This window comes from Juglans regia, chromosome 7 (assembly GCF_001411555.2).
Source record: "Juglans regia cultivar Chandler chromosome 7, Walnut 2.0, whole genome shotgun sequence".
NCBI lineage: Eukaryota > Viridiplantae > Streptophyta > Magnoliopsida > Fagales > Juglandaceae > Juglans > Juglans regia.
In genome coordinates, this window is record NC_049907.1 from 39591377 (window position 1) to 39663465 (window position 72089).

At 34.4% G+C, this 72089-nt stretch overlaps 5 protein-coding genes across 6 annotated transcripts; 4 read left to right on the plus strand and 1 right to left on the minus strand.

The window, feature by feature from the left end:
• Positions 1-10167: 10167 nt before the first annotated feature.
• On the plus strand, positions 10168-10839 carry LOC109006610 (early nodulin-75-like). Its single transcript, XM_018985952.2, has one exon. The coding sequence runs from the start codon at positions 10168-10170 to the stop codon at positions 10837-10839; it is 672 nt and encodes a 223-aa protein (XP_018841497.2).
• A 4007-nt stretch (positions 10840-14846) lies between these two features.
• On the plus strand, positions 14847-16007 carry LOC109007044 (early nodulin-75-like). Its single transcript, XM_035691538.1, has one exon. The coding sequence runs from the start codon at positions 14847-14849 to the stop codon at positions 16005-16007; it is 1161 nt and encodes a 386-aa protein (XP_035547431.1).
• A 2673-nt stretch (positions 16008-18680) lies between these two features.
• Positions 18681-19678, plus strand: LOC109007050 (proline-rich extensin-like protein EPR1). 2 transcript variants are annotated; one of them, XM_035691986.1, is made up of 2 exons: positions 18681-19034; positions 19155-19678. In XM_035691986.1, exons 1-2 carry the CDS (start codon positions 18704-18706, stop codon positions 19442-19444), a joined length of 621 nt encoding a protein of 206 aa, XP_035547879.1. In that variant the 5' UTR covers positions 18681-18703; the 3' UTR covers positions 19445-19678. The 2 variants fall into 2 exon arrangements, with proteins under 2 accessions (XP_035547879.1, XP_018842104.1); XM_018986559.2 differs by having other exon boundaries at positions 18683-19678.
• Positions 19679-24787: 5109 nt separating this feature from the next.
• Positions 24788-25072, plus strand: LOC118348945 (repetitive proline-rich cell wall protein 3-like). The gene has a single exon (XM_035691539.1). It carries the CDS (start codon positions 24788-24790, stop codon positions 25070-25072), a length of 285 nt encoding a protein of 94 aa, XP_035547432.1.
• A 24494-nt stretch (positions 25073-49566) lies between these two features.
• On the minus strand, positions 49567-50535 carry LOC109007057 (ethylene-responsive transcription factor 1B). Its single transcript, XM_018986571.2, has one exon. It carries the CDS (start codon positions 50490-50492, stop codon positions 49767-49769), a length of 726 nt encoding a protein of 241 aa, XP_018842116.1. The 5' UTR covers positions 50493-50535; the 3' UTR covers positions 49567-49766.
• Positions 50536-72089: the final 21554 nt, after the last annotated feature.

Here is a 72089-nt window from a genome sequence, read left to right on the forward strand (position 1 = left end):
GTACAATTTTTTAGTTAAGATTTTTATCTAGTGATTGCTTATTTTTTATACGTTTATGCTCTCTTCAATATGTAGGTTGTATAAATGCATGGTAGAAATCCTCACGAAGTCTCGAACGAACTGTATGCATTGGCGTGTCGCCCATTGAGATCCACAGTTCAATATTCTATGTGTATTTCTCGAAAAAGTAGGTATTACACAATGGATAGAGTGTTATAGAAAAATTTAAAATAATGATGTCCTAGTCGATGAAAGTCATGAGGGAGAGAACATTGATATTTATGAGGTTGTTGTGGATATAATTGGCTTGCAATATTTGGGAGAGCTTGTGGTATGTATGTTTAAGTGTGATTGGTGAGATTTAAGAAACTCTCAAAGGGGCATGCGTGATGATGAATATTTTGTGAGTATTAATATATCAAAAAAATGGTATGATGATGATCATTTTGTTTTGGCTTCTCAAGTATCTCAAATATTGTATTTAGATGATCTCGAGTTAGGAAATAAATGGTGAGTCGTACAAAAGTTTTCTCCAAAAAATATATATGATGTTATCCCCGAGGCAGAGGGATAAGACGAAGAAGAAGATGATCTCTTTACTCAAGAAATAATAAAGAGAGTCAGCTTGTCTTTAACTTGTTTGTGAATTTGAGCTAGTATGAGATGATTCATTTGCATAAGGAATATATTGAGACTGAAATTATTGATGCGACAATTGAGAAAAATGTGGACTCATCTTAAGTATCTACAGATGAGGAGGTGAATGGTCCACTGAAACTGATACAGATATTTTATGTGATGCATGTATAAGTGTTTTAGAATCATTCCACTTAAAAGGAGGGACGTTCGCATCCTATCTCTACCTATGCCTAGTTCTCTGACTGACTCACCACTGGATATTAACTCTCTAACCAAGGTAAAAATTTGATATAATATTATTTCAATTAAGATAAATCACACATAAGCATATTAAATTCAAATATCATTTCTTTCATGTGTACTATAAATATGCTTTTTTAAGAGCTAAATGTACAATATTATCAAGGTCGAGGCACTATCAGCGGCATGGCGTTGGAAAAATATCATAAAATTTGTAAGATTAAGACTAACATTTTTTACGATTATACCGGAGGTGAAGGAGAGCTAATGGTCTGGCTTGCTTTTTATGTGTGTGCTCTTATATGAATTTATGCACTTTTAGCTACGAGTTCATGACATTAACTTGTCCAATATGTCAAAGCGCTTATTAAGAAACGCTATTTGGTAATTGTTTATTCATTTATCAAATTATTTAATGTCTATGCAAAATATAGAATATGCATGCAATTAATTTGTTCATGAGTCTTATTTTTTCAAGGATGACTCAAACTAAATTTTGATTGGAGGGAGGAGCGCAAGACTGTTGATGAGCTTATGTGTAATGCATTCTAAAAATATAAGGCCAGATGTCATGAGCATTATAATAAGTTCGAGAACAATGACGACACACACCAACATACTTTCCAAGACGTCCGACTTTCAGATTGGAAGAAACTTTGTGATATATTTAAGGATCCTGAATTTAAGGTAAATAGATAACTTGTTTTACCTGTAATGGTTTATAATTTTTCTTGCTAATATTTATAACTTCTATGCAGGAGCAAAGTTCTATAATCAAAGCAAATAGATCGAACTTGAAGGTTCATCACCATGCAGGTTTAAGATCTTTCCATCTCCACTCTAAGAAGTTGGTAAATCTATTTTATATAATAGATTTCTCAAGTTGATTGTTTTTCGAATTCTAATGATTTTCTATTTATAAAATATTTGTTGTGTAACAAGACTCAGATAGCAATTACGATCTAACAAAATTATATGCTACATCACATACTGATCAAAATGGAGAGTAGACTCCTCATGTCGCCCATGAAAATTATGTAAGTATTATTATCTGTCTTAATTAAACGTATTTATATATTTGTGAAAATATTAATTATTTCTCTTATGTGTAGGAAAAAAATGGTTGCTCTGTGTGCTAAATTTGCAACCAATCAAAATTTCACAAGTGATGTTGAGACTTTTACAAGATTCTAGTTCCACATTCAAGCTATTTGATGGGTTTTGCTCATTGCGTCAAACCTTCTAGCTTGTCCTCATCGTCCCGTAATGCCTCCAACACTTCTAGAGTATTAGAGGAAGCGATATTAGAATCGATAAATTGAGGACAAAGCAGCATGAGTTAGATGCTCAAGTGGCCCAACGAGTTGACTTGGAGATGCGAATGAAACAACATAAAGAAGAGCAGTAAGCGGAGTTAAGGAGAGAAATGCAACTCCAAATGAAAATACTTATGCAACAATTCAGGCCTATAAGCAACTAATTTAATTTATAGATCAGATTTTCAATTGTCTTTTGTATTATGAAAACTACATTATTATTTAGGTCGTTTGCACTTGCAAGACTACTTTTATGTTTGTTGAACATGTATTAATATATTTTCAGATGTTATTTATGTATATTTTGTTTTCTATTAACGGGTTGAAAAAATATTATACTGTTCGAATGCAAAAAAATAGTTCAAACAACTAATAAGTGCCAACCATTTGAACAATTTAAAAAGACATTCGAACGTAATGTGTAAACGACATTCGAACAACCGTCGGGCAAATCAAACATTACATAAATGTTCAAATGATACAATAAACATTCGAACGAATTTGAATAGTAAAATGTTCTAACATGAAACAGTAATTTCAAACTATCAAGCACGTGTTCGAACGTGAATATATTTAGTTTGAAAATTCAACTATATACGTTCAAACATTGTAGAAAGTTCGAACATAAATGGTGACGTCCAAACGAACACTGTTGAAACCAAATTTATTCAATCAAACAAATAATCAAATCTATTCGAACAGTTTTAGATGCTCGAACAGGTAAATTTTGTCATTTGACTGCATTTCTAGAATGAAATAAAATCATCCCCAAAATAATTTCCGTTATAACGCTATCAAACGGTTTTTTCCAATTTCAACTTAAAAAATATATTTTAGGATGAAAATCAAATTTTTGTCCCAAAAAACCTTCTGGGACAGTGATTTTGAGACGAATTTGTGACACTTTCTTTTCATCCCAAAAACTACTTTGGTATGAAACAATAAATTTTTGGGAAGAAAATTTTCGTTCCAAAATAGTCATTTTGTTGTAGTGAGGGTCTATCGTGTTAGTTCTGGCATACATTTCAATATATTTCTTTTTTACAAAGGAGGTAGGATTTCGAACCCAAAATTTTCATTTGGAGAATTGGGTCATATGCATTATTTCAATATAATTGTATATATTTACGTCAATTACGCACTATTATTTATGTATCAAAGCATAGTACTCAGCAACCTAAGTAGATAGCGTGGATAATGCCATCAAAGCGAACAAGTATCAGATTATTAACAACTTTATTTTTTATTTTTTGAATCTCGATTATTAACTACTTGGTTCGTAGGTAGACACACATATATAGTCTAGCCAATTAATTTATAATGTAACAAATTAAAATTTCAGAAAGTAAGTTTGAAGGACAGATTCACGTGTAACTATCTTTCAAGGGTCACCATCCCCAATGGGAATTGAAGAAACACAATTCGCAAACGTTATGAATTGCAGCACCGACATATATAGAACAAGACGCATCGATGCATATATGTCACGTTAATCGGTAAAAAAAAAAAAAAAGAAATGAAAAAGAAGGATTGTAACATTATTTCAAATCAATCATTATTGTTACTTCTTTCGTCACTGTCTCCTAATGCAATCCAGTAGGGGTGAGTAGCGGGGCCCCATAACCTGCTGCATTGCCCCTGCCCATGCTTGGGTGGGGGGCCCTGCCCACACCAGAGGCCTCCAATGGAGACGGGGGACGAAAAGGGCTAAACCCTACTCCGTTTTTCCCTTGGCCCACATAATATATAATATATTTATATTATTATTATTATATATATATATATATATATATATATATATATATATAACACTCCATAAGTGAAACGATCGTTTTGTTCATGACAAAAAGACGCCGTTTCATTTTAGTATTTTAGCTGTTAAGTCCCCCTGGCCCGTCTTCTCAAAGACTCGAACTCTCTCTCAGACTCACTTTCTCATGCTCTCTCTGTCTCTCTCCCTTGATCTCTTCTCTCTCTCGCACGAGCACAACATCGGAAGACTGAGACTCGTCGCCGCTCCATCTGTCATTTGCTGCGCCAAGGTTAAGACTCCTTACTCTGGACCTCGATTGGAAACTAGATTTTTTTTTTTTTTTTTTTTTTTTTTCTGATTTTTGGATTGGATATTGGAGGAATGATGGGTTGCATTGGAGATGGAGGATGAGAGTGACTGTGAGTTTGTGTGCTGTGGATTCTCATTTGTGCATGTGTTTGAAATTGAACGAATTTGTGTGGTGTGTGCACTGTGTTTGAATTTTTTATTTTTTCTTTGTAGGTTTTCGGATTTGAAACCAATTGAAACCCTTAAATCAATTTATTTAGGGTTTCAGATTTGGAACCTAAACTAATTTAGGGTTCTAATCCGAAACTCTAAATTGATTTCCTGAAATCTCAATTTAAGGGTTTCGATTGAAACACGTAAATCAATTTATTTAGTAGTTTTGGGTTGAACCCCTAAATTGATTTAGGGGTTTCAATTATGAAATCAATTTAGGGTTTGATTTAGGGGTTTCAATTGAAACCCCTAAAAGGCTAAATCAATTTATTTAGGGGTTTAATCTGAAACTCTAAATTGATTTAGGGATTTCCCCTCGAAATTTCAATTTAAATTGAAACCCCTAAAATTTCAATTTAGGGTTTCAATGGAAACCCTTAAATACTGGTAGGGGTCTTTGACTCTTTTTTTTTTTAGAAAGAGAATGGTTTTAAATCTTTGATGACCCATTTTTTGTTTCTTTTAATACATTTAGCTAAAATTTTGTTCTTTCATTTAAAACTCTTAAAACTAGGAAACATTTTTTTTAATTGTTTGGTGAATTATTAAATGTTGTTTTTATGTCTTGTGTTGGCTTTACACTTTTCCTTATTTTTTAATGTATGGTGTATTATTATGATTTTCTTATATCGTGTGTTGCTTGATTTTATAATTTTTTATTGTGTTAGAAAATCAAGAATGTCTTCTTAAAGGGATTTCAATGATATCTTTCATACCCCTACCAGTACCCCTGCCCCTACCTGTACCCTTGCCCCAGAACCTAACCCTACTCCAACCCCTGGGAGAACACTTTACCCCACCCCCAAGCCCACACTGACATAGGGCAAGAAACTTGTTTTCATAGTTTTATCTCATTTTACCAAACTAGATGGTGGTGACCCCAATAACCCCCAAACTAAATGTAATCACTGTGGAAAAATATATGGATGTCACTATAGGAAACACGGTACATCCCAGTTAAATGTCCATTTAGAGGAACAATGCAATGAGAGTCCAATATTAAAATCTTTACTGGAGAAGAGTCAATCTAGACTAAATATTGGACTAAAAAAAATTGTGAATGAGAATAGTGGGGGTCCAACGTTGATGGGGTACATGAAGTATAATCCCGATGAGTGTAGAAGGAAGTTCGCTAGTATGGTTATCATAGACGAGTTACATTTTCAGTTTGTGGATGGTAGATGGTTCAAAGAACTTGTCCAAGAATTGGAACCTAGATTTACGCTTCCTTCTTGCTACACTGTGGCAAATGATATTAAAAAGATGTACAAAAAAGATAAAAATGTTTTGAGGGGCCAATTGGCAGGTTTGATAGTTTTCCTCACTACCAATACTTGGACTTCTGTCCAAAATATGAACTACATGTCTTTGATTGTGCATTTTGTTGATTTTGATTGAATTTTTCACAAAAAGATTATTAAATCTTGTCAAATAACTGATCACAAGGAGAAGACGATTGAAGAGGCCTAGGAGGCCGCAATAAAGGAGTGGGGATTGGCACGGGTTTTGAAATTTTTGGTAGATAATGTCTCGTCTAATGATGTCGCCATGAGATATCTGAATATTTATCTTAGAGGAAAATTAGACATTCTTGGGTGGTGAATATTTGCATGGTAGATATACTGCACATATCTTAAATATAATTGTGACTAAGGGGTTGAAAGTTGTTGATGACTCAGTTGGACGAGTTAGAATGACTGTGAAATTTGTGAGGTCTTCTCCTTCTAGATTGGAGAAATTCAAGGTTACTGCAAAGACTGCGGGCATAACATCGAATAATGGTCTTTGTACTAATGTTCATACCAAATGGAAATCAACCTTCTTGATGTTGGAGACGGCCCAAAAATATAAGGCAGCCTTTCAATTATTCGGTGATGAAAACATTCAATATGTCAAATACTTTGATGAGCTCGAGGGATTAGGAAAGCCTAATGATGATGATTGGGAGGTAGTTTCTACTTTTGTTGATTTTCTCAAATTTTTTTACGATGTCACATTGAAGTTATCTGGTTCTTTGTACCCTACACCCATGAGTTTTGTCAACAAATATGTAGGCTGAAATAAAAATTAGACGACATGTATAGGGGTTCCAATCTAAATATAAGGAGGATGACATTGACCATGAGGGTCAAATATGACAAGTATTTGGAGATTTGAGTAGACTAAATATTTTGTCAAATGTAGTTGTTATTCTTGATCCCCGTCTGAAAATTTCAGGCATGTTAGATGGTTTGGGACATGCACACGATCAGGCATGGGCTGATCTTATTGGTGATATGGCCCGAGATACCCTGACTAAAGTGTATGATGAGTTTAATACGATTAAGGGTAGTACTGCATCTATTACACCTACACCTACCCTAATGCCTCATCCAGACACTGGACCAACAAAGAAGCACAGATTGACATGAACTAAGATCCTCATACAAAATCCCACACTAGTTCGCCAATCTATGAATGTGGTTTTGAAGTTAGACAACTATTTATCATGGGATCTTATTCAAGATGATGGTGATTTCGATAAATTAGGATGGTGGAAGGTAGCAACAAAGAAATATCACATCATTTCTAAGATGGTTTGCTGTATTTTGGCCATCATATTAGAATCGTTGCCTCAGAGTCAGCCTTTAGCACCAGAGAGCGCATATTGGATATTTTTTATAGTTTATTGTCTCCTACAACTATGGAGGTATTGATATACACACAGAGTTGAACGATGGGAAATGATATTCATGTTCCGGATGTTTTAGATTTTAAGGAGACCGACGAGAAGGAGGGTGGTGATCAGTCTGGATTTGGACCACCTGGTAATTGTTATTTTTATTTTATTATTTTGATTTATTTATATTCATTTCGATTTCATTGGTATTAATTTTAACATTAATTGTTGTAGTAACGCATGAGAAGACTTAGACGACATCTACCTCCGCTGCAATATGAATATGTGCTCAAGCCTCAAATCTCAATGAGTTAATAAAATGACTACCTTCCCGGGCCGCCCCAAATGTCACAGTCAAAGACTCAAGCAGCTCCATCTTTAGAATATTGAAATTTAAATAATTTGTACATATTATATATTGAATGATTTGTAATATTGATACAATGTCCCTTGGATACTTTTATGTTTGTAATTTTGTAATTGTTTATCCTTTCAATTTTGTAATAGTTTTGTTATTATTATTAGTTTATTAGGTAGTAGACTAGTAGTCTGTAGTAATACTTCATTTGCTTTAAATTAGTAAATTTGTATCATGTATATATTATTTTTATTCAAGTAATTTTTTTTTTTTTAATTTGATTTTTTTAATTCTTTTTTTTTTCTAATTTTATGGGCTCAAAATGGCCTAGAGAACTATTTCTGGGCCTAAAAAAAAAAGCTTCTAGGCCATTTTAGGCCTAGTTGGGGGCAAGGGCGAACGGATTGACCCCCTTACTCGCACCCCGCCCCCCCACAACGGGGGTGGGGGACAGGTAGGAAATCCTCTCCCCTGCCCATGGGGGAGCGGGGTAGCCCCCACCCCACCCCGTAGGGGGCGGATAGCATCCCTACAATCCAGAACCCGTAACTGGAACCTGGTTATGGACCGAGCAAGAAAAAAAATCCGATTTAAATGAACAGTCCTACTAGTGTACGTCTAAGTTCAAGATATGACTGTTGGGTGTTTTGCATCTATATTCTATACAATTAGAAAAATTACACTGACCGACCGACCGACCGAAAATATACACAACAAATAACTATGAAACAATCAAGAAACTTGAAACCAATGAGTGCACACTCCGAAGGATTATTGACAGTTTTTCCTTGTATACTCAGACTTAAATAAAATAACTCTTACTTAATTATTAAATAAAATAATAATAATAATAATGTCGATGGAGACTCTCGAAACCCAGTCTCGGGACCCCAACCATTTACGTAATCTGAATATGAGCAGGAAGTCTCTCGGGAGTTAGTACCGCGAGTATTGATCGGAGACTGAGGGCTGTCCCTCGATGGCCCATTTCAGGGTACAAATCTGGAGCCCAACGCGTTTCACGCGTTGGTGAGTCCCACGATTAGTATAAAATTAAACTATTAATTAGAGGGCCCAAAAGATGATGCCAAACGGTAAGCCTAGCTTGGCCTTGTCTCGATAGTCATCAAAACCCGTTTGCATGTGACCTAGCTGTCTGTGCAAACTAATCTAGGAAGCCACATAAACTCTCTATCGCCCAACTAATATCATCGTTTTGGTTGATTTTTGCTTCTTCAACTCGCAGTGAAAAGAAAATTGAGGACATGCAGCTAGTGGAGTTGCAACTCAATGAAAAAGTTTGTACGTTGAGCTGATTTTAAGTACTTTCTCCTTTTCAAGTACCGTTCAACCAACTTTAACTCTTTGGTATTTTCGTTACTTTATCTACATAGGCCTATATACCGGTTATCCTAGATATATATGATTATCGCAATTATCAGCAATGCAACAAGGCATTTTTGCTAAACTCTCCAATACGGGGGGGCATATCATCTTGATTGCTTTCTTTTTGGGTGGCCATTCATGGACTCTAGCGAACAGATCAGACATATTTTTTTCATTTTCATTTTATTTTTCTTCCTAAATCACACAAAATTGACATTAGATCAATAGAGAGAAACCAACGGGATTAAAACAAAAAGTACATGTCAGTGCGTTAATTAGAGGAACTGCATGGCATTTTTTATTGGCCACGTACAACTTCATGTCTTGGCTGCGCGCATGCAGTACTGCTATATATTGAGTCCAAAGTGGTAATAGGAACAAGCCCACATTATCAGTATGCCTCTGATTTCAACAGTTCACACAGGACCATTTTCATATCTTACCGAGTATAATTAATTAATTAATCTTTTTTCTAAGCAGGCACCATATAATAATTACGAATTGACGCGGGACTCATGCCATGCCATAGTTGGAAACTATGACGAGTTGAGTGGTGCTACGTACACTCTGATATGATAGATTGAATAACGGAGAAACCCATTCCTCTACCGTCTAGTCTTTAGTCAGGAAAAATGTAACAGAAGAGATTTGCATCATGGTATATATGGTCCAGGTCGAACATCAATACTAACCCCACGTGCCGGAGGAAGACTGACGGATATTGAAAATGAAGTTGGGAGCTCGATATCTGATCCCATGATCAGATTTTATTAACATTTTTATGAGCCACTAGTAAAGGTTTTCACACAGGCTTAATTACTATTCAGTTAAAATAGCATTCAATTATATATATAGAGAGAATCTACGTACGCACATTACAGTCTCTTTTGTACATATTTCTTATGGTAACGCCAAAGTGTGTACTCGTTAATGACCCATACAAGAATTTCTTTAATTTATTTTTCTTCCCTTCCGTGGGAACTACATATTATATTATATACGGATGATCATGTTAAAAATACATATAAAGAATTCGAGGTGTAAATTCTCAGTTAATTGCCTTCACCAGGAGCAACCTTGGTACATTGTCAAACATCTCAGCTCCACGAGACCTAATGGGACCCTACATTTATAATGTGCCAAACAAGAAAACGTGTCGACTTTGGAGTGAGTAGAAGCTCAAGTGCAGAGTGACATGTGAGCTGACGTAAGAGGCTACAGCTCTGATCGATTATAAAAGACACAGAATTCTTGTTGTTTCGAAACCATAAGGGATCGTTCGACCAATTACGTCATGACTACCAAATACTGCCTAGTGTTGCTCTTTGGAGCGGTGCTTCTCAGCACTGTCTCAGTACTAGCTGATCATCACGAGCCTCCCAAACATGAGAACAAACCTCCTATTCACAAGCCACCTTTGGAAGGCAAACCTCTCAAGGGAGAGAAACCACCACCAAAACACAAGCCACCAACCACTCTTGATAATCATGATCAAGATAAGAAGCCATTCCCAGAGCAAAAGCCACCAACCCATGGTGAGGAACCTCCCAAGGGTAAGGGAAAGGGAGAGAAGCCACCTCCAGAGCACAAACCACCACATGATCAACATCCTGGACGACTTTTACTCGAGTCCCACTCCCTAGATGAACAAAATTCACCAAGTCTAGCTGGCAAGCCTCCGGCAAAGGGAGCAAAGCCACCTCCAAAACGCAAACCACCAACCCCACTCGACAAGAGAGAGAAGCCATTCCCAGAGCACAAACCACCAACCCATAGTGATGAACCTCCCAAGAGTAAGGGAAAGGGAGACAAGCCACCTCATGATCATCACCCTGGAGACCATTCAGTTGAGGATGCAGAAGACTCCCACAAGCCACCAAGAAAGTTGAAGCCTCCGACCGCTGGAAAGAAGCCGCCTACTCCCTCTCGCAAGCCACCCGGCCACAAACCTCCGTCCGCAAACTAATCGAACGCATGTTTACTTGCATAAAAATAAGAGCTGCAATTTACATATCTTTCTTGTCAGACACTGTTCATCCATGGAACAGTTTCCAGCTACTTGTAGTGATCTATGTTCATGTTGTGTTCTCGTTATATAATTTGTACCCGGCCTTGTGCCCTAATTACGAGCATTGACATGCAGTTATGCGCTAGCTTCTTATTGTAGTGTGTTGTTGCCAGATACTACGTACGTACGTAATGTCTATTTATATCTAATCGTTTTCTAACAATATTTAATGTTGCAGAAAAAAAAAAAAAAAACACTAAAAGCATTATATTTAAAGCATTGCTATTAATTAGCTCATACACCACACATCAAAATTTTTTTATTTTTTTAAAGTTTTTTTTAGTTTTATTATTCTTAATATAATTGAATTATTCTACTTATAATTCATATACAACATATTTAATAAGAGAATAAAATTAAAGAAATTATAAAAAAATTGATATGTGATGTATGAAGTTTAGGAATAGAATTTTTCTTATATTTATGCCGGTGACGAGAATTTTTAAAACATCACGTAATGATGATAACAGTACTTCTCACTATTGACATATATGTGACCATATGCTTCCCTCGTGAGATCTGAAACCTCGTTAAAAGCATTATGCTAAGAGGAAGAATAAAAAAAAAAATTACCGTGTAAGTGCATTCTATATATTGAATATTTGTAGCCCATATAAAAGATGTTGGTTAAATGCGGAAACGACGGCAAGAGAAATAATGGTCGGGGCCGGTGCTCTATTTTTTTTGTAGTTTGGAAAAAGCCTCCAACAATAAATTTATACATAGATATAAATCAATGATTGAGCAAGAAAATGCAAGTCCGCACATAGTCTGTAATATTATAGACTATTTAATTAATATATATATATATATAAATACAGTGTAATTACTATATACTTACTTTTTTTTTTTTTTGCAATATATTTACTAATTATTGGGATAAACTTGTAAGCCAGTCTAGATCAAGGTTAAATCCAAATTCAACACGTTAATTTTAGTTTGGATGCCGGAATTCTAGAGGTCCAATTGATCATAACATGCATTAATTTTGAGTTGGATTAATCGATCACGACTCCAATTTATTTTGAATTTGGGCATTCATCAACAATTGGAGCACGTGTAATTAGGTGGACATTTGATCTCCTCATAGTGATTTATTAGTTGGGAAATTTACCGAAAGCACATTTATATATCTATATATATATATATGCAGTATTTAGTCTGCAATGTGCGCATGGCTAGCTAGCGAACTATTTCAGATCACAATTACCTAAAATTATCACTCATAGGATGAGTAGTACTGCATATCCAAAAATTGGACGAATATATATATATATATATATATATATATATATATATATTTATAGATATAGATATAATTTGAGCGTAATTGAATTCGGTGATAAACGATATAATATATACAATTCACACATATATAGGTTTAAACGCATGCACTTGTTTTTCTGACACCAATTCTATTAATTAAAATATTGGTTCATATTCCAACTTTAACTGCATATATATATATATATATATATATATATACACACTAGTAGTAGGCAAACGCCTAATTTATTTAATTAAAAATATTATTATATTTAAATTATGTTAAAACTCTAATTATTTAAATAGTTTTATTTTTAAAAAAATATTTAATAAAACTTTATCATTTATTTAATGACGAAAGATTAATATTTTATAAATTAAATTAGATAATTTATTTATGATATAAATATATTGATTATCTATTTTAAATATTGATTATCTATTTTAAATTAATTTAAATCAGTATTTAAATTTTCACTATTGGATCAAATTTAGAGACTTATGATGAAGGGTTGGATTTAAATCCCAAACATTTTCATTTCTCTCTCTCTCTCTCTCTCTCACAGCCATGTCTTCCCTCTCTCTCACCCAATCTCCTTCCTCAAGCAGCCGTGCAGTTTCCATCGATCACGTCACCAGCTTCCCCTCACGTCGACGACCAAAACCCACTGTCGAAACTACTTGGCAACTTCTTCCTTAATCACATGCGAGCAACCGGAAATGAGTCTTAACGCATAGGTTCTCCACCCTTGCGCCACCGTGGCTCAGCCCCTGCTCCACCAAGCACCACCACTGAATTTCCCTCACGTTGTGGACCACTTCCATGGAACTCACCACCCGTAGCTCCTCCCTAGCCCCACCACGCAGCGCCTCTACAAGCACGGGTTTCTCCCTGTAACGCCACCGTTAGCCAAGCCCACGACAGCCCACAACGCCACCACCAGCCTTCCATGGCACCTCCCTTGCTCCTGCATGCCCAGCCCTCTACCTCTCTCATTTTCTGATTTTGTAAATTTGTACATTTTGTGATTTTGTAGAATTATGATGATTTACGGTGAGTTTGTGATCATCCTATGTTGATTTTGAGATGATTTCAATGAGTTTGGTTTGTACTTGTGATTTTGTGTGGTGATTTTGAGATCTATTGTGATATTTTGTAATATTTTTGTGGTGATTGTGTGATTTGTTGTAGTGATTTTGTGATATGTTATATTGATTTTGTGGTATTTTGTAAAGAATATTGGTTTGAGAATGTAGAGAGAGACGGAAAAAAAAAACGTAAAATAAGAGTACTGTTTATCATTACTCTTCATACTATTCATTAGGCAATAAATATTTTAAGTATAAAGATATATATACACACACATACATATATACGTATGCTAGTCTACGCTAAAAACAATTTCTGCTGGTGGAGATAATATTCTGCCTGCCTTTTGGAAAAGAAATTAACTGGCGGTGGGGTTTGAATCCAGTCGGTGAAAAAGTAATTTGTTGAGCAAATCCACTTTTTTCTTTGAAAAACAGTTCCACTAATTAGTAAATGATGTCGGTGCGGTTAGATTAATAATTAATGCACGCAGTGGCACTTTTCTTAATAGTCGACAACTTCTAATTGTTTCGGCAGTGGTACTACTATATAATAATTATATTATCGAGTCTACATGATCTGTATGCCCCAAACTTCAATATATAGTTCACACGACTCATTTAATTTTGAGTGAGACATGACTTGCTAAAATATTATTATTATGATCTCTTTCAGACATTTCACTGCATATATAATAATTTAATCATGTACCGCGTGACACATGGAAGTTCGATAATATATATATATATAGCTTCCTTTACAATTAGTAACATTTAATTTTATTGGGCCATAGTACAGAAGCTTTCCGCTATTCACATAGACTTTACTCACTGAGCCCCCAATTCATGGGGCCACTAGTATTCATTTATAATACAGTACTTTTGGTATTCTAGTGTCACATGTCTAGCGGAAGTCACCAACCTAAGTGGGAAATGGAACCAGTATAATTTGCTAGGTTTATTTATTAATGTATCTAGCTAATGCTACTGTACATTTCTCATGCCGGCAGATATATATGTATCGAATTATCTACCCACGATGTCGGACTAGCACTTCAATTCCATGTGCCATTAACAGTGACACAAGTTTATCTCCATTTGATCAATTTTATATATTTTATTATATGAATGTACTCTTTTTTCTTTTTTCACCGAATCACCTTCCTATTGGTGAGAATTAGAGACATGGATTCCAAGGATTTGAAGACTTTTATCTTCAAGGTAGTAAGTAGATCGAAGAACCAAGTTTTGAACATGATCCACTAAATGGGTTTCATGCAATTAGAAGAGCTCATACGGTTACTTAATTTCCACTTCCCTTCACCGAGACTACCTTGTAACATTGTCAAACTTTTCAACTCCGCAGGACCCAATTCATGGACCCTACTCTAATAGAATGTTAAAAGAAGAAAACGTATCGGCTTTGGATTGATGTGTACGTAGAAATTCAAATGCGGAGTGACATGTGAGCTGACGCACTAGGCTAGCCCTGATCCATTATAAAAGACTAGAGTTTTTGTTGTTTTGAACCATCGAGAGTCCAAATTAAGATGACTACCAAATACTGCCTAGTGTTGCTCTTTGGAGTGGTGCTTCTCAGCACTGCCTCAGTACTAGCTGATCACCATGAGCCTCCCAAACACGAGAACAAACCTCCAATTCACAAGCCACCTTTGCAAGGCAAACCTCCCAAGGGAGAGAAACCACCACCAAAACACAAGCCACCAACCCTTCTTGATAATGAGGATACAAAGCCATTCCCAGAGCACAAGCCACCAACCCATGGTGAGGAACCTCCCAAGGGTAAGGGAAAGGGAGAGAAGCCACCTTCAGAGCACAAGCCACCTCACCATGATCACCCTGGACGACTTCTACTCGAGTCCCACTCCCTAGATGAACAAAATTCGCCAAGTTTAGCTGGCAAGCCTCCGACAAAGGGAGCAAAGCCACCTCCAAAACACAAACCACCAACCCCACTCAACAAGGGAGAGAAGCCATTCCCAGAGCACAAGCCACCAACCCATGGTGAAGAACCTCCCAAGGGTAAGGGAAAGGGAGAGAAGCCACCTCCAGAGCACAAGCCACCTCACGATCATCACCCTGGACGACTTCTACTCGAGTCTCAATCCCTTGATGAACAAAATTTGCCAAGTTTGGCTGGCAAGCCCCCGGCCAAGGGAGTGAAGCCACCTCCAAAACATAAACCACCAACCCCACTCGACATTGGAGAGAAGCCATTCCCAGAGCACAAGCCACCAATCCATGGTGAAGAACCTCCCAAAGGTAAGGGAAAGGGAGAGAAGCCACCTCCAGAGCACAAGCCACCTCACGATCATCACCCTGGACGACTTCTACTCGAGTCTCAATCCCTTGATGAACAAAATTCGCCAAGTTTGGCTGGCAAGCCCCCGGCCAAGGGAGTGAAGCCACCTCCAAAACATAAACCACCAACCCCACTCGACATTGGAGAGAAGCCATTCCCAGAGCACAAGCCACCAACCCATGGTGAAGAACCTCCCAAGGGTAAGGGAAAGGGAGAGAAGCCACCTCCAGAGCACAAGCCACCTCATGATCATCACCCTGGAGACCATTTGGTGGAGGAGGCAAAAGATTCCCACAAGCCACCCAGAAAGTTGAAGCCTCCAACCGTCGAAAAGAAGCCGCCGACTCACGCTCACAAGCCACCCCACAAACCTCCATCTGCAAACTGATCCCACGCATGTGTACATGCGTATAAATAAGAGCTTCAACTTATGTTATCTTTCTCGTCGGGAACTTTTCTATCCATGAACGTTTAAAACAGTATTGCTACAACTAGTGTTCTACGTAACTATGTTCACGCTGTTTACTCGATCGTCTGGTTTTTGTACTTTGCCTTGTAGTTTAATTATGAGCACCGACATGCAGTTCTGTGCTCCCCTTTGTAATGAATTGTCGCTGCTCGCCCGCTAGTACAGCTACTACTACTATCAATCGTTTTCTATCAAATATTTAATATTGCAAAGAACACCAAAGGCCGTGCCAGTGACGAGGAATTATCATAAAGTAACGGTTCATAAATGTTGGCATATCGAAACGCAATCGTGAAATTTGATACCTCGTACGAACGAAATATACACTCAACAGAAACTTCTTTAAAAAATATAAAGAAGAAAATAAATTTAAAGTCACTATATGAATATAGAATTCAAGACGGACAGTGCTGCTAGCGGAAATCGATCTAGAAAGTTAACCGTCAATGTACTGTATACACTTGATAAAATTACTAAAAAATATATAAATATTCTCTTTAAATACTTGAATTTGTTTCTGAATGAGGTGAATCATGAATGGAGGTATTAATTAATTATGAAAATCATCAAAAAAGTCGACTTTTTTATAAAAAATTTATCTGAACTTTAGAACTATATATGTATTTGCTGATTTTATGGATATGTGATTTTGTGGAGAGCTAAATAAAGAGGATGGTTCTGATTGAACATGCAAAGGAGAAATACAAACGGAATCATAAATCCCCTCAGCGGTAATATTTTGTTACTCTGTTGATCTATAAAAGAGTAAGAATACAGTATGCATCAAAGCAAAATGCCAAAGTGATTTAAGCCCATAGTGAGATTAGATGAGATGAGATGATTTTAGATGAAAGTTAAAAATTGAATAAAATATTATTTTTTAATATTATTATCGTCTTAAGATTTGAAAAAGTTGAACTGTTTATTATATTTTGTGTGAAAACTTACAAAAATTATATTAATGAGATAAGATGAGATGAGATGAAATTATTTCTGTATCCAAACGGGCCTTAATTTTTCGACTTTATTAGGTACAAATGATCTGAAGCCCCTAACATGTTTTGGCATTAATACAAGAAGGAAAACATTCAAACAAAATTTAATAAAAATAATTTAAACTTGTGAAACAGAGCTTTGAATTATTTTTTTCAAAAAAATGGGAACGAACAATAAACTTATTCTCAGTTTGGAAAACATATTTAATGCAAGCATTTTAAAAAAAAAAAAAATCTATAGAATCTCTAGAAAAAGACAATTTATAAATAAATTGTTACAAATTGGGTTGAACAGGCTGTTGGGCCGGTCGAGAACCTCAATACGAATTCAACACCTTATACGATATCAGATTTGGGTTTGGATGCCAGTCAAGAGACCCAATCCAAAGCCTTCGGACTAGCGAATAATTCGATTTTCTGTGATATGGAGATTTTCACTGCACATATTTCCGAGTAAAATTATCTAAATAATTATAAACATAATCACTTTATAATATCCCAAGGAAAATGACAAGGTTTATTAGGCAGATTTAGATTTGTATAAAGAAAAAAATGGAACACTGATTTAAAATGTCTCGATCAGGGGCGGCTCATCAACTAATAGCAACGGGTTCATGTAGTTTGAAAACAAACCAGACCTTATTTGATTTTTTTTTTTTAACTTTTTTTTGTCTTATTTTATTTAACAATAATACACTCTTTTAGGATTATTTTATAATTCATTTAGAACTAATCAATGTAATTATGATATTTTATTTAAAAAAAAAAACTGAATATTGTATAAACTATCATCGATTCAAAATAAAACTATAAACTAATTGTAAAAATATATATTATAAGTATATTAATTATTTTCTATCTTATTTCATTTATTTGGGTTCTGCATGATCTAGCAATCAGTCCAGAAGTCGCGCGCGGCCACAATTAAGGTTCCACCATCCCTAGCTATAGCTAGCTCAAACATTTCAGCTAATTTGGTTAGGTGTAGATCACACTCGCTAGCTAACCATGACTATATAATATATGGGTATCAATCAGCACATATCAAAGTCACTATCAACATGAGAAATCAAGAAACGCCAGAGAATACAAAATCATGTAGTGGTCCATTATTGCACAAGATTACAAAATTAACCTGCATATATAGTAGGACAAAGTGTAGTGGTCCACATTCTAAACCTAACAAAAGCAACATAATCTTAAAATCACCACCGACTTTGTATTTATCCCTAACTATGTTCAATTTTGAAGTGACAGTACTGTGTTATATAGGGAATTAAAGTATAATCAAATTACAAATCCTACTACGTACCATTGAAAAAGTCCTACTACGTAGAAATTAAGCGCAGAGAGAAAAAAAAAAAAAAGGAACAGTCATATTATTAGGTCTCATCATAATTTTCTCTCTACTTTAACCACCTTGCTCTAATTTCCAACTTTTCATACGAAAAGGGGCCCCAAAATGGACCCGTTTTCAACTCAAAATAGCAAGATGTTTCTTATGTCACAATTAACGTGTGAAATCAAGGGCTGGGTTTGATACTGTATACTGCCGACGAGGTGCCAAATCCATTATAAAAAGGACATTCGTTCCTATAGTTTTGAGACATCAGAACCTAAATGCCAAAGACATCTATGACGACACACTTGCTAGTGTTGTTTCTTGCAGTGGTGGTTCTCACCACTTCTTCCAGTGCTAATTATCAATATGAGAAGCCTCCTCCTATTGAGAAGCCTCCTCTTCAACCCCCTCCAATAGAGAAGCCACCCCCAGAACACAAACCACCGACTCCAGTTTATCAAAAGCCTCCTCCCATCGTGAAACCACCCCCAGAACACAAGCCACCTACCCCAGTTTATCAAAAGCCTCCTCCCATCGTGAAGCCTCCCCCAGAACACAAGCCACCCACCCCAGTTTATGAAAAGCCTCCTCCCGTCGTGAAGCCACCCCCCGAGCACAAGCCACCAACCCCAGTTTATGAAAAGCCTCCTCCCGTCGTAAAGCCACCCCCAACCCCAGTTTATCAAAAGCCTCCTCCAGTCGTGAAGCCACCCCCAGAGCACAAGCCACCAACCCCAGTTTATCAAAAGCCTCCTCCAGTCGTGAAGCCACCCCCAGAGCACAAGCCACCAACCCCAGTTTATCAAAAGCCTCCTCCCGTCGTGAAGCCACCCCCAGAGCACAAGCCACCCACTCTTCCTCCCATTGTAGAGGCACCGCCAAAGCACCCGCCATTGCCACCTTATGGTCATGACTATCCAGGACACCCTCCAGTCGAGAAGGGTCAAGACCCCCACAAACCACCCCAGAAGGATTTACCTCCTCCAGCACCGTACAAGAAGCCACCTACCAATGCCTAATCTGGCCCTCCAGCCTTCATCACCTATTAAATAAGAGCGTAGCAGTACTCATGATTATATATGCGTCCAAGCTTGTGTCATGTTCTGTTCGTCTATAGCTAGCGGATGATTGCTCAATTCACATTGCTCATTAATTACAGTGTTGCTTCTACTTGTAACTGCTGAGCAAATCCGAATTTCAAGTTTAATGCAGTGAATTTCATCTTCAGTATTAATTTATAGCAATTCATAATATTTATTTTTCCTTTTGCCTTTATTCACGTATTTGTGCCTTCACATATATAATAATAGATGCTAAGCTCATCCATTCTGTTCACCAAAAGTCAACAGGATAAATCAAGGCCAAAAACATGAGCTAGATTTGCCAAACTAAAAAAATTGCACAGGTCATCACTTTTACAAGAAGACAGGTTATTACGTAAGTAAGATTGCATTGCTCCAAATATATTAAACCTCTCGTGTCGGTCGTAATTAGTAGTGATCACTGTGAACCAGGTTGCGTGAATACCTTGTAGATGTTCTCGGACAGTGATGATGATTATGACGAAAAAATAAGTGTATATTTGAAGCTGCAAACCCCCATTGTGGCTTGCAAAGGTTGGAATCCACCGTGGAGGGACATTTACTAGAACATCGCAGCAGTCTAAAAGAAGACGTTATAACATTTAGATGAATTAAAGTCTGCTAAGCAGCTAGCTAAGCTTATAATTAAGATTCAAATAACTTGATGTTCAGCTAACAAACGTACGATGGAGATTATCATTGTGATACTCTTTTGCTTTTGTTCCCCTATATGCCCTAGCTCCTCTCTTTTCATTGCCAAAACATACACTTTTCAATTTCAAATCTTCAATTTTTTTCATCTAATCAATTATCTAATCATTACAATTTTTTCAAACAAAACATAAAAATAATTGTACTTTTTCAAATCCCAAAATAAAAATTATATTAAACAATATTTTAATATATATAACAATATTTTAACTTTATAATATTTTTATTCAACTTTTTCTATTTTTTTCTCAAAATTCTATAAAACATAATAACTCAAATCATTTCACTATTATTATAGATTTATCATCTCATTTTATTCCCAAACATCCCCTTAAACTTAGTCATGAATAACGGAATTGGTTAAAAAAATTATAAACATAAGTATCATGCTCCTTCACACCACTTAAAAACATGTGATTTTATCATTTTGAAATATAAAAATAAAAAAATAAAATTATATATTTTTAAGTGGTGTATAAAATATGAGACTTTTGTGTAACATAATTCAATTAGTTACAATGCGAACCACAATGCAATGTGCAAAGAGCTGGGCAGAAGCCATGGTTTTAGTTCTTATATATAGTATGTTAAGCCGTCGTCGGATGGAATCCAACCTATCACGTCTATGATTTTCAAGCAAACTATTAAAGAAATAGAGATATGAAGGATTAATTTTCACAGTATATCATCACCAAATGGACTGGTCTCTCTAAATAAGAGAAATGACAGAGTTCAACTCCACTAAAATAAAAATGCTTATATTTATAGTTTGAGTTATTTGTAATAAAAATAATTATTTTCTATTGAAATGAGTGCATTTTCATTACAAATTATTATTTTCATAATCGCAAGTAATTCATCACAAATAATCGTTATTATTGTAAATCGCGTATAATTAGTTAGAATATTTTTCAATATCAAATCAATCACATATGAGCAGCTTTTTATGGTGACTTGTTATACTTAATTATTTAGAGTGGGAAAGTTTATCCCAATGCAATATGATGTTGCCAAATCGTAACCTAACCTCTTTGTCGTTGTTTACGCGTTCAAAGCTGAATCAAGATGGGTACTTGCAAAGCATTAATTGAAAAAAGGGAAGAAAAAGAAGCAAAAATATAAATGAAAACACAAAGAGATCATCAGAAGAAACTTGGGGAAGGGGTAAACGAGTGAGAAGAAGATAAAGAAGTTGCTACCGCGCGCACTAAAGCATGCAATTAAAAAAACGTAACGTGAGTGAACAATGTTATTAAAGCCAACAAGTTAACGACTAAAATCTAGACAAACAATCAAGTACGGGGAGGACATCTAGATCAGTACTCGTAGTCTTTGAATATTTCGCCTAATAATTTCTAATTCCCACTTCTAAAATTGAAATAATTTCAGTCAACAATAAAAACACATTTAAACCTTGTGGGCCCACGTACTCCCGAAGTGGTCGGAGATGGCCGATCGAGTTCAGGGTGATCACTAGGTGGCACTTGGCGTGCCGGGAGTATCCTCGTCTTCTTCTTTTATTTATTTATTTTATAAAAATCTATTCATCATTTTTTATTATTATCCTATTATCATCTTATGATATAAATATATAGGTTCAAAAATTAAATATAATAAATAATCTCCAATCATCTAATATTATATTATAAAATAATAAAAAAATAATGATCAGAATTAAAATAATGGATAGTATTACTCTTTTACTTTTTAAACAATAGGTTCAAATCTTTTATAAATTTAAAAGCCTTTTGTTAACTTTAAAGTTAGTTACGGATGAAATAAAATATTTTATTTAAATATTATTATAATATTATTTTTATTTTAAAATTTAAAAAAATTATATTATTTGTTATATTTTATATAAAAATTTAATAAAATTATAATAATTATATAAAATGTGATGAGATAAAATAGTTTGATTTTGCTAAACCAAACAAGCCCTAAAAAGTTTCTCACGTGCCTTTGAACTTCAATTACATTTACGGATGATTAGATGATCTGTCTACATCTAGCTCCAATAATGCAAGTACTAATGCCTTTACTGGCGGTTTTGGTTTTTAAGTTAAAAAACTCAACCACAAGAGCAGGTGTAGCACGAGCACCAGATCAGGAGTAGGGTTAAAAAGTTTTTTTTTTTTAATTTTTTTTTACCTTTAAAAATTATTTATAATATTATTAAAAAATATTTTCTTAATTACTTAAAGAAAAAACAAAAAACAATTATCTGACCAATGGGGACCCAACTGTCGGTGGTAACATTTTTTCTTTTTCTTTACCCTGTACGTTCTCCTACATTCGTACCGTCCAGGACTAATAATTCAGAGAGGGGGCTAATCCTAATTGGATGGCCTATATTTGAAGAGAAATATTTTAGATCCTGAATTTATGTTTCGGATGATAATTTTTTTTTAATAATTAAAAAATAATTTTTAATAATATTATAAATTTTTTATTTTTTTAAAAAAATATTTATGATAATTAAAAAAATACATAAAAAAAATTACTATTTGAGACTCAAATTCGAGACCCTTTTGGATAGTGTGGCGCTACTCATATTTGTGCAGCATCCTTGCTCATCGTCTGCCCTAATTATACTTAACATATTGCATAATATATTATAAAATAAAAATATTTTTATAAAATAATATTATTTTTATAAGATTTTTTATATAAATATTTTTTATTTAAAATATAATTATATAAAATATGATAAAAAATATTGTGTATAAATTATTTTCTAATTATATATATATTAGCTGGTCATATTATTGAACAATGAAATTTAATTCAGGAATCTCTGCTCTTGCTTTTTCGCTTTTCAATCATATTTAATGAGATTGGGCTCATTTAAAAAAAAAAAATCATATAAGTTTTATGTGGTAAAAGAATATTTTACCTAAAAAGAATTTTGGGAGTGACAATTAAAAATCGGTTTAAAATGCATATAAACGATGCATAATTATTTTGAAAAAGTGTGTAGTTTATTATTAAAAAGTTAATTTTTTTTTATGTAAATCACGTGTTTTATTTATTTTTTTTAAAATGATTACATGGTAATTACACAATTTACGATTACAAATATATTTTTTTCAAAACTATTATTAGAGAAAACCAATTGTCTAATATACATTAAAAACCCACTATAATAAAATAGGCTATAAGATTAATGTGAAAACCTATGTTTGAAACCTAAAATTTCCAACCGTACGTGGGAAAGATATGCAAAATTTTTACGCAAAACTCAAATTCGAAGAAAAACTGTCCAAGATTAATTAATGACGATGTATAATTTTGATAGCTTAATTTAAAGTCCACAAGTCGAGATTAGACCATATAAGTTAAGTAAATAAATTTCTTATCATAATCTTTCCCTTCCATAAATCAGAACCTACCTATTCTGAACGAGGACGGAATGCCGTCTACGTTCGTCGACCTTAAGGCATACAGTTTATTAAGCATTCGTTTGTTCCTGTAAATGAAATAAAATGAGATGAATTAAAATAAAAAATAAAAAATAAATAAAATATTATTAAAATATATAATATTTTTAATATTAATTTTATTAAAATTTAAAAAAATTAAATTATTTTATATAAAAAATTTTAAAAAAATTAATAATAAAATAAAATAAAGTTTTTTATAAAAATAAACAAAGCCCTGACATTTTCTGCAAACCAATAAAACCTCCATTTTCGAACCCCATGCATGATTGATGCCTTTAACCTAGCACTAATATTCAAACTTGACGACTCAGTGGGACCAAGGTGGTCCGACGAAGAGTACCTATCGCATTAATTAATGAATCAGACCCTACGAGTAAGTAAGAGAAATGATAGACATATTATTATAAAAAAATTTATTCATTATCTTCATATTATACATTATGCATCTTTTTAAATTTTTAATTTTTCTTCTCTTATCAAATATATAGTATATAAATAATAAATAAAAAATTCAATTAATTTAAAAAAAATAAAACAAACAAAAAAAAGTTTCGTGTATAATATATAAAGATAATGAATAAAAAAATTATTCTACTATATAATAAATTGTTTACAACTATATAATAAAAAGATTCTGCCACAACCGCATAGGATTTTACAGAGAATCCTCATCGAAAAACAAAAAATTTTTCCTTGCTTTTTCCAGATATATTTTTAAACTCTTTAAATATTTTTAAAAAATACAAAAAATCATAAGTTTATTTAAAAGTACTTTCTTAATAATAAATAAAATACAATTCGGTAAAAAATTTCGATAAAAACTCTGTAGGAATAGTATTTTTCATAATAAAATAATATTATTTTTAACTTTTATTTTGACTTTTACTTTTAATTTGATAGGTTTAAATTTAATAAAAAATATTATTATATTTAAAATTCTCTTTATGAATTGGTTGTAAGCGCTCTTCGAGTAAACCATATTCTGACATCTTGGACAATCTAGATAACGAAGGAATGAACCATCTTTTGACACCTGTAAGCTGGGCCATTACATGCATCCAAACAGCATAAAAAGGTGCCCTTCTCTTCGATACTCTGCACAATCAAAATCATGTCTCCCCTATACATGTTACTGGCGTTCCTTGCCATGGTGGTTCTCACCATTCCAGCTCTTGGAGACGACTACAAGTACAAGCCACCCAAGTATAAGCCAACTCCCAAGTATTATAAGCCACCTCCCAAGTACAAGCCACCTTCATATAAGAAGCCACCTCCCAAGTACAAACCAAAACCACCACCATACAAGCGCCCGCCAACTCTACCTCCGATAAAGGGGAAACCAAAACCGTATAAGCCATACCCACCTTACGGACACTACCCGGGACACCCTCCGGTGGAAGCTGTCCCGTAGAATCTAGCCGCCGTACAACCACCAGCAGGCCAACACAGTTTATAAGATTATATAATGCGAGAAATAAGTGCAGTGGCCAACTCGAATAATGTATCTAGAAAAACCGTGTACTTGTTATCTATTGTGAGAAAAGCTTACGGCTTTCTCATTCCGTTGTACTACCAGCGGTACTGATATATATTATATGATATTATAGATTTCCTTGTTTTGATGTGTACTTTCCTTTTCCTTTTCCTTTTTCTTATTCTTCTTCTCGGCGATATGTACGTACTTTCTCGCTTGTTTGAAACTGCGGACTCCGGAAATTTCACTTTGGTTTCTCCGCATGGAAAATTTGTTGGCAGAAAGAAAAAGGAGATCGCGTTAATTTATAACGAGAGAATACAGTGAGTGCACTTACATCCACCTATATATCTCATGACTACAAGGTATTTTTGGAGATAAAAGTAATTTACAGTTATGCGTGTGTGCGTGTGATAGCTGATATCTAGATAGCTAGTCTGTCTGGTTCTCCGGAAACATGATGATGGAAACCAAGTCAGTTTCAGGCGATAAGCAATTTCAGACTTAAATCTCTCTCGAGTATATGACCCCTCAACTTTTCTGTATGCAGTACTCCGCGTGGCCAGTTGAAATATTATCTAATTGTTGTTACATGATTATTTACAAGCTGGAAGCTTATTCATATGTATTTTGCAAGCTATATATTAAGGATATAAGTAGGCCAATGGCCGTAAATAAATAATATAGCACACGGCCGGCGGCCATGCATACGTACAGGTGTTAACGTAGCAGTAAATCAGCATGTAAATACCTTAATTGATAACATTTGCAGAATTCCACCATTTTACCATTCAGTTTATTGTAATTATTTGCTTTCCTAATTTTTTGTACATTCTGTATTTATTTTTCGGAATTCTTTTAGACACTACTATTGTACGGAATAGTTATTTTAATAGAATTCTCTCGAGTGGTCTTGGGCAATTTTTGAACCAAGTCGTTTATGAAAACTTTCTACAGGTACTCATGTAAGCTAGTGACATTTTCAATTTCGTTAGCGCAAGGGTATATATATATATATATATATATATATATGCGAGTGTTTTCTTTCTCCATATGCATCCGATCATCTGGTACCATATAATTGAAATGTGTTCCAGCTTAATTTACACTGAGAAAGAGGCCGGCATGAATTAGGTAATTATCATCGGCCTACTCAATGTATATATTCAGTCTGGAAGAGGAGAATAGTCAAACCAGCAAGGACGATGTCGCTAGCAGCACAGCAATTTCGTAGTACAACGGAAATTTCGAATATCTTATGTGTCGGCAGACTAGGAATTTTACGTTGGAAGGCCAACTGACATTCATCAAGTTCTCGTAGTCTCTCTTTATATAATAAGTAAGCGTGCATTATCAAAGACTTTAAAAAGGGGCTGATTCGTATTTAGAAATGAGATGAGAAGATTTGAGATAAAAGATGAAATTAATTGAAAAAAGTATTGTCAGAATGTTATTTTTTAATATTATTATTATTATTTTTTAATTTGAAAAAATTTAATTGTTTATTATATTTTATATAAAAATTTTAAAAAATTATAATAATAAGATAATATAAGATAAAATACTTCTTGAATTCAAACGAGACCCAAGTAAAAAATCAATATTTTACGTTCAAAATCCATCAAATAATAAAGTCAACATTGTTCGACAAATGCATCATAAAATTAGCATAAGCAAAGGATAGGAATTAATTAAGTGGGATGTCCATATTCTAGCATGTATTTTGAAATAAGTCAAATATATATTATACATCTGTCATATAGCCATTACCAAGTTACATATCTTATAACTAGGTACATATATAACTTTTAGGCCGTTTGATTCAAAATGGAAATCATTAGTCCCAATCACATGGAGACAACCTCACTAAACATCGAAGGGATCCCAAATATCTAGAGAAAATGGAGCAAACACATCAGTTCGACGGCCGCCAAAAATGCTAGGAATGAGCGACATGTCTTGAAACCTTGAGAGTATGCAAAGATATCTTGAGGAAGAACTAATTAATTTAAGAGAGAGCTTTGATCGATCGATGGATGATCAATTTCGCGATGAACACGAGAGGAGCGAGAGCACTGTATATATAGATGCTGAAAGAGGGTTCTGGATTTTCCATTGATAGAGATGGATGAAAAAAGGAAAAAGAATGAAGCTTCTGGTATTCACGTAATTCTCTTAACAGCTGGAATGCATCACGCGCGTCACCATCGATGGAGTAGAATTGCAAAACGAAATGAGGGGGTGCCATCCCTTTCAGATGCGGCTATTTTGAATGGATCGAAGATGAAATTTTGTGTAGATTTCAGATAGGAAAAATATTCTTGCAATCGATTTCGTGCTCTAAACCGCGTATTAATATTAAATATAAGGCATTCTTTTATTTATTTTTATAATAAAAGAAGTTGCATAAATATCGATACGTAATTTGGTGTGCCAAACTGTTTGTACCTAAAAAATCCCTTTCAAATAAGGATTTTATTGTAATTCTTCATTATTGACACATAAGCAGGACTGTAGAAGAGTCCCCGTTCGGGACTGTACATAGAATTACTCATTCGACAAATACATCATAAAAGCATAAGCTTGCAAAGGATAATAATTAATTAAGAAACAAATTAAAATTAAACATTTTTATTGCATTTAAGATTGAATGTAGTAAAGCTAGCTTCTAAAATTTAAAATTTAGATAACTTGTATAAAAAAACTCTACATTGGATTGGCCATCTTCAAAATAATTTACATTTTTACTACAGTCATTGGCCAAATATAGAGAACCATAATTGGTTCTCCAAATATTAAAATACTAATTTCTCACTCCAAGCAAACAAATTAAATTAATTAGAATATAATTAATATTTAACATTTAGAATATAATTATTATTAACATTTGATAATATTTTTTTAATATTAATTTAATTAGAATATAATTATTATTAACATTTAATAATACTTTTTTAATATTAATTTAATTAAAATATAATTATTATTAACATTTAATAAAACTTTTTTGATATTAATTTAATTAAAATATAATTATTATTAACATTTAATAATACTTTTTTTAATATTAATTTAACTAGAATATAATTATTATTAACAGAATATAATTATTATTAACATAATACTTTTTTTAATATTAATTTAATTAGAATATAATTATTATTAACATTTAATAAAACTTTTTTTAATATTAATTTAACTAGAATATAATTATTATTAACATTTAATTGGTAAAATTATAAAATGTGATAAAAATAAATTTAATTAATTAATTATTAAAATAATAATATTTTAGTATTATATAGAATGTGAATGGCTAATCTAATGTGGGGATTGAATTTAAATGGAATAGGAAAATGTAAAAAAGTGTGATATTGACTAAATTTTAAAGATACATTTGCCAAAACCAATGAGAATGCTCTAAGCAAAATGATAGAGTTACTACTCATTTTATATTTGATTTTTTTAAATTTTTTTATTTTACTTAATGGTTAAGAAAGTGGTTGTTAGTAAAATTATATATTTTTTTTAATTTTTTCTTAATAGTTAATGATGTTAAAAAATTACTTAAAAGAAAATGATAAAAAAAATAAAAAAAAAATAAAAAAAAAACTTAAAGTGAACTATGAGTTGTAAATGATCACTACCCCTTCTATAATATAGATAGTAATAGCTATGAGATTTGTTGCCTTCACTTAACTCAACGATAGCATAGATGATACTAGCTAACAATATCAAGCAAAATAAACTATCTAGTAGAAGACTTAAAACGAAAAGTGTAACTAAATAGGAAAAATGAAATTGTAAATTTACCAAATAACTTGTAAAAAGAGATCGAAATATTTTCTTAGATATTATGAGATGTGAAAAAATAAATAAATAAATCAATGTGAGACTGTGAGATTTATTGATGACAAACATATATATATATATATATATATATATTTAGGTGCAAGTATGAAAAAATTGCTGAGAAAATAAAAGAAACCTGGAAAACTAATTATTAGTATTAAGTGAGAATTTGTAGTAGTTGATCTGCCGGCCCCTAGCCTGTGTCGGTCTTGTGATTTATATTTCTATAATGGGGAAAACTGCTAACATGATCAATTATAAGTTGTTCTCTTTAAACAATTTGAGTTCTTATCTCTCCAGTAAGAACCCATGCCAGCTTAATTTTACTTAATTGGCTTAATATTGGTATAGACAGCAGTACTTGTTCGAATTACTGATTAATATATTTTCAATTACAAGATGGCATGCAGAGAGAGGATTGACAAGCCAAGCTAAATTCTTAAGAATCTCATGAGATTCTTATAAGTAAAATGATCGATCATATATATACAGCAGATGAAGATTATGATCCCGAGTTTATTGGCCTATTTGATTTAACAAATATTTAGTAAAATGATTTAACAAACAAGCTGTAATACTTTATTTCCTATAGCAACGTCGAATTAGCTAAAGATCAACAACTTCGTTATAAGTACTCATCATGTCCTGGAGAAATTTCAATAAATTGTCATGGGCAGGCAGCTAATTCTTCGGTTTAGAGATCACTCTTCATGAATATCGGGCATATTTCGAACCAATATTATTAAATGGAGCTCGTTACAATCAATTTAATTAGACATCAATAGTAATGCGCGCTATATTGTACTATAAAATTTAAAAATGAGTAATGCTACATATAATTGTAGAGTGTGTAAACGTCGTGCAGTCGTTTTGAAAAAGAGTAGGGTCTACTATTAAAAAATTAATTTTCTTTTCATGTGAGTCTCATATTTATTCACTTTTTTCAAAGTGATTACGCGGCACTTGCACACTCATAACTGCAACTATCATTTTCTTCAACTAAACCAGGGCATGACCGGCCGGTCCAAATGCTGCCTACATTCAGCCTACATTCATTGGTCGTCATAGGAAGGTATATATGCTAGCTCGCCCAAATCGTTATGCTCTAAAGTCGACACTACATACGAAGCAATAGGAATTTCAAAATGTAGATTACAAAGAAATTAAAGTACTTGCTAAGTTGAGGTTTCGGGTACTGATGCGGTAGAGTTCCAAAGAACTTTAAACAGAAATTAGGATTAATACCCGAAGACATCAACACAAACGCATTGATCCAAATACACGCCAAGTGGTACGTACCTTTTTTTTTTCTTTTGCCAGTGTTGCTTATGCATGGTAAGTCATGATCGTTGATATCATCATGTGACTCTTCACTGATCGTACGTTCCATTCAACAAGTAGCGTTCATTAGTTTTCTGGTTAAGTGGTCATGACTTGAATCCTTAACTAAGCACCTCTTTTAATTGTAAGTAGATATTAATTAATTAATAGCAATAGTTAATTAATGAAGGAAAATTCTATACATTATACTATTATCTCACTAAGTAAGATGTGTTATATTTATCATTATTAAATAGTCATTAATTTATTATATATTTCTTTATCATCTAATGGTGATGAATGTCTCACGTACTATTTAGTATGATCAAAATAGGATTAGAGCATGAGTATAGCATTACTCATTAATGAAATGTCTCTGCCTCACTAGCTCTTCTCTCCAAGTGTGCATGCGGTCAAATTAAACAACATATTATAATGGAGGTTTCGCAGGTAATTAATAAATATCCATTAACAAACAATTAGGTTTCCCGGCCAGTAATCACAGCATATATATCGAGAGTGGCTCTACAGCCAGCTGGTAGCTCTCGCAGCTAGTTGATTTTGTGTGTTTTTATTTTTGACTTTTTTTATATATATATTTTTAACACTTTTAAATATTTTTTAAAAATAAAAATTTAGAACATTATTAAAAAACATTTACTTAATTAAGTTAGAAAAAAAAAACCAAACAAACAAACAAGCAAAACCCAGCGGTTGCCCCAGCAGGATCCCAGCATTTTCCATATACCAATGAGCAACACAAGTCATGCAGATGAGTACTAGACGACAATATAGAGAGAGAGAGAGAGGACAATGCTACTCGACCGTCCAGCTATTATTATTGTTGGGCTGAACGCGCTAGTTATTCTTTTTTTTTTTAATATTTTCTAAATATTTTTTTTATATACATAAATTTACTACTGGTCACTTCTTTTAACATTTTAAAATAAAAATAAAAATAAAATACATTAACAGTGGGCAACTAGGATTTTTTATATATAAAAGCACTTACTTTGCCAAGCAGAGTATCTCCCATGTGTGATGGGATTTTTTTCCCGGCCCATAGATTTCCCCAAGTCCACCCAATGGAGATGTGAGGCGAGTTTTTCCAAGCACATGGATTTCCCTAGGTCCAGTCAACGGAGAGGAGACTCAATAGAAGACAAAAGAGAAGAGAAAGAGAGAAAACAAGAAGAGACTAAAGTATGAGAATGTTAGGACTAGGAGGCATGAGAAAGTAATATCAAGAAAGGAAAAAAGAGGATATGATATAAAGTAAGGTATAAGGCATCAAGAGAGAAAAATAGAGAAGTGACTTAATCTAAGTGGGGAGCAGGCGATAAAAGGAAAGAGAAACTTACGGATTCGGAACTCTTGGGATTTTGAAAATCCTTTTCACTCTCTTTTTTGAAATGATTTTGACTTTTTCAGACTTCTTCTTCAATCAGAGAGCTCCAGAGAGAATTTATTCATCAGTAAATAGTTCTACAGCTTTTATTGTACAGTAAGATAAGACAAGCTATAAGAGACTGTAAATAAGTTTATTATAGTGAAATCTCCTCTTTCTAAACTCTTGTGGACGTAAGCCTAGTATCGAACCACGTAAAATCTACTTAATTATCTCTTTATTTTCTATATTTAAATATTATTTATCATTAAGGATGTACAAAACCGATATCGTACAACCGCATCAGACCACTATTGGGGGCACACACGCACCATCGATTGAGTCCTAACTTTGGAGACTCAAGTTGTCGGAGCCTGGCCAAGGACGTGTGAAACACGCATGCACCATTCATTTCCCATTGCACACGAACTCACTTTGCAAGCACGACGCTCAGAGCAAAAACATCGCAGACTCGGTCATCTATCCTAAATAGTATCACATTTCATATTTCACACGAAATATTAATGAGCAACATATACTAACCATTTTTTTGGACCCAGGTAGTGGGGCTAGCTGTTTTGTTGGGCTGTGATCTATGGACTTATGCAAATAGGAATCAAACTGCCCTCTTTTCGATTTTTCAATGAAGGGAAGAAGAATATTACATCAAGTTCAAGCCCAAAATTATGAGATTGATACTAGGCTTCCGCAAATTTTGACATAACTCAAGCGCAAATTTGAGATTAACATAATACGTAATTCATGATCATAGGCTAAAACTTAAAGAGTTCGATCCGTTTAATCAAATATGTTAGATTAGGTTGATTAATACCAACCAAACCTAACATATAAAGAGTTAACAATTTTTCTCACGACTCACAAACTTGATATATATAGACTCGTAACGAGATTAACAACCTAGAGATGTTGAGTCTTATCCATTTAATTAAATAAAATGACTTAAAATTAATTCAAATGCAATCCAAATTTAATTTAATACGCTTCGAATCTGACCTAATAAGCTAATGATAGAGCTTAGCAAGTAAATGAAGAGAAATAATAAGAAAAAGAAGAACCATTTGGATGTAAGGGGACAAAGCATGAATCAAGCCTTGGACTCCGAAGAATGAATCCATAGCACTGCAGATGCATTAGCGAGAGACAATGGGCCCAATTCCCAATTGAATTCGCTATTCCGAATTAATTACCGTGTCCACACTTTGGGCTCTAATTAAATTGGTATATATTTTTTAAAGGATAATGATACCTTGCACTTTTTTTACTCTTATTTTATTCTTTTATTCTTTTTACTTTTTAGATCTAAATTAAAAATTTCAAATCATGAATTTTTTATATAATTTAAAAGAAAATAAATTCAATTAAAAAATGTAAGTCAATTTATATAAAATTAAATTTATTTTTAATTAAATTATATAATTACGATAGTTAACTGAATTTATTTTCTTTTAGATTATACAAGAATTTCATGCTCTAGAATTTTTAATCCAAATTTAAATAGTAAAATAATAATAAAAATTTAACAGTAAAATAGTAATAAACAAGGTATAAATTACCCTTTTTTTTATTTACGCCCGGTTGATTGGGCTAGGTTAGGTCCACATCCAAGATGTATGAAGAGCAGATTCAATTATCCCCAACCAGAAACAGAGTACAAAATCTTATAAAGGTCAAATTCAGATGATAAATTAATAAATTAATTAAAAAATTTAAAGAGTGAACTTTTATATAATTATTACACAATCCGCCTACGTGGCACTGCAATATAATAAAAAAATTAATAATCTTTTGGTCTTTATTGAAATTATTTTATTGTTATATGACGTGTCATATAAGCAAGTTTTCTCGGTATAATTGTGTAAAAATTCCCTCTTATCATTACTCGAAATCAATTGGGCTATCATTATAGTAGCATAATATTTGGGCCAGATATTGAATTTCTCTAACAGAAGTTGCAGGCTTTCTTCAAAAACACCACTTATAAAAGCCCAAGATCTAATGGTACAAAAGTGGGCCTACAAATGCCGTGCGCTGCTACTTCGGGGAGGAACATGACACAACGAGATGTCGGAGGCTTGTCCGGCTTCGGCTAGGAAATTTTACCCACATTAGTCCCATGTCTTTTCGTCCCGACACGTATTTATCCAATAAAAATTGACTTCCTTTATATGTTTCCACAAAGAAAAAGGAAATTCATGTGTGTACTGGGTCTGGGTGGGTAGTTGGTACTCGAAGAAGTGCATAGAAAATAAAGGCTTCGAAAAATCTAACTCTATTTTTCCAAATTACAGCCCAATTAGTGTCAAATCAGTCTTTCACGTCTATCATTAATGTTATTCTTAGCATAAAATCTCATTCTGGATCCGAATTTTCATCTCATTTAAATTAGACAGCGACATTGGGCCCATAAGCAGTCCCCATTCCGCAGCGAGAGGGAGAATATGCTTTGCCTATTCCATAGATACTTTAGTGCAGTCTGCAGATGAAGCCAAACGAGAAACAGTCGTATAGGAGGATTTAAGTAGCTTTTGCTATCCGACAAGAGGGGAAAAAATATTGACATCTACGAATAAAGAAATAGCAAGAGGCCAGGAAGGATGACAAGAGTTGAAGTTGAAGTTGAAGTTCAATTAATAAAGCAGTATTTGTTCTCCATCTAAAAGATTATGCCTAAATTCAACTTCTTACACGATCTTATTTTGCTTTTTAACTCCTATTTTCTCAAACGATTCTCTCTTTAATTTTTTTTCTTTTTTTATAAACAATCTTTACTGTGTTTTTCTTTTTTTCTTGTGTTGGTTGTTTGCTGTTTTTGGTAAAAAAGCCTCCTGCGAAAGTATAGTCGACATATTGACCCTCTTCTTTTTCTTAAAATGTAACTCCATATATAGATCAAGGACTCATGCAAGGTGTTGCATCTAGGCTTAATTTATATATATATATATATATATACATATATCATTGCTTCAATGAGTCTCACGTGTCGGTGAAAGTTGAATAATTAGGAACTGTGCTTAATTATGTGGTCACATTTCGGTATTATCTTGTTATGGCCTCTTGAGGGATTGGGCGAAAAGGATAAGAAGAAGGGCAGTGTCGTTCGGGATAGAGGAGTTGTCTGAAGAAGAACCGAAGAGAAGAAGAAATGTAGAGGAAGAAGGGAAACCGTGGCATGAAGAAGCAGAGCAAGACGCACCGTTTGGAGTTCTTAATTAAACGCACAGTTTTAATAAAAGGGCTGGACGCACCGTTTAGCAGCTGAGGGAAATTTACTGCTTTATTTGCTTTAAGTTTGTTGTTTCAATTAGTACGTGTCACTCTTGTATTGGGTGGGCAGTTATTCTGCAGTAGCATAAGGAATGGATGGAAGGAGAGTGAGGGTATTCGGAATCTCTGTGATTGAATTGTTCTTGTATGGAGGTTAGGAAGCCCTCGAAGCCTTCCTTGTAAACCGTATGACTCATTGAGTCTTTTTATCAAACACCTTTCCTGCATTCCCTATTCTTCCGCATGCATGTTCTTTTCTATTCTAAGTAATTTCTCCTGATTACAACAAATATCCATATCTGTTCAATCATCCAAACTACCGTAATATTTCTACATTCTATTGGAATCATAACAAGTGGTACTCAGAGAAACGATCCCATGACCAAACACCAGGAGCTGCTTCTCAGGCAGGATGCTCAGGACCGCCGAAGTGATGCCCAGGATGCACGTTTTCAAGCTCTTCATGAGGAAGTTATTCAACTCACAACACTAGTCAGAGGCTTAGCTACCAACCAGCAACGGGAGAACAATGGGGAGCTAGAAATCGATCCTCATGACCATCGAAGAAACCCCAATCGAGGAGTTAAGCTGGATTTTCCACACTTTTCTGGTGAGGATCCGGCTGGGTGGATTTTTAAAGCCAACCACTACTTCAACTTTCATCAGACACCACCAGCCCAAAGGCTTCTAATGTCTTCTTATCATTTGATGGGAGAGGCCTTACCATGGTACCAAGGGGCTTTTGACAGTGGCCAAATCAATTCATGGGAGACATTCACCCGAGCATTGCTGTCCCGCTTCGGTCCTACAGCATACGACGATCCAATGGAAGCCCTTACGCGATTAAAACAAACTACTACAATGGCGGCTTACACGGCTCAATTTGAAACATTGACCAATCGGTTGATTAACCTTACGGACTCACACAAACTGAGCTGCTTTTTAAGTGGCTTGAAGGATGAAATTCGGCTGCCCATTAAGATGCTGAATCCGTTGAATCTCGGGGCTGCCTTTAGCCTGACAAAGATCCAAGAAGAGTACCTGATTAGTATCAAAAAGTCCACAAAAGGTTGGGGAGAAAGGAGTTTTTCTCAAGCTGGAAATTCAGGCAGTCAAAACCATATGCATTCAACCACAGAAAAAAATTATATGGCCAACCCACACACGGATAATAGCTCAAAATTCCAGAAATATCCACCCCAAACTAAGAAAGTCTACTCTACTCAGATGGATGAGAAGAGAAAGCGGGGATTATGCTTCCATTGCGATGAGAAGTGGAATCCGAATCACACGTGCAAGAGTCCAAGGATTTACTTAATGATGGCTGGGGAGAATGACCAGGAGGATAAGGGGGATGACCTATTTTTTTATTCCAGCGAGGTGGCTCTCACACCGGTATCGGAAGGTAAACCTGAAATTTCTCTCAATGCTTTAACTGGTACACCTTGTCATAATACGATGCGGTTGTATGGTAAAATGGGAAATGGGATGGCTGTCATATTGGTGGATTCGGGAAGTACCCACAATTTCATTGACCCCTCTATTGTTAGAAAGAATCATATACCATTATGTGGGGGGGAACAGTTGAAAGTAAAAGTAGCAAATGGGGATATCATGCATAGCCAAGGGAGCTGTAGCAGTGTTATGACCAAAATCCAAGGGTTTAGGTTCAGCCCATCCTATTGTGTTTTACCTCTAGCGGGCTGCGATGCTGTCCTAGGGGTCCAATGGCTTGAGACCTTGGGTCCCATCACATGGGATTTCTCCAATTTACTAATGTCGTTTCGGGTGGACGGCTTACTTGTAAACTTACAGGGGTTGAAACAATCGGGCACTTCCTTTGTGAAGGAAAATCACATGGCCATGAACACTTTCACCAAGGGTAAGGCTATTCTACTGCAGTTAGTCTCACCAGATTCACACCTGGACAGCAATCCCACATGGCCAGAAATGGATTAGCTGTTACTCGAGTATGCTCCTATCTTCCAAGAACCCGTGGGGCTGCCGCCTAGGAGGGAGCAAGATCATAAAATTGTGCTGAAGGAAGGCACCAGCCCAATTTCTACTCGCCCCTACAGATATCCTTATTATCAGAAGGCAGAAATTGAAAAGGTGGTGACGGAATTGCTGGAAACAGGGGTGATAAGACCCAGTTCCAGCCCCTTTTCCAGCCCTGTCCTTTTGGTCAGAAAATCATATGGTAGTTGGCGCTTATGTGTGGATTATCGGGCTTTGAACCAAGAAACAATTAAGGATAAGTTTCCTATTCCGGTTATTGATGAGTTATTGGATGAATTGCATGGGTCGGAAGTGTTCTCTAAGCTGGATTTACGGTCGGGGTACCATCAAATCCGAGTGGCACCAGAAGATATCCCTAAAACAGCCTTTCGTACACACGAAGGTCACTATGAATTCTTGGTTATGCCATTTGGGCTTACCAACGCTCCCTCCACATTTCAAGGGTTGATGAATACAATTTTTAAACCTTTTTTAAGAAGGTTTGTCTTGGTATTTTTTGACGATATCCTAGTTTATAGCCGCAGCAGGGAAGAGCATATGGGGCACGTTAAACAAGTGCTGGACATTCTGTCACTGCATAAATTGTTCGCCAAGAGGTCTAAATGTCACTTTGGGGTGAGTAAGGTGGAGTATTTGGGCCATATTGTGACTGGACAGGGAGTTAAGGCAGACCCAAGGAAACTAGCAGCCATGGTGGATTGGCCAATTCCTAAGAATACTAAGTCCTTACGAGGATTTTTGGGCCTAACCGAATATTATCGCAAGTTTATACGCGGGTATGGGCTCATTGCAGCCCCATTAACAAGTCTCTTAAAGAAGAACTCATTTGTGTGGGATGAGCAAGCTACTAGGGCCTTTCAAGAGTTGAAAACTGCAGTAACAACACCCCCGGCACTCAAATTACCAGACTTTTCTCAGGCCTTTACTATTGAATGTGATGCTAGTGGGCTTGGAATAGGTGCTGTATTGATGCAGCGTGGGCAGCCAATAGCCTTCCTGAGTAAGGCTTTAAAGGGGAAGGCGCTGGCCCTCTCCACCTATGAAAAAGAGCTGCTGGCCCTAGTTACAGCAGTTCACAAGTGGCGGCCTTATTTGTTGGGTCAAGCATTCATTGTCAAGACGGACCAGCAGACCCTTAAATTTTTACTGGAACAGAAAATAGGAACTACAGCCCAGCAAAGATGGATTACCAAACTAATGGGATACGATTTTAGAATCGAGTATAAGGCGGGTAAAGAAAACAAGGTGGCTGACGCCCTCTCTAGGAGACATGAAGCCGAGGGCAGCTCAGATGGTTCAGATGCGATGTTGGCCCTCATTACGTTCCCAACCCCAAGTTGGATTGATGAGTTAAAAGAGAGCTACGATTCCTCTATTGAGTTACAACAGATTCTGTCCAAGCATCAAATGAAGGAGGAATTGCCTAAAGGAGTTTCTGTCCAGCAAGGTGTGGTACTAAAAAAAGGAAGAGTGATGATTGACCAACAGTCCCCATTTAAGGGGAAGGTGCTGAAGTTCCTTCATGAGGATCCCCAAGCCGGTCATTCGGGATACCTCAAGACTTACATGAGGGCAAAAAGGGATTTTTGGTGGAAGGGAATGAAAAAAGATATTAAGAGGGTTGTACGTGAGTGTGAAGTTTGCCAAGTCAACAAGGCTGAAACTGTGCACCCCCCTGGTCTACTTCAGCCTCTACCAATTCCCGAGAGGGCGTGGGAAGAAATTTCTCTAGATTTCATAGAGGGACTACCAATTTCACAAGGAACCAGTGTGATATTAGTGGTGGTGGACAGATTGACGAAGTATGGCCATTTTGTGGCCCTTGCTCATCCATACACAGCCTCAACAGTGGCTCAGATTTTCTTAAAAGAAATCTTCAAACTACATGGCCTGCCCAAAGCCATCATCTCAGATAGAGATCCAATTTTTCTAAGTTCTTTTTGGAAGAACTTGTTTGAATTGCAAGGGTCGACCCTTAAATATAGCTCAGCCTACCATCCCGAGACCGACGGTCAAACCGAGGCTCTGAACAAGATTTTGGAGGGCTATTTGAGATGCTACGCCGGGCTGAAACCCAGAAGTTGGGCCCAGTGGTTACCCATGGCTGAGTGGTGGTACAACACATCATACCACACCTCAGCCAAGATGTCCCCATTTGAGGCCGTTTATGGGTACCCCCCTCCAAAGTTAACAACTTACGTGCCAGGGACAGCCCCCACGGAGGCAGTGGACCAACAACTCAGAACCAGAGAACAGATCAATACGCTACTCAAAGCTAATCTAGAGTTTGCACAACAAAGGATGAAACTTTATGCAGATAAAAAGAGGACAGAACGGGAATTTGAAGAAGGGGACTGGGTTTACCTCCGTTTACAGTCTTATAGACAGAAATCCGTCGCAACCCGCCACAACTTGAAGCTGTCACCAAGGTTCTATGGTCCTTTTAAGGTAGTGCAGCGTTTGGGTAAGGTGGCTTACCGCCTGGATTTGCCAGCCGACGCACGAATTCACCCGGTGTTCCACGTTTCTTGCCTTAAAAGGAAACTCGGAACCCAGATCAGTGAACTACCTTCCCTGCCGCCAGTCAACGTTCAGGGCGAAATACAGCCGGAGCCTGAAGTTATCTTAGATCGACGTGTAAGGAAGATGGGTCACCGAGCCATCACCGAGGTGCTCATAAAATGGGTAGGAGCAGCGGCCGAAAATAATAGCTGGGATGGGTTGAAAAAAATGCAAGAGCTTTACCCACACCTTGTGGGCAAGGTTCTTTAAGGGGGAGAGATTGCTATGGCCTCTTGAGGGATTGGGCGAAAAGGATAAGAAGAAGGGCAGTGTCGTTCGGGATAGAGGAGTTGTCTGAAGAAGAACCGAATAGAAGAAGAAATGTAGAGGAAGAAGGGAAACCGTGGCATGAAGAAGCAGAGCAAGACGCACCGTTTGGAGTTCTTAATTAAACGCACAGTTTTAATAAAAGGGCTGGACGCACCGTTTAGCAGCTAAGGGAAATTTACTGCTTTATTTGCTTTAAGTTTGTTGTTTCAATTAGTACGTGTCACTCTTGTATTGGGTGGGCAGTTATTCTGCAGTAGCATAAGGAATGGATGGAAGGAGAGTGAGGGTATTCGGAATCTCTGTGATTGAATTGTTCTTGTATGGAGGTTAGGAAGCCCTCGAAGCCTTCCTTGTAAACCGTATGACTCATTGAGTCTTTTTATCAAACACCTTTCCTGCATTCCCTATTCTTCCGCATGCATGTTCTTTTCTATTCTAAGTAATTTCTCCTGATTACAACAAATATCCATATCTGTTCAATCATCCAAACTACCGTAATATTTCTACATTCTATTGGAATCATAACATATCTATAAAGATTGTTATCTGGCTAGCAAATTGCTATCCATAATAGGCAACGAGATAAACTTTGAAGCCATCTCTGTGGACCATGGTGTATGTTCATCTCCAATAAGGGCTATATGAAAGGCGGGACAAAATGAAAGCAGAGATATAAAAGGATTCAAAAATCATAGGAAGAAATTAATATTGGACGCGTCAAAAGTAGGAATGGTTACCTGATCCGAATTTGAGTCTTTTGACCCGTTCCAAAAGGGTATACTTTTGCTTGACACTTCTGTTTCAAACTTCTGAAACGTCCGAATATCAAAAGAAAGCAAATTTTGAACCAAATCGAGTATTCCAACCCAACTCGATTATTACGTTTTGACCCAAAACACATGTTTAGATAGGCAATCAAAAAGTTTTAAAGTATTTATATTTACATGAAACAGGGACCATGCACAAAGCTGTTACTTCTCCAAAAATAATGCAATCCAGCACAGCAAATCAAGGCTCTAAATCTCAAAAATATGATTCTGTAATTTCAAATTCTTGATATGTAATATGTACAGCTCATAGATGTATATCTATTAGGCAGTTATAGGATGACCTTATTTTCAGGCTTTAACTCAAGCCTTCAACTTGTATTTATATACCTGCTGTGTAAATGGAAAATGTGAGTCATTTCATTTAAAATTATTCTTCTTTGCTTCTCTATATAGTATCAGACTGCCCTCTCTCCAACGAGTAAAATTCTGATCCTTTTAATTTTCAACTTCCGCACATGGCAACCTCTACCATCTCTCCCGTAGCCATCAACTCCAATCAGCAGATTACGACTAGACTCACCCCCACAAATTATCCATCTTGGCATGCGCAATTTGAGTCCCTTCTTCTTGGCTATAATCTATATGGCTATGTTGATGGAACAATCCAATGCCCACCACACCCTTCATCCACAAACTCTGATGCAGCAATTACTGCTGCGTATAATCAGTGGTTTAGACAGGATAAACTAATCCTGAATGTTATTCTCACTTCGGTCACAGATGCTGTGATACCCTTCATAGCAGCCTCAAAAACATCCTCTCAAGCCTGGGGCAAACTGACCAAGCTATATGCTAGTCGATCCAGAACATGAGTCATGCAACTCAAAGAGGATCTCACTCTCATTCAGCATGGTTCACGCAATGTTACAGAATTCCTAAATTCTGTAAAAACTATTGCAGATGAATTGGCTCTTATTGATGCCCCTCTCTCTGCTGATGATATCACATTATATGTTCTCAATGGTCTCGGCCATGAGTACAAGGAAATTGTTGCACCAATCCGTGCACGAGAATCTTCATTATCCTTTGAAGAACTCCATGATCTTCTTATAGGACATGAGTCTTATCTTAAGAGGCTTGACAACAACAATCAATCCATGGTGATTACTGCCAACAACACTCAACGTAAGGATTTTAGGTTCTTAAGGAAACAACAGTCATTCTCCTTTTCAAATCAGAAAAATGATCCCAAGTCAAAGCCCCGTAACTCTAAGCAACAGAGATACACACCAAAGTGTCAATACTATGAGCAACTTGGCCATGTTGCAAAATATTGTCCACAACTGCAACCTCATAAAGTCTCGGCTAACTGCACAACTACAAATTTCAGTCAGATCAAAGGTGGCTAATCGACTCTGCAGCCTCTCATAACACCACCTCTCAAGTTTCCAATTTGCAGTTACACTCGGAGTATGATGGAATAAATGAGGTGCTCATCAGAGATGGTTCAGGTTTGAAAATCCCTCATTCAAGTTCTTTCACTTTGCCTTTTCCCAAACGAAACTTTCAAGTTCAAGACACACTTTGTGTTCCAAGTATTAACAAAAATCTAATCTCAGTTCATCACTTTACAAAACACAACAACGTGTTCATTGAGTTTCATCCTACTGTTTTTTTTTGTCAAGGACCAGAGGACGAAGGAGACTCTTCTTCAAGGCAAGTGTGAACATGGTGTCTACCCCGTACCACAAAGCAGTGTTTTCAAACCAATTGCTATGGTCCATGAACGCACCTCAATAAATGGTTGGCACCAACGTCTTGGCCATCCTTCCTCCAAATTAGTTGCAAGACTGATCAAGTCTTTTTTGCTTCCTGTTGACAAAAATTCTTCAACCTCTCATGCTTGTATTTCCTGTTCAATGAATAAATCTCATCGGTTACCTTTCCATAAACATGGACTCACAAGCTCATCTCCTTTTGATTTAATCTACACAGACGTTTGGGGGCCATCCCCACAAACAAGCATGCAAGGACACAAATACTATGTGATCCTCATTGATCACTTCACCAAATATGCTTGGTTTTTTCCCTTAAAAAATAAATCTGATGTCAAAATCATTTTTCCATAGTTTCACAAAATGATTGAAGCTCGATTTTATACCAAAATCAAGAGCTTATACTCTGATAATGGAGGAGAATTCATGGCCCTTCAACCCTTTCTTACCCTTCACGGTATCAGTCATTACACAACAGCACCACACACTCCACAACAAAATGGAGTTTCAGAACGTCGTCATAGACACATTGTTGAAACAAGAAAAACACTCCTTACTCAAGTAGGTCTTCCTTCAAAATTCTGGTCATATGCGTTTGCCACTGCAACGTATCTAATAAACAGGCTGCCATCTCCTATTCTTGACCACAAATCCCCTTTTCAAAGCCTATTTCAAACAGCACCAAATTATCTTAAACTTAGATCCTTTGGTTGCTTATGTTTCTCGTAGCTTCAGCTTACAACAACAAGAAGCTTCAACCAAAGTCTGTTCCTTGTGTGTTTTTAGGCTACTCAACAACCCAAAGTGCATACCTTTGCTATCACATACCTACTCAATGCCTATATGTGTCTTGGCATGTCGCATTTGATGAGACCATATATCCTGAAACTCATACACAGCCATCTCAAGAGCCCAAAGCACCCGAGACACCTCCCTGCTTCTCAGGAGCTCAACTACAAATTCCACCTGCAAACAACAATCCTCCACCTACGCCTAGTATCACACAAGCACAAGAAGAGAGTACTCTTCCTCCTCTGGATCGAGACAACACATCAGTCACCTCAACAACTCAGGTAACCTCCCCACCTCCAACTGTTTCTCAAAGGACTCATAGTATAACTACAAGGTCCATGAACAATATTTTTTGTCCAAAGCAATTTCATACTACCACAAAACACTCTCTACCTGAATCGGTTGAACCCACCTGTGTTAGTCAAGCACTAAAGGATCCAATGTGGCGCAAAGCAATGTTTGAGGAAATTACAGCCTTAATTAACCATGGAACTTGGGAACTTGTTCCACCTGCTTCGAGACAAAACCTTGTTGGCTGCAAGTTTGTTTTTAGAATTAAAAGAAATCCTGATGGAACCATCAATAGGCACAAAGCACGTCTAGTTTCTAAAGGATTTCACCAAAGACCAGGAATTGATTACTCCCAGACGTTCAGCCCGATTGTAAAACCAGCAACAATAAGGCTTATCATCTCCATTGCTGTCATGAATGGTTGGTCACTAAGGCAACTTGACATCAACAATGCTTTCCTTTATGGAACTTGATGCAACTGTGTTTATGCACCAACCTCCAAGCTTTGAAGACAAATCCAAGCCACATTTTGTTTGCAAATTGAGGAAAATCATTTATGGGTTGAAACAGGCTCCACGGCAATGGTACAAGGCACTCAGAGATGCACTACTCAGCCTTGGTTTTGTGCACTCAGCTACGGATACATCTCTCTTCATCTATTCATCTAATAATGTCTTATGCTATTGTCTTGTGTATGTCGATGACATAATTATAACAGGGAACACATCGAGTTTTGTTACAGGCATCATCCAACAAATCAGCAAAAAGTTCTTTGTAAAAGACATGGGTGATCTCCATTTTTTCCTAGGTATTGAAGTTGTCCCTACACCCACAGGTGTCTTCATTTCACAACACAAATACATCCGAGACATGTTTAAAAAAACTTCAATGGATGGAGCAAAAGAAATACAAACACCCATGTCGACAAGCAAGCAGCTTACCCTGAATGATGGAACCGAACCTACAGACAGCACTGAATATCGAAGAACAATTGGAGCTATGCAATATCTATGCCTCACAAGACTCGACATTGCCTTCACAGTTAATAGGCTTTCAAAATTCATGCACAAACCGACATCTTCTCATTGGACTGCAGTCAAAAGACTCTTGAGATATCTCAAGAATACAATGTTTCACGACATACTCATCCAGAAGAACAATCCACTTAAATTAGTCACATATGTCGATGCAGACTGGGCTGCTAATGCTGATACAAGAGTCTCAACAACGGGATTCATCACATTCCTTGGCTCCAACCCAATTTCTTGGTCTGCTTGCAAACAAAAAGCTGTCTCAAGGTCCTCCACAGAAGCTGAATTTCGTGCCTTAGCTGCTGCAACCTCAGAAATAGTTTGGCTTCATTCCCTCCTTCATGAACTTGGAATCAAACTCCTGCAAACCCCACAAATCTTCTGTGACAATATTGGAGCCACTCAGTTCAGCCTAAATCCAGTTCAACATACACAAATGAAGCACATTGAAATTGATCTCCTATTTGTTCGTGACCTAGTGAAGAAGGGACGTGTAACTGTCAATCATGTTCATACATTAGACCAACTGGCAGATCTGCTCACAAAGACTCTGTCACGACAAAGATTCCATAACATACGTTCCAAGATTGGAGTTAGTGATGGTACCTCCATCTTGTGGGGGCATATGAGGAAAGATGTTACTTCTCCGAAAATAATGCAATCCAGCACAGCAAATCAAGGCTCTAAATCCCTAAAATATGATTCTATAATTTCAAATTCTTGATGTGTAACATGTACAGCTCATAGATGTATATCTATTATGCAATTATAGGATGGCCTTATTTTCAGGCTTAACTCAAGCCTTCAACTTGTATTTATATACCTGCTTTGTAAATGGAAAATGTGAGTCATTTTATTCAAAATTATTCTTCTTTGCTTCTCTATAATACCAACTATAGAGACCACCATATATAGCATTGCCCTAATGTCTCCTATATAATTTGGTAAATTGGAGTTCAAGAGCTGATCAAGTCTTAATATATGGCTATGCTCGCGGAGCATGAAATTTATGTCCATTATTTAGACAAATTTGATGATTATTTAGTAAATTCGTCATTGAATATGTCATATTATTTAAGTAAATATGGACGATGTCGATTGTAACAAAGAAATAGATAGAATTTGATCGTTCACTTTCTAGTAAAACATATCCCTTGAAAAATTCATTTAATGTTAGTCCAACTCTATTCAAACCTAATGACTAGATCTTATTATTATTGATTAAAATTATAAAACATTTTAGTCTCCACCTACCCCCTCTCTCTCTCTTCTCTCTCTTTCTCACTCAAGTTGGTTCCACTAATCAGAGATTTGTTTAGATTTCAATACGTTCCTTCTTTACAAATTAGCTAGGGTGACCAAGTTCAATTAACTATTTGGTAAAGAAACCCAATTATCAAAGTTAAAATGATTGGTTAAGTACTAAATAATTATTAAGTTCCATCAATCTACACCAAACAATACCTTCCAACGGATTTGTTTCTGCTAGGACTTTGACCTTGAACTTTATTCAGCACAATAAAAGATTCACGTGACAATTTGGAGGATGAGATCATTTTTGTTTTGGTTAAGAAAAGTGTTTTATCATTCTATAAAACAAATCGCAAATTTTGTCTCTGTCCACAGTTTCGTTGCTCTCTAAAAGCAAGTGCATGCGACAAAATTATCATCTGTTACCATATATATAATTCAATGTTGCCTGTAAATTAAACTTAATAAAGAAATAGTAACAAGATCATTGACTTTTTTAGATTGAAACCACCGAAAGTTTAATTACATATTCGATCCTCTCACCCTCAAGCGGCCGGTTCTAAGCTGTTTTAGAATATGTTTGGAATTAAAGAATATTGTTTGAAAGCTTATAATTTTAAAGAATGTTTTATGAAGTTTTATAGATATTTTGAGAGACATTAAGTCTATACAGTACTTGAATATATTTATATATATATATTTATATATATTTTAAAGACGGAATTCTAATTGTATTGATTCTCCATCACTTATAGAGGAAGAATATGTTATACAAAAAAGAGTTAAGGGGTTATAGAAATCTCAAAATCAGGCTAGCTCCTAGAAAAAACTATAATCTATAATAAAATCTAGTTACAATTAAGAACAAGAAAAAATAAAATTAATGACGCAATGTGAGAGTTACTGAACGATCCAAATAAAAGATATCAATAATGTGTTTAGATAATTCATAAAGGGAGGAAAAAAAATATTGTATTGCCCATTGTACCGAAGGAATTAGCAAAGCTATCTGCTAAGCATTGACTTCTCTATATACATTAAAAATATCAAATTAGAAAACACTTTTAAAATGAAAAATGTCCTCCCAAATACAGTATTTGAATCTTTCATTCTCTGTTTTTTTAATAATTGGTTTTTAATTTATTTGAATCAATGTGGCTCTTTTCTCTCTTCCCTTCACATTCTCTAACCTTGACATGATACTACATATATATATATATATATATATATATATATGTATATATGTCTTAGTTTCACTTTTTTTTTTTTTTGGAGAAACTAAATATTTTGCCCATATGACTAATTAATACTATTTTGTAGTACTTTAGGGTGTAAACTAAAAATGACCAGTGTGCGTTGATTTGAAGACACAAAATAAAGCTTTTTCTTCTTCTTCGTTTTTTTTTTTTTTTTTTCTGGTTATTGTTTAGACTCCTTAATCTCACATCCCTGCAGGCCCGATTAGATTGTCTAGATCAGTTTTTGCACTATTGATCGGTATGGCACTATTGATCATTTTCTTACACGTGATATTCTATTGTCTAGATCAGTTTTACCACCACTTTTGTTCTTAACATGTCCACATGTATTACTTGAATTTCAATGAGGTGTCATGAATATCAAGTGCCGGGTGTTTGGCTCAGAATTTTCTTCAAGTTTATATTTTCAAAGTTGTTCTGTTAATTGTGTCAATCTCGAGGTGATCTTATATATGTTGATGAGCTGGGAAAGTGAGAGTTTTGAACATCGATATTTTTCATAATGGATAATTTGTCATCTTCAATAAAATTAATGAGATTCGCATAAAATATTGCATTACACCACTCAATATATGTATTACAAAATTGATGATAAGGGACAAATTAACGACTGGAGAGAAAGTGGGATTTTTTTTTTTTTTTTGGCATTTCTTAATTTGCGATATAGAAAGAGAGAGAGAGAGAGAGAGAGAGAGAGAGAGATCATGTAATTGTGTGTGTGTGTATAGATCCGAAACCTTAAATATAATAATGATCATTAATAAATGCAATTAATATATTTCGATATATACCATTGACAGTAGTGCCACTTCCAAAAGGACATGCGGACTGCGGAGAATTTAATTGAATCAAAACCATGATCTTCAGCCCCCAGACATGAATATATATCTTACCACCTTATAGATATATATATATATATATATATATATATATATATGAAGGTTTGGAGTCGAGCCCGTTTATACCTACCGACATTATTATGAAGGTAATTTGGAGTCTTCTATCAATTATTTAGACTAAATTAATGATTGTGCAGTTTCGAGGAAACTACCGATGGATTGAATATTGAAAGTGCAAAACTATTTGTATATCTTTGAAAAAGAGAAGGAAGAGGAGAATTTGAAAACATAAATAATATTGATATTACAATTAGTTTTGATAACACGAGACGCCACGTGAAGATAATCTATAGACCAATTAGTTTCAAATATCTAATTTAGTCATATATTAATCATGCAGTAGTACTTTTACTACTATTCCAACAAATCTCATAATACCAGGGACCTAGAATGTTCATTTGGTTTGAAATTGGACCCGATCGATTAATTATTAATATTCAAGCTGATTGATCATGTAATATTGTCAGCTATGCCAACTTTTAATAAATTTTAATATGTAGAATTAGACTATTAGTGAGGAGGAAAAGGACCCAAAAACACCCCCTAATTCAGCTACTATTATCGATTCGAGGAAATGAAAAATATAAATCAGAAAATAGTTTTAAATTGGAGTTTATGAAAGTAAATAATTAAATTGATTTTTTTTTTTTTTTTGGAAGCTGTAAAAGTTGTGTTATATTTTTTAAGATTGGATGAAAAATTGAAATATTTTTTCAAGAATTAGAGGTGTTTGATTTAATATAAAAAAGATTAAAAAATTTTGTATGCCTGATCAGTCGGAAGTATAGAACTAGACCTAAAAACCTTCTTGTAGGGCGCCGAGTGCACAATGAATGGAGTTGGATGTTGTTTATACGGATTTTCTCTTCAAACTCCCTGAAAACAAAAAAGTAAAAAAGAAATGATGAAAAAGACTAATAAAGAAGTAGAGAGAACAGGGTTGAGAGCACGGAGATCATAGAAATTAGATAAGAGTACTTGGGAGCATACGAGAGCGACGGAAGAACTCTCTCTGAATATAGTCAGTTTTTGTATTGGCCCCACTTCCGAGTTGCTTGTCTTCTTCCATATTTACGGCCAATCTTCCTTACAAATTTATTTATTTATTTATTATCTTTGTTTTCTAATACTTTCAACAGTAAAGTCCTATCACCGCATACATCCTAATCCACCGCTTTCAAAGCAAGTTAAAGAATGCAGGAAACCAATCCCCCCCCATCGATTGAAATTTTATTTTTCTTTTTCAAGCGGATGGATAGCTCTTATATATATATATATATATATATATATATATAATATGTATATGCGTGCATGAGAAACTACATGACTTTCATCTGATGAGATGCAAATAATGAACGCGCGCTTCTCATTTTCAACACATGGGACATGACAACTTTCTGCAAAATGAGGCGCTACCAAGTACCACATACATACATACTTGCCAAAAACGATTATGATGTGTTTAGCAGTGAAGTGGATTAATAGATAAGTACTTGTGACTTGTGAGCACTTCCTCATCATCGTCCGTATACCTCGTTCCTATGCGTTCTTTGCACGGGTGCGCTTGTCCCACTCCGCCATATTGGTTGACTTTTAGTCACCTCATGATTTAATAATAGACATATATAATTGAGCCCAACAAGCTTTATACTACAAAATTCCTTATCAATTCGACCTTTACAAAAGCAAAAAAAAGGATAAAGATTTCAATGACTTCAGAGCATGATCATGATCCCTACCATTACAATGAAATCTTGGAAGAAGAAAGAAAAAAAGAAATAAAAATTAAAAGAAGAACACAAGGCCAGCTGGAAGATTACAGGAGGAAAGGTTAATTCAGATGAGGCAGGGAAGTGGTTGATATTGACTCACCCTGGCCTCCTACCAATCTCAGACGAACTCAACAGTTCTTCCAAGTAATCTGCACCTAAATCCTCGAACACCACCACATTCTCTATCCTAACATCTCTCTGTTTACTTTTCTTGCTTATAATTTTCCGTCTCATGGAGTGCTTTCTCTTAAGAGCCACCACAGGGGAACACCCATCTTCGGAGGAGCCATAGTTCATCTCCCTAAGCGATTCCCGGACTCTCTCAATTGGAAAATTGAGTATAGCCGAGGAACCCCGCATGGAAAAGGCTGCTTGATCATATGCCAAAGCTGCTGCCTCTGCACTGTCAAATGTCCCCAACCATACCCTTATGCCATGCCTTGTAGAATCCCTTATCTCCGCAGCGAACTTCCCCCACGGCCGCCTCCGAACCCCTCTATAGGACTTCTCCTTCTTGGGGTTTTCTTCTTCTACAGAACTAACCTCTTCTTCTTTAATCTGGTTCGAGTATGTTTCTGATGTTTGTTGGTAATTAGCCTTAGAAAGCATACCCAAAAGAATCATTTCTTCCGAGTCATTCTCATTGAAAGGAAGACAACAATTGGGATGGTCGAAATTCAGGCCATCCCAAGAGAAAGAATCCGGTGACCCGAAGGAAGATTCCGGTGAGAGAGCAGAATTTGGGGAGTGGAAAATTGTTGAGTCCATTTGAATGAATGAGCTTTGGAACGAGCTTCCGTCTTTGAATGTGCTTGTGTACATGGGTCTCACTATTATTCAATTGCCCATGTTGTGGTTAGCTAAAAGTTCGAAACCTCACCCACTTATATATATAAGGACTGAGGCAGTAAATGGTAAAAAAGAAAAGAAAAAAGTAATAAGGTAAAAACTGTTAAAAAAATAGGAAAAGTAGGGGAAAAAGTTGTCAAGCAGGATGTGGTGGCTATATTTAATTGTTTATTTCTTTTCAGTATTTTTATAAGTTATTTGTTTGATATTTATCTAATTATAATTTGCTTGGTTTGCACACCAGATGGGCTAATTGGCACATGGGTCAATTGAATCATGGCGGCTGGGTCATAACTCGGGACTGCAATTTGCAGTGAGGTCAGCCTGTGATCTCACTTTTATCGTTCTTGGCTTGTGTGGGACCCTTGTGTACGTGTCACCCACGTGAGCGATGTTGAGTTCTCGTTCAGATCAGATCAGATCATGCGGACAATAAGCTCGATCGGTAGTTGAATGACCGTTGCGGCATTTGGATAAATAGTATTTTAGGCCTTAAAATGGAAATGGTTGGTCCATTTTGCGATGCCTTGATCTTGAAGCTCCTTTCCACACAAAACTATATGATATTTCATCTAATTTATGCCAAATCTATAATATTATTTGTAAACACGAACCTTAAATTGGTTGTAAATCACTCACTTCATGTCCTGTTAAAACATGTTTGTAAATTAATTTGCTGGTGACAATTAGGTTATTTATTCTTCTCGAATCTCGTTTTCCTCAATAACAGCGTTTCAACGTTATTTATTTTTTCTAGTGAAATAAATGGTTATTGGTGACATTTCAACCATTTTCTTGGTTACATAGTCCATATTATATACGTCTCTTGATCTCCTGATCCTTGGCATGCAGGAGATCAATGGGATTCATGTGAAATCACTAATTGGTAAAAATCACATATTGCTGCCAAATCAACGAAAACTTTCCTCCGTAGTAGCACGCAAATGACAGTGACTTATTTAATTAAATACCCAAACTTTTCTTCGAGACTTGTTTATATATTGATGGTGACATAAATGTAAAATCATTATCCTTTTATATATATATATAATATACAATTACCTTTCAATAAGAATTAGAAATTGATGCTTTGAAAGGTCCAGATACAGGCCCCCCTTCAAGAGAATACGATATGCATGTTTCAAAGTCATCAAAACTAGGAGATTTTTGTTCAAGTTTGAAAGTCCTCCAAAAACAATGGATGCTATCGTCTGAGAGTGACCATTCTTCTCTCCACGAGTCCATCTGCCAGGCATCTTTGAAATTCAAGAGTTTCATATGTAGCTTCTGGGAAAGATCCCCATGCATGCATTTTGGGATAATTCTTTTTACCATGCATTTGTATCTCTGTATATATGGACATTAACGGACAAAGAAACTTATATCGAACTTAGAATTTTCATACTAATTTACATTCTACTCCATATTCCATGCTTATATTACTAATTTCCTCTAACTTCAAGTGGAAAAATAGTAATTTCATTTGTTTGAAGACCGGACTTATTTTTGGATATTGGACGAACTCTCTAATCATTTATCTTGGAATGAGACTTAAAAGTACTCCTTTGCATTGGTGTGTAGACGAGGCGACACTCTTTTCATATTGCAAGATGCTATGTCATTACAAGAATTATTAATATAATCTACCGATCGACTTTTAATGTTGTAGCATATTTAGGATGATATTATTAAGTCATATTCAAATAATGACCTAACACTATAAAAAAATTATTTATTTGTGACTAGATATTTTTTGTAAAAATGATTACATCCTGTTAAAATGAACATATTTTTATTATAAATAGTCATTTTCATCGTAAATAATCTGTTACAAATGCTCGTTTATAAACCGTCAACCATTAATTATGGAATGATTGGAAGTACTACGAGGCCAAAGATATGATCACACCAATTGAATTATTAAGTTTGACGAATCACCGTGTCTGTAGTTGCATGTTATTTTCATGTCAAATTCAACATCCAGAAATATAGGCATTAGTCCTACGAATAGTGCCCCCGGGGTTGGGGGGATTGATATGTAATTTTTGGCTCATACCACTTTATTATGTACGTATAGATAATTAACAAATGATAATTTATAAGGGAGCAAGTTGGATGATCATGAATAGGCTTCTACGGGCCAAGATAGCTAGATTTCCTCCTCCTTCAGCTAGTTTTTCGTAGGCATTTGTATTGCCAAGAAGTACGAATAATGTAATTAGGGCACAACAAAAACATCAAAGTGTCCTTTACAAAAAAAAAAAACAAAAGAAAAAGAATCGATGATTACGAAGAAATTTAATATTAGTCCTTATTCCAGGCATCCCTTTTGGGGTCTCATCCTTGCCTCCTTGGTCTCCACGCTAGGGAATTTTCAAATTTGACAACCATCTAACCCAAAAGAAAACAAAAACAGAACAGAAAAGAGAAAGGAGTAACACCAATATTACAATTCCGACCTTCTCATGCTTTACATGATTCAAAGAATATAAATTTAGAGATGGACGAACAGTTCTTTTCTTTTTTTTTAATGGAAATAAAGGGCGACGGAGACAGAAAGATTAAAATATATACAATATAAGCACAAGAAGGAAAAGGAAAGTTCGAGGTAATTTCTGTTCCAATAGTAACTAAAATTAATTAGCTGCATTTAATTTTGTAACACGTGATCCATCAGATTAAGAGGGTGGTTGCTTTCTGATGATATAGCGTATGCAGGTGGTCCTTGGATATATATATATATATATATATATATATATATATATATGATCATCACGTACCCAGCTAAGTCCTCAATCCTCCTAACACCATGAAAACTAGGGATATATATATATATATATATATATATATATATATATTAAAAACGAAACTAAAAAATGTAAAGTCCAAAAAATCCAAAACAATCACAATTATTTTGACTAAGTCGTTAGGCAAGGCATGATGGTTACAGATTCATGGTACATGGTCCGTTTACGGATTTTTCACGTTTTCACTTGGTTACTGTTAGTATGCCCCACGGGCCACTCCCCCTTGCACCCGTGCCCTTTCTACCTACCTTAGTCTTATTTTTCATACTCATCCCACCTTGCTGCGCCTTCTCATTACCACAAGTACACTGTTCCATGCTTGCTGTCGGATTTATGTATATATCAATTTTCTTAATTGAATAATGCTATTTGGCCAGTCATCTAAAATTTACTGCTAAGGTGAAATTTAAAACACAAATACAAAAGTGGTATGAGAGGGTACTTAGAGTTTCAATTTTCATTTTTTTGTTTTTGTATTTTCAGAGGTCCTTATACTTTGAATATATTTTTTTGTGTTTTTATTTTTTATTTTTAATGAACCAAATGACACTTAAATTTCAGATGGGCCAATAGAGCATAGCTGATAGCAGTACTCTTCTTAATTGATTAGTGTTTTGCTTCAAATATCTATCGGGTTTTGCTATTCATCTTCTTCACACACCACACAATACACTTCTATTAATTTTTTAAATTTTTTTTAAAAAATTATTTGTTTTATTCTTTCTAAACTAATTGAATTTTTTTATTCATCATTCATATACCACACATTTGGTAAGAGATAAAAATTAAAAATTAAAAATTAAAAAATTATACATAATATGTAGAATGTAGAGATGATGATGAGAATTTTTCATATTCATTTGTCTCTTCTTCTTGTGTTTTGGGCTAATTTTGTTCTCTTTCTTATCAAATTTTGGGTTTGACAAAGTCGAGCTGGATAGGAGGAAAAATGAGTATATAAACAGAACCCTTGGACCCACAACTTCTAAGTAATTGTTAACTTGTCAATTAGCATATGCTAGCATAAACAACTACACCCATGTTCGCAAATATCAAATTTTTTTTTTTTTGAAGATGTTTTCAACTTCAATCAGAGTGAATGTCTGTTAATTAAGAAAATAATTTTTGTTCCTAAAACAATTGTATAAATTCTCAAAATCCTCTCATCTTGATTCCATTTAAATGAAACCAATTGGCGGCTTCAAATGATTTAAAATCCTATAGCAATGTGTTGGAGAAGAGCTTTCCGCTTTCTTCTGCAAACGTCTGGATACAAATGTATGTTAAAAGGGGTTTGGCACTAGACTTGATTTTCTTGAGTAACCTATTGTGACATGACAACAAGGAAGGATAGAGTAATTCGATCGTAGTTAAGACTAATTTGTAGATGATCAATTGCATGGACAAGGGATTTCGAGGATAAGTTTAACGAGAAAATATATTTGTAATTGTGAATTATGCAATCGTCATGTAATTTCTTTAAAAAAAATAAATAAAATATGAGACTTACATAAAAAAAAAAAAAAAAATTAATTTTTTAATAATAAATCACACATTTAATTATGATATCAAATTTGGCATTAATCAAGCCGCTGGAGAGGGAGAAAATCCCGAAGGTGCGCGCATTCTAGAAGGTTTTGGCAAACAAAGAATTATTCATACTTTCTTTTAGTTTTTTTCCCAAACTTTACAGTTAAGTTTGAACTCCAGTTTTGACGAGTTGTACTCTGTTGTTCAGAGATATAAGTGGAGAAATAATAATAATAATAATAATAATAATAATAATAATAATAATAATAAAAAGTGATAGGGATGAAATCAAGATATATTGTCAAAGGCCAAATCAGGAATATGAAAAAGAATTAATATTTAAAAAATTAAAATTAACTTTGTTGGGAGACAAAATCTAATCGTGCCCCGCATAATAAAGACTTTGTTAAGAGAGTTAATACGATTAGACAAATATAAGAATCAAGAAAACAATTGAAAAAGTTGAGAGCAACATGATAGGATTATAAAAAAAGGGCTGGCTTCTTGTTCCCTAGACATCTTTGTATCTTCCTCTTTTATATCTCTTCTAGCTTACCGTGACAGAGGGCGAATATGGAAGTTGATTTTTATATTACATCTTTTTATAATAGATTTCACCTCTTAGATTCATGGACATGGATCATATGAAAGTCTAAAGCACATTTTTTTCCCATGTTTGGATTGGAGGAGAGATAGAGGAAAAATGAAAGAATTTGTAGATGTTTGGATCAATTCAAGGAATAAGAGAAATTAGGATGAGTAAAATAATATGACCGTTCGGAAGAGAGAAGTAAACTTAAGAAAGTGGATGCGAGCTAGTTTGATTACACAAAATCAAATTATTTCATCTTATCTCGTATCATATAATCTATCCAATTACTTATGTCTACAAGTTGTTGCTCGAACGGATCAAAGAATATAACCTTTTGTTTTAATAAAGACCAAATCAAATGTTTAGGGCTCTATATATGAAATAGTTAAAAAAACTCTTATAATACACTGTGATTAACCTGTTTGTTTGTAAATTGTAATAGAGGCGACCCATGGTTTGGTCCCTGTATTTGTTGTGTATTATTTACATGGAAAATGATACTATACTGTTTGAATTTGTCCCTTCAATTTGACCGTTCATGTATTTTATTTTTTATTTTTTGTTTAATGGTTAAGAAAGTGACTATTAATTATTGATATTTTTTTTTGGAAATAATATTTAAAGATATTTAAAAAATATTTAAAAGAAAAAAGAAAACAAACTACAATTTGCACTAGGAAGCATGCCCATCGATCAAACATGGACGGCATATATATATATATATATATATATATATATATATATATAGTAGGAGCACCCTATTTACATTTTACTCTGATCTCTATTCATGCTCATAATATTTATGTTTTGATACAGAGTTGATTACATGGCGACGATGTAATAAAGATGAAGATCTTTCATGGTTATTGGCCAATCTTGTAATGTTTATATGAATCAGAAGTCGTAGAACGTGATGCTTCAAATATGGCAATTGACATGTTAGTTTTTTTTCAACAATTTTAGTACCCATTTATAAATTAGGATTTTTTATATGTATTTTAGTACCATTTTAATTACCATTTAAAAGAAATGAAATTTGTAATATTAGAGTGGACTATTTCAAATGAAAATTTTGAGTGTTAATAGGAAACTATTATACCGGTGCATACGTACCCACTTTTGATCTATCATTTTCGTATTTATATGCAGTATTATGCTGGTATACTTCCACTTTTGACGTATCGTTTTCGATATTCGTATTATAATATGCCTAATCTTTCATACATTTACTTGCTTTTCTTGAGGGAAGCTGAATTCCTGTATATTTACACCCATCAATGCATGCATGCCCTGTTTTACCGCGCACCTATGGTTGTAGCTTCCCTCTACAACGTTACAATCATTATCATAAAACTTAGTTGTGCTTGGAATCTTATGCTTCGTTAGTCATGACCAGGAACTCACGTGAGTTGGGTATTATAGAATTAATGGTCGTGTAAAAAACTGTCCTTTTCCCTTTCTCAATTCGATGTACATTGAAAATACTCTCAAAATCAGGCATGCAGTAGCTTTAATGACATAAATTGTTACTGATTTTCTCAATTCGATCGGTTCCTTTTCTTTATCATATTATATATATAATTAATATTTATTTTCCTTTTCATGAAAGTTTGGCAGAAGATCTTAAATAAGCTTATGTTTTGATATTCATCATCTACACGACCTACGTACACCATGATGGCCCATTACCAAAAATAAATATTCTTAATTAACATTTATACAAAAAAATAAAATAAAGATGGAGATCGAGGGAATGAACAAGAAGCAAAGTTTGTGACATGGAACATATGCTTGTTAAGGGGCTAAGCATTTTCTCTATTGCAGATGTAATGGGTACATGAATCTGTATCTTTCATCAAACTAGGGCTATCAAATCCATCAAAAAGTTCTAAAGTGAGACAAAGTTATCGATCATAGATACGATGATTCAGTTTTTTTTCTAAATATTAAATTGAGAATGCTTTTAGGCGAAGTCAAGGTATATAGTGCAGAAATAATTAGTTGTTAGGCCACATGGGTCCCCCTTTCATGAGTTTCAGTCTAAATGAACACTCTTTACGTATTTTACCTTAACCCAGCTTTTGGTTTCACATTATAAACATGCATGCCCATGACGTGCTTACAATTTAGCTTAGGTTGTCGTGTCTTGTATAGTTGGAGCATTTTGGCTGCCATGGCTAGGCTCAATGTACCTGCCTATATATATGATTCAGTGAAATGATAAGCTTATCTGTTAAGACCCCATCCAAAAAGTCATTTTCCTTCAAAAGAACGACAAAGTTGTCGTGCATGATATGATTCGATAATTAATAATAATATTTAAAACCAAAATCATGTGTACATTGTAATTGCTGTATAATTAGTGCCATTTATACAGCTTGAAGATTAATTAATTAACGATATGGTGAACAGCAATCGCCGCCTTCTAGTGCGTACGTATAAATCCTAATACTTGGCTTGGTGCATATATATATATATATATATATATATATGCATGCATGCGTAAAGATTTAAAATCCCCCAAAAATGCTTAGATGATTATGTTTATTCTCATAATATCAATGGAGATGACTATTTCTTCGGTATTCATGATTACCGATAAGTGAATCAAATCTGTAAGATGTTAAATGCCTTCCTATGACCAATCTAGAAGATCTACATGATATTGAACATGATTCATCTCTATATTAAGAACCATAACAAAAAAAGGAAAAGCAAAACACTATACATAACCGTGCTCCACACAAAGAAGTCAAACACTATACATTACCATATATTGAGTCTAATTTATAAAATCGATGCTATTTCAAGATAATGATCAAAGAGCATTACTACGACGGCCATCTAGAAGATCTATTGAACGTGATTCATCCAAGATTTGAGTCATTACTTGTGAAAATACCAACTTCATCAATAGCGGATGTGTGAGACGTGATCTATCAAAATTACAATCATAGTTCAATCCATCAAAGTAAAATGAAAAAAAGATGTTTTTTTAGTCCATGCAGGATCCGCTATGGTATGGACTCCTGGATTAAGAACAAAGGAAAAATTTTTGCATCTGCCTACACCGGCACACACTCAATGCATTGAGTGTAAAAAAAAAAAAATATGTGAAGTGTGTGCCGGGTGTAGGCAGATGCATAGCAAACCCCTAAGAACAAAACATGAGGGGGGGAAGGTGCTACCATAATCAGGCACTACAACAAAAAAGATTTTTGGACAATTTTCTTTTGGAATGAAATGAAAATCATCTCAAAAAGTGAGCTTTAGGGATGAATTTCAGATTTCATCCCAAAAAAATGAGGGAAGAACAAACGCGTTTGAACAGAATAATTAGCGACGAAATATTTTGTTCTTAATAATGAAACCGTTCGAATGTAAAGTTTTAACATTCGGACGGTTAAATTTAACCGTTCGAACGTACATTTTGACGCGTTAAGTAATATTATTATAACAGGAAATTGTTATACCGTTTGAACGTACCATTTTCACCGTTCGAATAATTAATCAGCACTGTTCGAACGTACATTTTGTATCATTAAGTATAATTATTATAGCGGGAAACTGCTTTACGTTTGAATTTACAATTTCACCATTCGAATGATAATTAGTAAATATTTACCAATGTTGGTAAATATAATTATTATAGCGGGATACTGCTTTATAATTAGTAGACATATTAGATGATACTATAGTTTAGTAACATAGTATTTTACATTAAAGGGCTTTACGACATACGCTTTATGATACAATTTCACCATTCGAATCATACGCTTTACGACAATAGTATTTTAATTAAAATACTATTAAATCTTTAAATAATACTTACTAATTATGTTTTTGTTGTATTGTTGTATAAATAATATGTTGTTATTGTTTGACATATGTTAGCATATATTGCATTGTTTGTTCATCAAAATAAACCTTAAACTCGTTCGAGAGTTATCAATCTGGATAAATGCTTGATTGATAACTCTTGAATTGTCCAGAGTGGACAGTTTGAAATTGTAAAATCATTCTCGCAAACTATCGAACTATATCTGTTGTCGTCCAACATTATGATTTTGGTAAATTCATCATTTGTTCTCCGGATATGCAGTTTTGATGATTGTACAACGATATGTTAATCATTAATGCACACAACCAAATGAGCATATCTTAACACATTTATTGTAGCAAGATTCAGATACCAATTATCATCTGACAAAATTATATGCTGCATCACACATTGATCGTAATGGAGAGTGGACTCATCCTGATGCCTGTGAAAATTATGTAAGTATTATAACCTGTTTTAATTAAATATATTAGAATATTTATGATGATATTAATTCTTTATTTTATATATGTCTAGGATAAAATGATTGCCTTACTTGCTGAATATGCGTCATATTAAAATTCCTCAATAAGTGATATTGATATTTTTACATAAGTCCTGAGTCCACGTTCAGGATATTTGAGGAGTTTGGATCGCTATGTAAAGCCATCTCCCTATTCCTCTTCTTTTGGGAATGCATCTATGACTTTTATAGCGCTAGAGAATGCGAATTCCAGAATCGAAAAATTTACTGCAAGGCAACATGAGTTAGAGGCTCAATTGGCAAAACAAGCATATATGGAGATGCGCCTCAAGTAACATGAAGAACAACAAAAAGAGTTTAGAAGACAGATGCAACTCCAAATGCAGCAGCTTATGCAACAATACAGGCCTCCAAGCATACAGATTTTGGAATTATCTATTTATGTACCTACAATGTCAATCTCACAGTTATTTATTTAGTTCGCACTTATTATAAAACTTTTGTGAGTGTTAAATAGTTTCTCTTGTATTTTTTCAAATATTATGAATATCTAGTTGGTTTTCTATTATTGATTTTAAATAAAAAAATTATCGTTCGAACGACAAAATAACGTTCGAACGCTCATAATGTTTGAACATAATGTTATCGTTTTATAAAGTTATCGTTAACATAATGTTCGAACGTAATTTATTTTCGTAGAGTTCGAACGATCGCACAACGTTCGAACGTTATTTATTTTCGTAGTGTTCAAACATAACTTATACCTTTCGAACCTATATATCGTTCAATTTGACCCTTTAACGTTCGAACGCAAAGCTAAATTCATACCGTTCGAACGAATTTATTTTTGTTCGAACGTATTTTACAATTGTTCAAACACATTACAACTGTTCAAACATCAAATTGTTTCCGTTCGAACAATATTCTGGGACGACTTTCAACCGTGACAAAAGAAATTCCCGTTCGAACGTGTTCGAACGTGTTCGAACGGTTTCCTTCAATTTCGTCCCAAAAGATATTTTTTGGGATGAAATAGTAATTTTCGTCCCAATATACCTTTTGACACAGTGTTGTTGGAACAAGCTCGGGACGATTTTTTTTCATCCCAACAAGTATTTTGGGACAAAATTGCTATCTTTTGGGATGAAAATTTTCTTCCCAAAAGTGCTTTTATGTTGTAGTGAGGTACTCTTATTTAAGCTAGTTTGTACTATGCAAGGTGGATCATGAAGATTAATCTCTTTTTTTAAACGAAATTTAGAAAATTTATATTAATAATTGAAATCCATATTGCCGAAGTGTTTTTGATTCTTGTTGATGCCAAGGATCGTCAAAAGACGTACGATAGGTGTTTCAAGGAGATGTGTTCAACATGGCTCAGCCATCTCAAGAGTGCTAGATGGGGACAAAATAAGCTTGGCCATCAATGTGTGCTTTCAACAAATTAATGAGTTAGGTATTGTGTTGGGAAAGATGTCAGTATTCGAAATAGTGGGAAGGAAAAGCAGAGAGTAGTGCACGAAGAATGAAGGAAAAGTTCTGTATATTCTTCAATGATTTCACTGTACATAATGTCGTGGGTATATATCCCTCTCGTGTAACAACGTAACCAACTCTGTACTAAAAATGGAAGCCAGCTAATAATAGAAAATGTATTTACAAATAAATGGAAAACAAAGAAACTGGTGTACTTACAAATCAGCCATTTTCTATATTTGTGCTTGTAGCTTGATTCTTTGTACTGTGTAATAGCCCCCCACAAGATAGAGAATAGAGGTTGACTATTCTCATCTTGGATAAATGTAACTTAATGATGAAGGAGGGCAAATCCTTTGTAAAAATATCAGCTAGTTGGCACTGTGAGGCAACATGAGCTGTGATGATGCTGCTCTCTTGGATCTTGTCTCAGATTAAGTGACAATCTAATTCGATATGCTTGGTACGTTCGTGAAAGACCAGATTAGCAGCAATATGGAGTGCGGTTGGTTGTCACAATAAAGTAAGGTAGCCTGAGGATGTGGAACCCGGATTTCAAGAAACAAGTACCTAAGCCAAGTGAGCTCACAGCATGTGGAAGCCATGGATCGATATTCTGCCTCGGCTTAGGACCGGGACACTACAGATTGTTTCATGGATTTCCAAGAAATAAGGGAATTGCCAAGAAGTATGCAATACCTAGTAACGGAGCGACGAGTGTCAGGACAGAGTAATATACCCTGTCCAGGTGCTACCTTGATGTATCAAAGAGTTTTATGAGCTGCAGCCAAATGTAAAGTCGTGGGATGATCCATAAATTGGCTAAGGAGCTGGACAGCATAAGATATGTCAGGCCAAGAGATTGTAAGATACAACGAACGACCAATAAGTCTTCTTTAGAGGCTCGGGTCTGGTAGTGGATCACTAGAAGATTTGCTAAGCTTAAAATTCTGCTCAAGTGGCAGTTGTAGTGGTTTGCTGCTGAGGGTCCCTATGTCAGCCAAGATGTCCAAAGCGTATTTTCTTTAAGACAAGTGAATACCTTTAGAAGACCTGGCAACTTCCAAACCAAGAAAATAGCGCAAACATCCAAGATCTTTGATGTTAAATTGAGTGTGAAGAAAAGATTTGAGTGATGTAATGGAAGAAGGACAATTACCAGCTACAATGATATCATCTACGTAAACTAGTAAGGCAATGAAAGATGAGCCATCTAGTTTAGTAAAGAGACTGTAATCAGCTTTAGATTGTTCAAACCCAAAATCAATGAAGGAAGAGAAAAATTTAGAATATCATTGTCGGGAGGCTTGTTTAAGTCCATACAGGCTCTTGAGAAGCTTGCATACTTGATTAGGTCCTCCTTTGTTATAACCCGGTAGTTTACACATATAAATCTCCTCATTCAAATCACCATGGAGAAATGGGTTGTGAACGTCAAATTGAAGAAGTGACCAGCCTTGTACTGTTGCAACAGATAATAAGACTCTGACAGTAACAAGCTTGGCAATTGGGGAAAAAAGTCTCCTTATAGTCTATACCTTCTTGTTGTGTGAATCTCTTTGCAACAAGCCTTGCTTTCAACCTTTCTACAGAACCATCAGCATGAAACTTAGTTTTGTAGACATATTTGCAATCAATTACTTTCAACCTTTCTACAGAACCATCAGCAAGAAAAATGTACATGCGATCTCGGGGATCAAATTTTGTTCTTCCTTGTGAAAGAGCAGCAGCAAAACAAAGAGACCTGAAAACTTTTAAATGAGCATAAATGGGTGGAGATTTGAAAAAAAGTTCAAAGGGTGTTTTGTTTTGAAGAAGGGGACTAGAGGTCCTATTGATGAGGTATGTGGCGGTCAAAACACAATCATTCCAATATCCAAGTGGAAGACTAGTTTGAAATTTTAAAGCACGAGCCACATTAAGCAAATGTTGGTGTTTCCTCTCCACAACTCCATTTTGTTGTGGAGTGGCAACACAACTTGTTTGATGTAGGATTCTTTTTTTATGAAAAAACTCTTTCATTTTAAATTCTCCTCCATTATTACTTCTTAGAATTTTGATGGTAAGGTTGAATTGATTTTCAATCATATTGGTAAAAGACTCAATGCTGATTCGGTTGGCAGCTTTGTTAGGAAGGAGATACAACCATGTACTCCTAGTGAAGTCATCAACTAAAGTTAAAAAATATTTTGAGCCATCATAAGCAGGAACAGAACAGGGTCCCCAGGGATCACAATGCACAATTTCAAATGGTATTGATGTCTTATGTTTGCTATAAGGGAAAGGAAGTCTATGAAATTTTGTCAATGGATAAATGTAACAAGGCTTTGTATTAATAGTTTAAATGCTTTTCTTTACAATAGGATCTGTAATCATATTCAGAACAGGAAAAGAAAGGTGGCCTAGGTGACAATACCATAGGTTAGTAACATTTTCAGTGTGTGAAACAAAAGCTATATAAAACTTTGTAACAGTGGAAAAATGAGAAAAAGTGGTCACTAGGGTAGAGGGAGAGACAGTCGTGTTGAGCAGGTGATATAGACCATTCTTCACTTCACCATTCTCAATCATTGTCCAAGATAAAAGGTCCTGAATAAGGCAAAAATCAGAGAAAAAACTAGACAGCAGGTAAGATTGTCAGCCAACTTCTTGGTTGAAATTAAATTAAAACTAAATGAAGGAACACACAAGACTTCGGTGAGGTGAAGTGAGGGCATTAAGTGAACTATGCCCGTGTGTAACAGGTACATTTGTGCCATTTGGTAACTTAACAGAGTGAGAAACAGGAGAATTAATAGTGGTAAAAAAGGAGGTACAACAGACCATATGGTCAATTGCACCAGTATCAATTATCTAAGCAATTTCTTGTGGGAATGAATGATTGTGTGTGCAAGTGGATAAACAATTTGAAATACCAGAAATCTAAGGAGTTGACTTAGGAGGAATGATTGATTGAATCTGGTTGGCAGAGGACTGAGCAATGGTGGAAGGCTGCCGTGGTTGCAGTAATGCCACTAATTGCTAATATTGTGCCTGAGTAAGACTTACTCGACCATCACTGGAATCCTCAAGGTCAGAGTCAATAGGAGCAGTCTGAGCAGTAAAAGCAATTGATCCTTGAGATCTATTGAAAAGTTTGTGTTTGGAGGGTAGCCATGGAGCTTGTAACACTTCTCCATTGTATGTCAAGACATGTTGCAATGAGAAGAAATGGGGGCCTCAGTGTTACCAACCTTGAAACAAGTTTCAAAAGAGTGTCATGTGATCTTGTAGTGAGAACAGTAGGCTCGGTCTTTCTTTGATTTTTGCTGAGATGGATTACGGGTAGGAAATGGGTATGGTTTGCGAATGGCAAGTCTTTGATTTTTGTCCACATTTCCATTATGATTGGTGAGTCATGCATTAGGAGAGCTCTACTTGATTTGGAGAGTAGTGTGAACTTGCTACCGTTCTCAGTGTATGAGCAGTTGGGATTATGTGAGCTAAAAAAGACCTCCATCAAGTTACAGTTAGCTGACAGATCATTCAAGGTGCCGAGGGGTATTGTTGAGAATGTGCTGGTCCAGGTGGACAAATTTTACTACCCAGTGGATTTTGTAGTTCTTGATATGCAGCAGCCAACCACTATTATTTACCATGCATCTGTCATCCTTGGGCGTCCATTCATTGCTACCTACAATGCACCGATAAATTATCGAAGTAGAGTGCTGAAACTCACATTCGGGAATATGACATTGGAAATGAATGTGTTCAATACTTGCAAGATGCCTGGTGATTGCGACGAGTCAGAGGTGCATGTTGTTGAAGTGATTTCAGAGTTTGAAGAAATAAAGAGAGAGGCATACGATAATTCCAGCTTGGCGAAGGAGTGAATGAAGGCCTTACATGACAAGAAAATCCATGACAAAGATCTTGTTCCTGATCAGAAAGTGCTCATCTATAATTCAAGACTACATCTTTTTCCCAGGAAGCCGAAATCTCGATGGAATGGGCCATACATTGTAAAAAAAGTTCATTCTCATGGGGCGATAGACATTGTCAATCCAAAGAATGGAAATAGTTTCATTGTCAATGGACAACGTCTTAAGCCGTTTCTGAAAGTCTTTGATCCACACGAAGAGATCTTGCTTGTGCAAGATTCCATGGAAGTGTTTGGATCTTTTCACCCTCTACAGTTTTCTTTACTTGCATTTTGTTTTTTTTTTATTCGTTGTTTTGCTTTGATTTTATATTTTTTGTTTATTTTTTTTTGTTTTGCTTGCTTATTCCTGTACACTTTGTTTTCTTTTGTTTGATTCATTGAAGATCATGTTTCTTACTAGTTGGGGGTAGCGTGTGTGCACGGAATTAAAAAAAAAAAAAAAAAAAGGAAAAAATTTGCATTAATGTGATGTGTATTGATACACATATGATTGACACACACTCTGTTTCTAGTATTTTGTGAAATCTGAACATCTTGGTGGAGTAGTTGAGCGAAATCATTTTGTGAAGATTTACTTTCAAGCTTAAGCATAGAGCATGATTTTTGATACATCATATTTTGTTAATGTGTAGCTTGAAACACCGAGATGCTATACTTATTGAGATGAGACTTGATAAGATTTTTGTAGAATGAATGAGGGCAAAGTTTGAAGGACATTTTGTACATGCTTACGCTTGTAGTATTCCTTATTTACTGTTCATTGATTTAACACAGGAGAAGTAAAGTGCAAGACTACCAAGCCATGTTTCAAAAAGAAAGAAAAAAAAAAAGGAAAAAAATTTCTTTTTTGAAAAGAATAGAAAAAAATAGGTAAATGCGGCTTAGTGAGATTTCCTAAGTAAAGGGCTAGAAACAATTACCCAAAACTTTGGGGGTTGAGTGTTCAACCTTTAAAAACAGAGTTGGCGTGAAAACTGCTAGTCCCTTGGGCTTTGAGATAGTTAGAATCTGCAATGATTAATCTTAAACTTGAAAAATCCTATGACAAATCATGGTTAGTAATGAGGAACACACAACCAGTTTAGCTCCACACACACATTTGAGTTCTGATACATTTGCTTCAATTCTATGTGAAATATTGTTGAGATAGTCTTGGTGGGTACAGTTCCTGGGGGTTGAGTAGTAACGTGCACTTTTGTGAGAATTTATAATTGTGTTTGATTGTTTCTGTTTGGATTTCGATCTTTATGCAATATTCATCTCAATTAATTTTCACTATTTTGCTCAAGGATTAGTAAAACACTAGTTGGGGGTGTGATTGAGCTGAATTATTACATATTTTATATATTTAGAACCAATATATTTTATTTATTTCATTACATTATTATTGGTTTTAGATAAAAAAAAAAAAATGGTTAAGTTGAATAAATCAGAGTTGTGATTTAATTTGGTTAACAACATGATTTATGCTTAATTTTATAACTTGTGATTTAATTGGACAATATTCATTCACATGCACGACATATTTTTATATTCTATTATTCTTATTTTATTTTATTTCTAATTTCTATTATTTTATTTCTAATTTCAAATTCAAAGGACTTTCAAGTGGGTAAGACGTTAGAACAACTTAAGAACTTTCAACGAGTGTAGGACTCTTCAAAAAAGAATAATGATGGAGTTTGAGAGTAATTCGGATCATAATCCAAAATGCGTTAGGAGACAAAATAGACACATTTTAGTATTTTAATCATACATTTCCGTTCAAATATCGGATTGATACGATTTTTCATGCGTTGGAAAGCTATCTTAAAGGGCTATAAAGTTGTCTCGAATAAGTATTTCTAAATTCGAACTCTTGAAGTGCGTACGTGGCTGCTAGGTTGAGTCCTAAAATTTAAGCTATTTTGTATGCAGGAATATGAAGACATTAGGATTTCTTTCCTACCCTATTTAAGCATATCATTAGCACGAAATTGGAGACTTTTTATAGAGCAAGGCCGAGCATGAAGAATTCCTTTGGGGTCCAACTACAGCTCCAAGTTTCTCCTCCATTGCCTATCACCTCCATCTTTATTCATTTGACTTGCTCTTTTCACTCTCTACTATTTATTTAATTTTAGTTTAAAGTTTTTTATTTATTTTTGAGATATTTGGCTTAGACTTTTGGGCATTTTATTTGCTGTTTATTTACTTCATGTTATTTATTTTTCTTGCTTCTTTAAGCTTTCATTTAACAGTGATTACAATTGCTATAGATTAATTTTGAGAATTTGTAATTTGAATAGAAGGATGAACCCTAGAATCTTGATTTTGGGACTTTTCAATTTTCAGTTCGTATTCTGTCAATTACTTTCTAATCTAGTTTAATTCTTAGATTAGTTTTATTAATCACTTAGTTTCATTGCATATTAGATCGATTAAAGTTTAATTAGGACTTAAATAATTTCTGTTTTATTGTTTAATTTTCAGATTAATTAAGATAATTTAGTTTAGTTGATTTTTTTATTGTTAATTTCAATTTGTTGGTTTTTTTTTTTTTTTTTACTTTTCATTTCGACACTCAAAAATCTACAAATATGAATCTAGTCCATGACTAGTACCCTTTTCATTCTTGTTGCACTCTTTCATCTATTGCACATATCATCATTTTTATTTTCTCTTTGTGAATATTTTCACCATTTTAAACGAGTTTGATTTTAAGTAACTTTTTCTGAGGAGAAGATATAGGAATGTATTCCTAATTATTACGCAATATTCTCATGCACTTGGGATAGCCTTTGTGCTACTCATTTTTGTGAGTCACCAGCTAATAATAAAATGTATTCTCAGCCATTTTTTTTATATTTGTGCTTATAGCTTGATTCTCTGTACTGTGTAATAGAAGGAATGAATAAACAAGGATATTAATGATGAAAATCACACAACAAGCGTTAGAATAAGAGAAATATTCATTCTCGATTCATTGAGATAATCCAAGATTAAACGAGACAGTTCGAAATCTATGATGGTTGTCTGTAGTGGTGATACGGTGCTCATACGTATATTTCTAATAATAAATAGAAAATAAATACAGAAAATGTAAATAGAAATAAAGAACAAATTATGATAGTATAAATTATGGAGGTCTTGTAGCGAATTGTGCCGAAACATCGAGAAGGGACTAAAAATGAAACTCACAATGGGAGTAAAGGGGTCGAATGAAATCGATGGAGAAAGGGTGAAGGAGAGTAGAAACTAGCATGTGTCAAGTCACGAAGGATCCTCTCCCTCCTCGGAGGTTGGGATGAAGATCATTGGATCACGCACGCATGTGCAAAAAACAAAAATGATTGCTGTGTGAGATACAAAGGTTTGTGGCTTGTGGGCCGTTACTATTTTAACGAGCCATTAAACCAGTCGGAGGCCCAAAACAACGGTGCTTGAATTAAGCCATTTTAATTTTACGAGCGTATATACTATATATAGTTGTCGGTTAAATGATTATAAAGTAATAGTCCTTTTGTCGGTCCTGGCATACAAATTCGAGAAATGATTTGTAAAAATTTTAAATAGATAAATTTTATATAAATTTTAATAAAAAATGAATCTCATATTAAAAAATATAAAAATCTTATTTTTTATTAATAAAACTCATTTTTTTTTTTTTAAAAAAAAAAAAAACTTGTATAAGCTTATCTATTTTTGTATCTAGCTACAGTAAGCGAGTTTGAAGGCAGAAACCGTAATTCTTAGAAGCTCATGAATCCTTCTTAAATAAAAATAATAAAATATACTTATAATTTATATATTACGATTGAATTTTCTTCATACTCATTTAAAAAATTGTTAATATTTTTTTAATATGTGATAAATACATGTTTTTTAAACGAAGAGACACTAAATTAATGACTTGCATGCTCCAACTCAGTTTGAAGAAGATTTTGTCTAAAAAAACTATTTTCTAATAGACAATATTTTAGAGCTAGATCGTCTATTGTAATACGTACTTTGATCTCTAAAATTTAGAAAAACACTTCAATCTTTTATCTTCTAATTAACTCTATTTATGTTTGAGTGTTACTAATGGAAAATGTAACAAACCTTATTTTAGTGGAAAAAGGGATCCTTTTTATATATGGGATGACAAAGTAAAAAGTTCTTTCTAAAATTCAATAACTTTCTTATCCACCATGCACGAAGTTAAAAACGCATGATGATCTGAGAAAACTAATAGACTTGCGTTAGAAATTAAACGACGGTATTAAAGTTGTGGAAAGTATACTACAGACAATTATCTATTGGGACTGAAAGATGCTGACATGGATGAATGAGGATGGAGTTTGTTTAATTAGTACTATATATCTAGGGCAGCTAAATTTTTACATGACTTAAAAAATCTAAGGACTCCCAATGACACTTGTAAAATATAATTTTTTGTATAATATTAATAAAATTGGTCAAAAGTAGCTTCCAATGTGCCGGTTTTGTATTTTTATCTTTATTTTACATTTTACAACAGTAATCCTTTACCTGTAGAGAATACTATTCACACCTCTAAAACATTTTTAATTATTTTTTCTCTCATTTGATCGTTTTTTCTCCGCTACTTTTGTTTACCAGTATTCTCTCTCATTTCAGACCCTTATCTTCCTTGAAGTAAAGTTGTTCATCATCAATTCTATCATCGAAAGCACTTCAAGTTTTTCTTTAAGAGGTGCTTCCACATCATTAAAAGAAAACTCCGGTTCCCACCATGAATATATCTAAAAACATTGTTTAGTTTAAGTAGCCTTTATCTTGAGGGGCCAGGAAGAGAGTTTGAGTAAATTACGTGTGGTTCCAGTTAAATACTCAAGGACAAGAATAAAGACTTCTTTATTGTAGGTGAACTGACCAATAAAACAAGAAAAAGTAAGAATTTCTAAATTGCTCAAACTTTTATAAATCGCTATTGGGTAACTTTGAAAAATTATAAAAAATATCTTAGAATTAAAAACTTCTTTTTCATCATTCTTTCAACTACCAAATAGTTGTTTAGTGTTATGACGTTCATGAAGGGAGATTAGAGAAGATTAAAGGTGGAAGCTTGAAATACGGCAGAGGCAAGATACCAGGTGAAAGAAAGACAAATGCAAAGTGAAGACAAATAGAGCTTGTAATGCATGGCTGGAAAACGAAGTTGGTGTAGTTTTGGGTTTATGCTTTAACAATTAAACTATGTAGTTTTGTACATAGACAGATTTGTAAATATCAAAAGATATGAAGTTATTGCAAATTTAATGGTAGTTAGAGAAAATATTTAAAATATATAAAAATTATTAAAAAAATATTTAAATGATATAGAAAAAAATAGATAAACTGATGTATGATATATTGTAAAAGTCAATATATAAAATAGAAAAAATAAATTTTAATGATATATTTTGAAAGATATGATAAATGAACCATTGAAAGTGTTCACACATGCAGACTCTACACATACTAATGAAATTAAGCTGGTTAGGCATTATAACTAAGTTTAAGTCAATTCAGATCAACTCGAATTTGATTCAATTGATAATCGAGTCATCCTTATTGAGTTTACAGGTTTGTCCAAGTGACCCACAATTTACAAAAAATTAAAAACTCAAATCATTCGAGTTATGTGTTTGAAATTAAGTTTTATATTGAAACATATGGCACTTATTTTAAATTTTCACTTTTTTTTTTTCGTAAAATCTTTACCTATCATCAGACGGTAAGAAAAGACAAAAGGTATGTGCATATTTTTGCATATATATATATATAAATTTTTTTAAACGAATCAAACAGGTCATATTCGGCCAAGTTGTAGAACGAGTACGTTGAGTTCGGATTAAGATAGGTGAACGATTTAATTATTGAGATGTCACGTATAATCGTAAAATATATAAATATTATATAATTATTTATAAAAAAAAGTGATTCAATTATTAAAAAATTAAAATTTTTTTCATATCAATCTCATATTTATTTATTTATTTTTAAATGATTATACAATATTTACTTAATATATAATTATAAATATCATTTCTTTTAACTATTCACGACGGATTTTAAAAAACCTAAAAATAAATCGGACACAAATAACTCGATATGACCTGATTGACAGAGCCAACCATAATGGAAATATTTTTCGGGCCCACGATACAGCTCGTCAGGTGGACAGCCACAAAGAGTCATATATGCTACGTACATGGCATAGGGATGAACATTAAAATAATAATTTTTATGATCGGTGACGACAAACATTAATTAAGTTTAACACTAACATTGCTATTTTCAATATACTTTACTACTTTTTTGAAATTGAACCCCAACATGAACACCTTTAGGTGAAGTTTAGAAATATTTTTGACTTTATCGCATCTCACATTATCTTATTCCATTCAATCTCATTTTCTTTCTAAATATTATTCAAAATTTAGATATAAACATTTTCAAACTAATTAATACAATTTTTTCAAATTAATAATTATAACTTTTCAAAATTTCAAATAAAAATAATAATAATTTAACTTTTTAAAATCTCAAAACAAAAATTATGTTAAAAAATAATATTCTAACAATATTTTTAATTTTATAATATTCTTTATTTAACTTTTTCTCTCTCATTTCTTAAAATTCAATAAATATTTATCTCAAACTATTTTATTATTATTCACAAATTATCTTACTATTATTTATAAAATTATAAATAAAACCTATTTTCTAACCAAATTAAAAAGAGCATTGCTATTCATAAGCCTATACACCTCACACCAAAATTTTTTTATTTTTTTTAAATTTTTTTAAAGTTTTTTTTGACTTTATTATTTTTAAAATAATTGAATTATTCTACTCATAATCCATATACCACATATTTGATAAGAAAATAAAATTAAAAAAAATTATAAAAAGGATAGTGTGTGGTGTTTGAGATTTAGGAATAGAATTTTT

Coding starts and splice junctions, on each gene's coding strand:
- LOC109007050 (XM_018986559.2), top strand. CDS start 18,704: ATGCCAAAGACATCTATGACGACACACTTGCTAGTGTTGTTTCTTGCA.
- LOC109006610 (XM_018985952.2), top strand. CDS start 10,168: ATGACTACCAAATACTGCCTAGTGTTGCTCTTTGGAGCGGTGCTTCTC.
- LOC109007057 (XM_018986571.2), bottom strand. CDS start 50,492: ATGTACACAAGCACATTCAAAGACGGAAGCTCGTTCCAAAGCTCATTC.
- LOC118348945 (XM_035691539.1), top strand. CDS start 24,788: ATGTTACTGGCGTTCCTTGCCATGGTGGTTCTCACCATTCCAGCTCTT.
- LOC109007044 (XM_035691538.1), top strand. CDS start 14,847: ATGACTACCAAATACTGCCTAGTGTTGCTCTTTGGAGTGGTGCTTCTC.